The 72,089-nt window shown below is 38.3% G+C and overlaps 3 protein-coding genes across 5 annotated transcripts; 1 reads left to right on the top strand and 2 right to left on the bottom strand.

Annotated features, from left to right (window-relative positions):
• The first annotated feature begins 15,261 nt into the window (after positions 1–15,261).
• On the top strand, positions 15,262–16,521 carry LOC145117212 (chlorophyll a-b binding protein P4, chloroplastic-like). Its single transcript, XM_079053516.1, has 3 exons — positions 15,262–15,749; positions 15,831–16,246; positions 16,309–16,521. The coding sequence occupies exons 1-3, from the start codon at positions 15,271–15,273 to the stop codon at positions 16,443–16,445; spliced, it is 1,032 nt and encodes a 343-aa protein (XP_078909642.1). The 5' UTR covers positions 15,262–15,270; the 3' UTR covers positions 16,446–16,521.
• Positions 16,522–16,573: 52 nt separating this feature from the next.
• Positions 16,574–19,376, bottom strand: AGL65 (AGAMOUS-like 65). Of its 3 annotated transcripts, none has more exons than XM_079053514.1 (12): positions 19,232–19,376; positions 18,955–19,040; positions 18,653–18,855; positions 18,427–18,505; positions 18,278–18,342; positions 18,164–18,179; positions 18,002–18,063; positions 17,804–17,900; positions 17,591–17,638; positions 17,377–17,504; positions 16,944–17,289; positions 16,574–16,844 (listed from the first exon to the last, which is right to left on the bottom strand). In XM_079053514.1, exons 3-12 carry the CDS (start codon positions 18,835–18,837, stop codon positions 16,809–16,811), a joined length of 1,062 nt encoding a protein of 353 aa, XP_078909640.1. In that variant the 5' UTR covers positions 18,838–18,855; positions 18,955–19,040; positions 19,232–19,376; the 3' UTR covers positions 16,574–16,808. The 3 variants fall into 3 exon arrangements, with proteins under 3 accessions (XP_078909640.1, XP_078909639.1, XP_078909641.1); XM_079053513.1 differs by having other exon boundaries at positions 18,653–18,838; XM_079053515.1 differs by having other exon boundaries at positions 18,164–18,176; positions 18,653–18,838.
• Positions 19,377–41,772: 22,396 nt separating this feature from the next.
• On the bottom strand, positions 41,773–43,462 carry LOC145112773 (Biotin/lipoate A/B protein ligase family). The gene is made up of 5 exons (XM_079048902.1): positions 43,097–43,462; positions 42,785–42,988; positions 42,467–42,705; positions 42,219–42,367; positions 41,773–42,132 (listed from the first exon to the last, which is right to left on the bottom strand). The coding sequence occupies exons 2-5, from the start codon at positions 42,961–42,963 to the stop codon at positions 41,935–41,937; spliced, it is 765 nt and encodes a 254-aa protein (XP_078905028.1). The 5' UTR covers positions 42,964–42,988; positions 43,097–43,462; the 3' UTR covers positions 41,773–41,934.
• Between the last annotated feature and the right edge of the window lie 28,627 nt (positions 43,463–72,089).

Below are 72,089 nucleotides of genomic sequence, written 5' to 3'. Positions count from 1 at the left end.
CACCATAGTTGAATGGTGTAGCTGAGAGGCGCAATCGGACCTTGTTGGACATGGTTCGTTCCATGATGAGTCGAGCTTCGCTACCAATCTCATTTTGGGGGTATGCCTTAGAGACTGCCGCCCATATCCTTAATCTAGTCCCTACAAAGAAGGTTGCCAAGACACCTCACGAGGTGTGGACTGGAAAAGTTCCCAATCTAGACCACATCAAGATTTGGGGTTGCGAGGCTTTCGTGAGACGCGAGACTCACGATAAGCTCGAACCCCGAAGCGAAAGGTGTATTTTCATCGGCTACCCACAGAAATCCTTTGGTTACATCTTCTACAGACCCAGTGATAATGTGGTATTTGTAGCAAGAAGAGGATTCTTTCGAGAGAGAGAATTCATGAGCCAAGGAGACAGTGGGAGGCAAATTGACCTTGAGGAAATTCAAGAGTCAAGTGGTGAAGGAACCTCAAACCCTAGCCCTCAACCTGAGGATGAAACTCATGTTGAGCCGACTGAAGAATCTATACCTCTGAGGCGTTCCACCAGAGTTAGGAATACACCTGAGCATTATTATGGTTTTCATATTACTGCAAAAGGTGAGACACTTATCAGTGATAACACACTGATAAATCTGGATGAGCCTAACAGCTACACGGAAGCCATGGCAGGCCCTGAGGCTGCTAAATGGAAAGAGGCTATGGATAGCGAGATGCAGTCCATGTATAACAATCAAGTTTGGAACTTGGTTGACAATGTACCTGATCTTAAGATAGTTAGGTGCAAATGGATCTTCAAGAAGAAGACCGACATGGATGGTAATGTACACACTTATAAGGCACGACTGGTTGCAAAGGGTTATTCTTAAACTCCGGGAGTTGATTATGATGAGACCTTTTCACCAGTGGCCAAGATTAAGTCTATTAGGGTTCTGTTAGCCATTGCTGCATTTCATGATTATGAAATATGGCAAATGGATGTCAAAACCGCTTTCCTTAATGGAAAGTTGGCTGAAGATGTTTACATGGTTCAGCCAGAGGGTTTTGTCAGTACAGAGTACCCCAGTAGAGTGTGTAAGCTCGAGAAATCCATTTATGGATTAAAACAGGCACCTCGCAGATGGAATCTTTGCTTTGATGAGAAAATCAAAGAATTTGGCTTTTCAAGGAGTGAAGATGAATCTTGTGTCTATATCAAGGCTAGTGGGAGTATAGTCAGCTTTTTGGTACTATATGTGGATGACATACTACTCATAGGAAATGACATCCCAACCCTGCAGGAAGTAAAGTCCTGGCTTGGGAAGTGTTTCGCTATGAAGGACCTTGGAGAAGCTGCCTATATCCTAGGGATAAGGATTTGGAGAAGCTGCCTATATCCTGGCAAGGCACACTGGACTGCGGTAAAGAATATCCTCAAGTACCTACGGAGGACTAAGGACTGGGTCCTTACCCTCGGTGGCAGTGAGGACTTGAGAGTTGTAGGGTACAGTGATGCTAGCTTTCAGACTGACAGGGATAATTTCCGCTCTCAGTCGGGCTGGGTCTTTACTCTAAACGGAGGGGCAATTACTTGGAAAAGTTCCAAGCAGGAGACAGTGGCTGATTCCACTTGTGAATCATAGTATATAGCAGCAAGCGAGGCAACAAAGGAGGCTATATGGCTAAAGAACTTCATCGGAGACCTTGGAGTTGTACCAGCTATAAAGGAGCCAATGGAGATTTTCTGTGACAGCAATAGTGCGGTTGCCTTAGCTAAGGAACCAAGAAATCATGGGAGATCCAGACACATTGACAGAAAATATCACTTCATCAGACATCGAATAGAAGAAGGAATCCTCGTGGCAAAGAGAGTATCATTGGATGAGAACCCAGCAGATCCCCTCACGAAGGGACTGACTCGGGCTAAGCATCTCCAGCATGCTCGGAGCATAGGGCTGAAGGATGATATTAGTTTTAGTAGTTAGATAATCTTGAAATTTGTAAAATGTAATTGACATTTGATGATAAATAAAAGCTGTTATTTATGAGTAAAGTGTTGCTATCTCTTGTCAATCGTTTACTGTTATTTCTTTTTGCATGTTTTGACTTCCAGAATAATTATGTTATGGTTTATATCATATTATTCAAACTCTCCACAGTCGGTCATATGTTGGAAGTAGATATGAATCAAGACTGTCATGGGTTGGCTTGTAGAAGTCTAAGATGTTAGACAAAGCGGGGCTACAGCACTCATGAGTGCTCATAAGTTCTGAGTATTGTATTCAACCCACGCTCACTTATATCACTTTATGGAATTTATCTCGAGTGATCGTGAGACGGTAATATCATATAAGTCTTCAAACCTAGAGATATGATTTGCTGCCTATGAGTTGGTTATGCATTGATTGCACGAAATCGCATTGGTAACTCGATGTTATAAACCGTGCCTTTGTGTGTAGTTCAACAAGTAGTAGAGCAAACATATGAGTCGAAGCTTATCTGTTCCTTCTAGGATTAGAAGCGATATATGGGCCCCTAGATGATTTTGTTTTGACCTATGTATCAGGCCCGGTCAGAACTAAATTGATGTGTTCAGTTAAGTTCTATGTCAAACAAATCAGAAATCGAGAAACAAATGCTAGACAATAAGCAAGACCATGTTCCATGTATTTGTCCGGCTGATATCTAGAACAGAGGATTATATGATCACTTATCTAAAATGGCGCTTCATAGTTCAACAGAGTTTTAAGAGTTACGATTGATGATCGGTTCCTGAAGTCATACTTGCAACTATAGTTATTAGACTTATCCAAGTGGGAGACTGTTGGATATAGTGTCTAAGTCCATAACTATATTTGGTATGTACTTGACCCGACCCGGCATGGTCCATTTTGGTTGCACTTCACCCGAACAATTTATGGATAATCGTTTGAGAATAGTATAAGTTATGATTTATTAATATATTATAAGTCCTAATATATTAATATAAAATCATATTATTTAATTAGTATTGATCTTTAATTAATCTAGAATTAACTTAGAGATCAAAAGTATGACTAATTAAATATGGGCTCTTGTATTTATATAGTGTGGGCTAATGCTTATTTGGAATGGGCTAGGCTTGCATGGAAAGTCCATGGATACTCCATGGAGCTTTAACCCATGGATCTCATGGAGACATGGGTATTAGGGTTTACATGGATGTAACTCTAATCCACCACACTATATAAAGGAGTCTTTGGTTCTTGAAAAATGCACTAGTTTTTGTGTGAGAACAAGTGGGCCGATTTCAAGAAGAGTGAAGCTATTCTCTCAAGGTTTCCAAGTTTGTGGTGATTTGTGATTTCCATTTGAGGCATCCACATTATTGGTGCTAGGCTCTCAAACTCCAAGCAATCAATCACTACTAAAAGGTAAGTAATTCTACTAGCTTTATTTGATTCAAGTACCCCATGCCATGCTAGTTAGGATAAGAACCTTGGAAAAATAATTATTTGCATGTATCTTAGTCAAACATAGATCCAAGGTTTCTAGGGTTGCATGTACATCATAGGAGTGTTAGAATGCTCAAAACCCTTCAAGGTAGAGGGAAGAAGAGGAAGAACCCTTCGAAGGGTACCAAGGGTAAGACCCTTGATGGCTCCTCTTCAAGCGGAACCAAGAAAGGTTTCGTCACTCCTTCTGCTAACCCAAAAGAGGCTGAATGCTTCTATTGCCATGAAAAGGCACACTGGAAGCGGAACTGCCCGAAGTACCAGCAAGATTTGAAGGATGGGAAAGTGAAACCCAACCATGCAGGTATTTACACTATATTATCTAATAACTCACCCTATTCTAACTCTTGGGTCCTTGATACCGGTTGTGGTATTCATATTTGTTCTGATTTGCAGGGACTAAGAAGAAGTGAGAATAAAGATAAACTTGATCATGGGGAATAGGAAAGTTTCACCTGTCACCAAGATTGGAGTTTATACTTTGTTGCTAAGTAGTGGGTTTACTTTAGATTTGAATAAATGTTGTTATTTGCCTTAAATGGCAAGAAATGTTATTTCCTTTCATGCTTTGTACAAACAAGGTTTTACCTTTTCTTTTGATAATGAAGTTGGTGGAATAAATGCTTTCTTTAATAATGTGTTTTATTTTAAAGCATTACCTTGTGATGGTGTGTATGAAGCTGTGTTTGTTGTAGATAATTTAGGAAATAATGTGATGTGTATTGATTCTACTAATGATAATAACTTGGATAAAGCATCATTATGGCATTGTCGTCTTGGACATGTAAGCAAGAAACGCATAGGCCAACTCCAAAAGGCTGGAGTCTTGGAGTCATTTGACCTAAGGTCAGATGATAGTTGTGACTCATGCTTACTTGGAAAAATGACAAAGTCACCCTTCACAGGTTCTTGTGCTAGGGGTGAAGGTTTGTTGGATCTAGTGCACACGGATGTGTGTGGACCCTTCAAAACTGCCACAAGGGATGCTAATCGTTATTATGTGACTTTTACAGATGATTATAGTAGATATGGATATGTCTACTTAATCAAGCATAAGTCAGAGACTTTCGATAGGTTTAAAGAGTTTAAACAGGAAGTAGAGAATCAATTGGGCAGGAACATTAAGATGCTTCGATCCGATCGTGGTGGTGAGTATCTTAGTACAGAGTTCCTCGACTATCTTAGGGAATGTGGGGTTGTCTCACAATTGACACCTCCCAGGACACCACAATTGAATGGTGTAGCTGAGAGGCGTAATCGAACCATGTTGGACATGGTTTGTTCCATGATGAGTCGAGCTTCGCTACCAATCTCATTTTGGGGGTATGCCTTAGAGACTACCGCCCATATCCTTAATCTGGTCCCTACAAAGAAGGTTGCAAAAACACCTCACGAGATGTGGACTGGAAAAGTTCCTAGTCTAGCCCACATCAAGATTTGGGGTTGTGAAGCTTTCGTGAGACGCGAGACTCACGACAAGCTCGAACCTCGAAGTGAGAGGTGTATTTTCATCGGCTACCCATAGAAATCCTTTGGTTACCTCTTCTACAGACCCAGTGAGAATATGGTCTTTGTAGCAAGGAGGGGTGTCTTTTGAGAGAGAGAATTCATAAGCCAAGGAAACAATGGGAGGCAAATTGACCTTGAAGAAATTCAAGAGTCAAGTGGTGAAGGAACCTCAAACCCTAGCAGTCAACTTGAGGAGGAAACTCCTGTTGATCCAATTAACAAGTCTGTACCTCTGAGGCGTTCCATAAGGGTTAGGAATGCACCTGAGCACTACTATGGTTTCCATATTACTACGGAAGGTGAGACACTTATCAGTGATAAGACACTGGTAAGTCTAGATGAACCTAACAGCTATGCGGAAGCCATGGCAGGCCCCGAGTTTGCTAAATGGAAAGAGACAATGGACAGCGAGATACAGTCCATGTATGACAATCAAGTTTGGAACTTGGTTGACAATGTACCAGGTCGTAAGACAGTTGGGTGCAAATGGATCTTCAAGAAGAAGACCGACATGGATGGTAATGTACACACTTATAAGGCACGACTGGTGGCAAAGGGCTTTTCTCAAACTCCAGGAGTTGATTATGATGAGACCTTCTCACCAATAGCCAAGATTAAGTCTATTAGGGTATTGTTAGCCATTGCTGCATTTCATGACTATGAAATATGACAAATGGATGTCAAAACTGCTTTCCTTAATGGAAAGTTGGCTGAGGATGTTTACATGTGTCAGCCAGAGGGTTTTGTCAGTACAGAATACCCTAATAGAGTGTGTAAGCTTGAGAAATCATTTTATGGATTAAAGTAAGCACCTCGCAGATGGAATCTTTGCTTTAATGAGAAAGTCAAAGAGTCTGGCTTTTCGAGGAGTGAAGATGAATCTTGTGTATATGTCAAGGCTAGTGGGAGTATAGTTAGCTTTTTGGTATTGTATGTGGATGACATACTACTCATAGGAAATGACATCCCAACCCTGCAGGAAGTGAAGTCCTGGCTTGGGAAGTGTTTCGCTATGAAGGACCTAGGAGAAGCTGCCTATATTCTAGGGATAAGGATTCTGAGAGACCGAAGTAAAAGACTAATTGGACTTAGTCAGAGTGCGTACTTGGATAAAGTGCTGAAGAGGTTCAGCATGCAAGATTCCAAGAAAAGAGAGTTACCCATCCAGAGTAATGCTAGATTGAGTAAGACTCAGAGCCCGAGTACTGAGGTTGAGATAGCATAAATGAGTCGAGTACCTTATGCTTCTGCAGTAGGCTCGATCATGTATGCTATGACCTGCACTCGTCCTGATGTAGCCTTTGCTTTGAGCATGGTTAGCAGGTATCAGGGGAACCCTGGTAAGGCTCACTGGACTGCGGTAAAGAACATTCTCAAGTACCTGCGGAGGACTAAGGACTGGGTCCTTACCCTTGGTGGGAGTGATGACTTGAGAGTTATAGGGTATAGTGATGCTAGCTTCCAGACTGATAGGGATAATTTCCGCTCTCAGTCAGGCTGGGTCTTTACCTTAAACGGAGGGGCAATATCTTGGAAAAGTTCCAAGCAGGAGACAGTGGCTGATTCAACTTGTGAGTCAGAGTATATAGCGGCAAGCGAGGCAGCAAAGGAGGCGATATCGATAAAGAACTTCATTGGAGACCTTGGAGTTGTACCAGCTATAAAGGAGCCCATAGAGATTTTCTGTGATAGTGAAAGTGTTGTTGCCTTAGCAAAGGAACCAATGGATCACGGGAGATCCAGATACATTGACAGAAAATATCATTTCATCAGACATCGAATAGAAGAAGGACTCCTCGTGGCAAAGAGGGTATCATCAGATGAGAACTCGGCAGATCCCTTCACGAAGGGACTGGGTAGGGTTAAGCATCTCCAGCATGCAAGGAGCATAGGGCTGAAGGATGATATTGGTTTTAGTAGTTAGATAATTTTTCGAAATTTGTAAAGTGTAATTGACATTTGATGATGAATGAAATTTGTGTTTATTTATGAGTAAAGTGTTGCTATATTTTGTCAATCGTTTACTATTATTTCTTTTGCATGTTTTGACTTCCAGAATATTTATGTTGTGTTTTACATATTATTCAAATTATCCACAGTCAGTCATATGTTGGAAGTAGATATGAATTAAGACTGTCATGAGTTGGTTGTAGAGGTCTAAGATGTTGGACATGGCCTCAACACTCATGAGTGCTCATAAGTTCTGAGTAATGGATTCAACCCACGCTCGCTGGTATCACTTCATGGAATTTATCTCGAGTGATCGCGAGACGGTAATATCATACAAGTCTTCAAACCTAGAGATATGACTTGTTGACTATGAGTTGGTTATGCATTGATTGTGCGAAAACGCATTGGTAACTCGATGTTATAAAACGTACCATTGTGTGTGATTTAACAAGTAGTAGAACGAGCATATGAGTCGAAGTTTATCTGTTCCTTCTTGGATTAGAAGCGATATCTGGGCCCCTCGATGATTTTGTTTTGACCTATGTATCAGGCCCGGTTAGAACTAAGTTGATGTGTTCAATTAAGTTCTATGTCAAACAAATCGGAAATCAGGAAACAAACTGCTGGACAAAAGTAAGACATTGTTCCATGTTTTTGTCCGGCTGATATCTAGAACAGAGGATTATATGATCACTTATCTTAAATGGCGTATCATCATCTTCTCAGTTCCGAGAAACCTTGAAAAGAGCTACGATTGCTGATCGGTTCCTGAAGTCATACTTGCAGTTATAGTTATTAGACTTATCCAAGTGGGAGACTGTTGGATAAGGTGTCTAAGTCCATAACTATTTCTGGTATGTACTTGACCCGACCCGGCATGGTCCATTTGGGTTGCATGGCATCATGCATTTGGATAGACTTAATGAGAGAAATAACACTTGTGGTTTATTAATATATTATAAGTTCTAATATATATTAATAGTATTATTTAATTAGTGTTGATCAAGAATTAATTTGGAATTAATTAAGTGATCAAAAGATGACTAATTAAATGTATGGGTTGATTATGTAAATCATCCATAACTTGTATAGTGGGCTAAAAGGCTCCATGGATTATCAAGTTGGGTTAAACCCATTGGATGCTCCATGGAGGCTCCATGGGATTTACAAACCCATGGGTCATGGAAATGAAGAGTCATGTCACATTAGGGTTTACATTGTGTAACCCTAGATGTGACACACTATATAAAGACTATGTTACTCACCAAAATCGGCTACACTAAGAACAAGTGAGGGCAAGCCAATTTTACAAGTGTTTTATATTCTCTAAAGTCATTCCAAAGCATTTGGTGTTGTGTGAAGCATTTGAGGCATCACACTTGGGGTGCTAGGCTCTCAAGGTTTTCAAAGAATCATAACAACTACAAGGTATGTAATTCTAGTCATCTTTTATGATTAAAGTTCCCCATGTATGCTAGATAGGTTTATGAACCTTGGAAAAAGTATTTTGCATGTATTTTAGACAAACATAGATCCAAGGTTTTCTAGGGTTGCATGTACACTTAGGAGTGTTAGAATGCTCAAAACCCATCAGTATGTTGTTTATTATGTTTTTGTTTATGATTCTTTCACCCTTTTGCTATAGATCTCGAAATATCACAAGTATTACATATTATCACAACCAAAAACTAAATAAATCACACATAACATGCAAACACACATAGATCATCACATAATACTTGTATTCTCCCCCAAAAACAAGTAAAACCCGAAAACAAGGGGGTATGAACTCACCTTGCTTTGTTGCTCACGGTTTTGAAGAAGAAATGGAAAAGATTGATGAGATTCTCGGCCCTAACAATATTCTTGAAGAGACCTTCGAATTTGAAGAGTTCTAGGGAGTATGATCAAGAATTTAAGGTGGTAAGAAGAGTGATTAAGTTGTAGAAAGAAAGTATGTTGACAAGATCTTACCACAAGTATGTATCTTGGAGTGATTTTTAGATGAAAACCTTCTTGAAATGTCCTAGATCTTGAAAATTTGGAAGGATGAATAAAGGTGTTCTTGAGAGGATTTGGAAGTGATTTAAGTGTGTGTGTGTGTGTGTGTGTTGATGCTCTCGGCCGAGAGTAGAAGAAGGAGAAGAGAGAGAGGGTGAGGTGACCATTATGGATGCATGTTGGTCCATGCATGGATACATGGTGTGCAATAAGGAGGTGGCAACTCCCAAAGTCAACCCTCCCCATTTACATCTTTCTTTCTTTTTTTCTACTTGGCCCGAGAGAGAGAGAGAGAGCGAAGGGAAAGAAATGGCTTGGGCCTTTAGTGCTTGAGTCCCATAATATGAGGCCCAATTTGATGGTTTTCGGCCCATTAGGCCTTTAGAGTAGTTCACGGCCCCATTCTTGCATAAAAGAATGGATTTGAGGTCCATTAAGGCTAATTGGATTTGTTATGGCCCAACAAGGCCCATTAAAGGTTAACTAGGTCATTTTAGACTTATAAGGCCCAAAAAGATTAAGACTCATGAGAGTGGGTCCAATTAGAGCCCATTTAAGAGTTCTAAACCCAAAATAGTCAAATTAGAAGCTTATTGGTCCATTAGGCCCAATAAAGAAATCCTAGTCCATATTGGACTTAAACCGGGATTTTCAGGGTTTCAAATCTTTTGTTGACCATTTGAAGTGTTTTCATAGAGTGATTGATGGAACTTTGGTGTTATTGAATAAACATCATGCATACTTTCAAATTTTAGTCACAAATGTTATCATTGTTAATGTTTACAAAAGCATTAGAATTCCTAGTCGTGACACCATGACCCTTGGAATCCACCATATAAATATGATGCTTCATGACCAAAAACATGTGCTTCTTTTCTTAGAGAAATATGGAGGTGTTTTGGTGCATGGAATTCTCTCCGAAGAGTCACCTTTGTCCTAGGTGAGTTGTTATTCCATTTGAGGTGCAACACTTGGGGCACTAAGTTCTTAAAGGCCAAAGTCTTTCTAGCAACACCAAATACATCAAGACTTCAAGCCACATAAAAGGTATGTTACTCTAACTAGTATCTTGTATTATTTATGTCAAATTTCATGCTAGTTATAGGTTAATGCCTTGGAAACCATTTGCATGTATAATTAGTGAAAACATAGATCCAAGGTATTTAGGGTTGTATGTGCACCATAGGATATTGTAGTATACTAAAACCCTTCAACCACAACTGTCGAAAACCTTACCGCCGATCCATCAGATCGGACACGCCCAAAGTCAAGCACCCACTTACAATGCCACCTGCCGACACGATCAATCCTGCTACACTTGTAGCAACCCATACTCCTGGAGCGATAACTCCATCGTACGGTTTCCCGCACATGTCGTACTGACTCCGATCCTGATGGCCTCTCAAACGTTATTCCGAAGTCTTGGGTCTCTTCCCGAGACCCTCCACTAAATGCACCTGACCTGAACCTCTCTTCCCGAGGTACCCCAAGTCGATCTACCGCCTCGGGTCTAGAAATCATATCATTTAGGGTCTCGCACCCTGACACAATCACCAGCTCAATCGTCCACAGCTGGACTGCAGTAGCTGAAGCAATCTCTACCCTAAACCGGGCTACAAACTACTCCCAAGACATAGTCTCCAATCCTGAAAGCTCAATAGATCACAAAATCAATCTGTGCCGCCCGATACAAGAGATCCAAGGAGAACCGAACCTTAGCTCCCAAGGGGTAGGGAGTAATGTGGAAAACACTTTCCATCTCCTTATTCCAACGTGAATCCAATAAATTATTCCCAAATAATAACCCAAACCCGAAATGGCCCACAAAGCCTAATAAGGCCCAATCCATCATGGACCTAACCCAAGAAGGCCCAATATCAAAAAAGGCCTGAATTACCGAGTGGTCAACCCTAATCAACTCCTGGTCCAAAGTCAAAGTCAAGGTCAAAGTCAACGCTTCGAGTTGACCTAACTCGTCGAGTTATCCCTGTAACCCGTCTAGTCCATCCCAAATCCAGAATCGCGATGTTGCGATCTAACTCGTCGAGTTTTCCTACAACTCGTCGAGTTCCTCTGTTTACAACAGAATCGCGATGTTGCGATCTAACCCGTCTAGTCTGCCAACCCACTTAATGCATTAAGTCCTTTTTCTTAAATTCAATGGTTCCAGACCTCAGATCCGCTTCCTTAGAGATGTCTAGAAGGGTAAAGTTTCCAACTTTAACCCCAAGGATCATCTAACAAGCTCTAAACCCAAACCCTAGTTCCCTTAAGGAAGGTCTTGACCCATTAAGCCCTTAAACTCTCACTCCAACGTCCCAAAACACAGATTTGAGGTCCTAAGGTAGTTTAATCACGTAAAGTTTTTCTCTTCAAAATGGACATATTTCATGAATGGGACATGGAGGTTATTAAAGTTTGTAACTTTAGTCCTCTAGAGGTCATGTAGGGGCCAGATCTACATCCTCAACCCCTGGAAACCTCTCTTCTTTGGATACACAAGACAAAGTCCCAAAACCAAGCCAAAACTACAAGAAATGAGATCTACTAAACTACATGTCAAGGTTGTGACTTTATACCTCAATGATGTAGGCTTTGATGTAGATTTTTTGGATCCAATATCACTCCTCCAAGCTTGATACTTCTCTCTTCAAGACTTCCTTCAAGAATCACTCTAAAGCTCACAAAACTCCATGAACAAAGAGGGAGGCTGTTCTAGGGTTTCTTCTGGGCAAGGGAGATTGGTAAGGAGGCCAACCCTAGAAGTTAAGTTCCTTAAATAGGGTATAATGTCCGAAAATTAGGATTTTCATCCCCAGTGTCAACTCGTCGAGTTAGTCTTCCAGAAACACGCGTGACAAATTTCCAACACATCTAGTTCTTCCCCTTGAACTCGACGAGTTTGATTTATAAATGAAGTTTTACCTTCCTTAATTGTCCTTCTAGATTTCGGGTGTTACATCTAGAGTTTCATGTGGGGGATATGGTTCTCCTGAAGGTGTCACCTTGGAAAGGTGTCATCCGATTAAGGAAGACGGGCAAGATGGGGCCCCAGGTATATCGGTCCTTTCAGGGTTTTGTCCCGGGTGGGTCGGGTTGCATATCGCTTGGATCTTCCAGATGAGCTCAGTCAGATTCATAACACGTTCCATGTCTCTCAGCTGCGGAAGTGCTTAGTGGATGATTCCATGGAGGTACCGTTGGAGGATATTCGGGTGGATGACCGCCTGAATTATAGTGAGAGATTGGTGGCGATTCTTGACCGGAAGACGAAAACCTTAAGGAACAAGGTTGTTGAGTTGGTGAAGGTCCAGTGGTAGCATCACAAGGGTTCGGAGTGGACGTGGGAGCCGGAAGATGAGATGAGGGAGAACTACCCGGAGTTATTTGGAGTAGTGGACTTCGAGGATGAAGTCTGATTCAAGTGGGGGAGAATTGTAACATTCATTTTTGGGTATGTCTCTTCTTAACCCAAAGTGTGAATTCCTTTCTTTTTGGCCTTCAAGCTAGTACGAGGGGCGTACAGGGTGGTACGCTTAGCATACTAGCTCGGAGTGATCGCGCCTTTGGTCCACGTACGTTGGGCGTACATTGTGTACACATGGCGTATGTGTGGTTAATGAAACCCTAATTTTTAGGGTATTACACCCTATTTAAGCCATATGATAGCCTCATTTGGTCATGTTTAGACAGCCTCCATCCCCTCTTGTCCAAAAATCGAAACCCTAGTGAGTTCATGAGAGTTTTAAGCCATAAAGAGTGATTGTTCGTGCTTTCTGAAGGAGAAGAAGAAGCGAACCATTTGAAGTTGTGCTTGGAGCTTGAGGATATGAGATTTGTTCATCATTTGTTATCCTTGTGAGGTAAAACGCTTCCATCTTGCTAATCTATGATGTTAGATCTAGTTTTGGTGCCATTTTGTGATTTTTGAGACCATGGAATGATTGTGGAGCCTCTTGATTCACTCCAGAAGTGATTGATGGTAGATCTAGGGTTCTTTTGGTCCCTTTGTCCATAAAAATGCAAGCTTTGAGGTGTTTATGGACTCATGCATGTGTTAAGACCCTTTATTAAGTTCTTTTGAGCTATAGAACCCCATTAAGCCATGCATGCATGTAAAGTTGCCAACTTTACATGATAAACCACCTTAAGGGAGTCATATCTGAGTGTTGGGTTGAAGTCTTAACCGATTAAGAGCTTAATGATGGAAGTTGGCCAAGATGGGGAGTATGTTGGGTGTACAAGCCCCAAAGCGAGTACGCTAAACGTACGATCTGAGTACGCCCTGCATATTCAGCAGTGGGCTTCAGATTTGTAGGCTTCTCGGTATTAGGTCCATGTTGGACCTTAGTAGTCTCGGGCCTTGTTGGGCCATCATAATCCTGTTTTTGGGCTGATGCTGTCTTATTGGACTCTTTTGGTTGAAGGACCATGTAGGGATTTGGGCCCAATTTGGAAAATTGGGCCATATTTGGGCTTTGGGTGATTATTTTGGAATTTAGGCTTTTTGGACAGTTGGTTTGGGCCTTGGCCTTGGGCCAAGTTAGGGAAAGGGTAAAAAGGTCTTTTACCCTACTTTGGACTCTTAGTGTGAGTCAGGATCCAATTATTAATTCGATGTTATTTTGTGATTATAGTGCGAGGATTTTAGCGGGTCAGCAGTCAGAGATTTATCTGTGAGATTCAACACTCTGAGGTGAGTTTCCTCACTTGGTTTAGCGGGTCGAAGGCACCAATGCTGACCCATGATTTTTATGTTAGGATGCTAGAAGTCTGCGTGACTCTTGTATGTGTTATGTGCTGGTATGTATACTGAGCGGGGCTCGATGTCGGGTGAGGCCCGATGACTGTGTTGTATGCTATTGTTTTTGTGATTATCGCATGTGTTAGCATGATTATACGTTTATATGTTTATTATGTGTATCGGGCAGGGCCTGATGTCGGGAAGGGCCTAATGAATGATAGATCTGTAATCCGAGCAGGGCTCGATGTCGTGCGAGGCCCGAGGCCGAGTGGGATTCGATGCCGGGCGAGGCCCGATGTGGGGTAGGGCCCAGTATGTGTTTATTTATGTATGGTATGGGGTATTTTGAGAAATGTTTATTTACGGTTTTCATTTTATGTTTCAGGTACTTCAGAATCGAAAGGGAAGAGCCCGTGATGATTGCACAACACACACCACCTTTTTCTGCATTTTGATATTTACTCTGATATGATATGATGTAGTGACATACTTTGGTCTATTTGGGTTGTATGACAATGTTTTGAAATAACGTTTTATTTAAATTATAAATGAAATTTTTGGTCTTATGTTTGGGACGTTACATAGCCTATGGTTGTGTGTTCATTACATTTACACATGTTTTGATAGAAATTATTAATTTATAAAAAATCACACTAAAAAGAAAAGAAACAACTAAATAAACTAGGTTTTAACTAGCCGAGATCGATTCTCTAGTTACTTAACCAATCACATTTTCGAATTGTATAAATATTTGAACTTTCTATAATTGAAAGATGAACCCTAGATGTCGACATCTAGTTGAAACTGGACATTTTTAACTTGTTACAGTCTTGACCCAAACCCCAATGAGGCAACTGTGACTCGATGTCCACATCTAGTTGTAACTTCTTGACTATTTACTATATTTTGGTTTCATGTTTAAAATCATTTTAATATTAAAACAAAACAAAAAGGTGTCAACCTTTTAGGTTGTGGTGATTTCGTAAGACATATGGAAGATATGGTGGATAATCTATTGAACCATGTTCAATTCATTGCACTACTATGCCTCTGTGGCCATGGAGGTTCGTCTGCAGTGACTCCAGGGCATGAGACATAACCCTATGTTTGCAGTGAAGATTAGTCAGTACGCAAAAGCTGGAACAAAAACCGTCGTTAGGGGGTTCCCTTCCCAAAAACAAAAAAGGTGTCAGGAAGATACTTTTCATAAGTGACCAAATAGCAATCAAGCCGGCTACAGTTGTCATCACATCTTCCACTCATACAAAGGATAAAAATCAATGACTATGACATAAATAACAACTTGGGTGATTAGTATAAAAAAGTGAAATATTTTCACTTCTATCTTTGATTTATTTTATTAAAATAAAAGTGGTTTGAGTTTTATACCATTATCTCCATTCATTTAAAAAAAATTGTATAAAAATCAAACCACCTATATTTTAAAAAGAAAAGGAAACATCAACTTCATTGTTATAATCCTTAATTGACATTTCATAAAATTATAGTTTTGCTAACAAAGAGGGTTTTTAGACCCTGAAAACACATGTCATCATAAGGGTGGCTAACAAAGATTCCAAATAGCAAGACCAAGAAAAATCTTCCTACATGGCAATCAGAGGGTCCCACAAGACACTTGTGACCAACAACAACAACGTAATAGATTTTGTGGATATGCCACCTCAGATAAGGATAAGCACCCATTGCTTCTCATTGGTCAGTTTCCCAGCATTTCCCTCAAAATCTACTAAATCATCAAACCCCAAACCACAGCCACAAGATCACCACTTCAATCAATATTACAAAAGGATGCACCCACATCACACATTTTCAACTCATACTCACCTCTACAAACTACAAACCACCACTCCAGCGCCGGAAAATATGGCCGCCGTCACACAATCTCCGGTCGCAGTCTTCCGACCATGCGCCTCACGAACCAGGTTCCTAACAGGATCATCAGGGAAGTTAAACAGAGAAGTATCACTCAAACCTGCAAACACTTTCTCATCTGCTTCCTTCAAGATCGAAGCCAAAAAAGGCCAATGGCTACCGGGGTTAGCCTCACCTGGTTACCTCGACGGAAGGTAAACATAACTTCAAAAATCCCCAATTGAAAACCCTAATCGATGAACTAACTGTAAAAGTAAAACCATGTTTAATTTCAGTCTTCCAGGTGACAACGGGTTCGACCCATTGGGTCTAGCGGAGGACCCGGAGAATCTGAAATGGTTCGTCCAAGCTGAGCTTGTGAACGGGAGGTGGGCCATGTTGGGTGTCGCCGGAATGTTACTGCCGGAGGTTTTCACTAGCATCGGCGTACTCAACGTTCCTAAATGGTACGACGCCGGAAAATCAGAATACTTCGCATCATCATCAACCCTGTTGGTGATCGAGTTCATTCTTTTCCACTACGTCGAAATCAGAAGATGGCAAGACATCAAGAACCCAGGAAGTGTAAACCAAGATCCGATCTTCAAAAGCTACAGTTTACCTCCTAATGAAGTCGGGTACCCAGGTGGCATATTCAACCCACTCAACTTTGCACCAACCGCTGAAGCCAAGGAGAAAGAGATTGCCAACGGTAAGTTACAAAATTACCATTTTACCCCTAATACAGATTCTAATATTATTATTTTTTTACAGGGAGGTTGGCGATGTTGGCGTTTCTAGGGTTCATCGTTCAGCATAATGTCACCGGAAAAGGGCCATTTGACAACCTATTGCAGCACCTTTCAGACCCATGGCATAACACTATTGTCCAAACACTTTCAGGAAACTAAAGAGTATCTATCTTCTTTTGCTTTATTTGTAAACCATGGGTTGTGAATATAAAATATGAGATGGTTTTAAGATTTATTTGAACTTGTTGTCATTATCATAATTCACAAAGGTAAGTTTCAGCAAAAGATATATAAGTGGCTGTTTGCTTTTAATTTAATAGGCTTAATGCTTAAAGCACTTAATTTGGATTGTTATTTAGTCGGTGTACAAAAGAAAACAGACCTTACATATACAACATGTCATTACTTATTAATACTTTTTAGTTCATATTATACAACCAAAGTATTACTTTCTAAAAAGAAAAGAAAAAAAGTCTCGGCCTATATCTAAAAAAAAAAAACATGTGACATGAGAATTCTCCTTCAGCTTTCGTTGTTTGACATTAGATGATCCGGTTGCTGAAACAAACATAACTCCATGTTACTAAAAAAGCCATAATAGCAATGTAATTATATTTCTTTATTCATAAATCATAATAGCAATGTATTTTTATTTACCTGAGAGTATGAGTTCCCATAGATCATAGGAAGAGGACATGGAACGGGTTCAGGGTTCCATGGGTTACACAAGTTGTCATTGTAGACATTTCTAGGCATCTCAAAGTTGCAATTTATAGAATAATCTAGAAACCCTTGTAAGCTGGTTGATGTATCTGGCTTCATTTCTTTTGTTTGTGGAAAATTGAGATTTCCAAAGGGGCTAAAAGGGAAATTTGATGTACTACATAGTTCTGCCAAACCACCAACTGCTTGCCTTGACCGGTCAACTTTTTCCATTTCTATCCCTTTGCTGGTAAACAAACCGGAATAGTTTGAAAGAGACACACCAGAACATTCCCCATCTCTGTAAGTGAAAACAAAAAAGAAATATTAATTTCCCAAAATAATCTTAAATGAATCTTTGTGATTTAAGGATTTATGATTTATTGACCTTTGAGGAATGTAATTTTGTTTATCTGCCAAGATCAAATTTTGATTTTCGTTATTCGGAAGCCATTGTAGAGTTTGATCTTCTTGGGTATTGGTCATCATTAGAGGTAAATGCAACCCATTTTGGAACTGAAATGCCAACATTATTGTATGTAAGATCTTGTCAAATGTATAAAGGAAAAGGGCAAAAATGGAATTATGCAAAAAGATAATACCTGGTTTGTGCAATCTAGCGGAATAAGCTTTTGTTGTCCAAAATTTTCCTAGAGATACAATCCGTTGACTCGATTAGTGTTAAATGCAAGAAATAGCAATTAACTTTCATTGATTTTTATTATATGATTATTAATAATATGAAAAAATGAAAGTATAATGCTATAATTAGGTAGATTTTTTAAAAGTACAAAAGCTGTAAGAGAAACAAATACCTTGTGTATCCGAATGCGATCAAGTGATTCCCTTAAGGAGTCTTCCATCTGCTTAAGATGTTCAACGTTCTCAATCTTGTCTGGATTACTCCAATAACTAATCAAAATAAACAAAAAAAAATGTAGAAAGATAAAGAATCATATTAAAAAAAATGTAGGAAATTACACGAAATAGATAGCTAAAGGTTTTAAAGGCACCTTAGTCGCTTATGTAATTCAGAAAGTTGAGATCGCAACATCATTGCATGGTTGCTTAAATCCTGAAAATTATATTTAACTATTAAATAAAATATTATTTATCAACAGAAGTTATTATGCAATTTTCAAGATAAAAAGTTATAGAGATGAGTATCTTGTGACCTCAGCTGATTGACTGCTGCAAAACAGAACAAAACCAAAAGAAAAAAGATAATCAGATGTTGCATCACAAGGGAGAGAAAAGGATTTAGAAAAGTGTCAAGGATTAATGACAACCTTGCCCCTGCAAAATCTTGTATATTTACGTCATGGTCCAGCTTCTTGAACGTCTTCTTCAAAGCCTATTTAGGTAATTTTTATTTAATTACTATTTGAAGATAGTTATAGATGGAAATGAATGATCAAACATATGTAGTCTGACTTACTTCGAGGCTCTCCAATTTCCGTTTAGCTCTTTCTTGTGGTGTTAGTCGAGCAAACTTTGCAATAACCTCATCAATGTTGCTGCAAATAGAAAAGGAATATTAAAAACTTATTATTAATGTCGGAAAGAGCTTTTCTTTCAACAAATGTTGATTCCTGGAGATTTATAACCCAATAAGGGCGTAGTATGAGCAATTGGGATAAGAATTAGTAGGATTAGGAGATGACCTTCGTTGTCCAGTGAATAATGTAGGTTTTCCCGTTGGAGAGAACATAAGAAGGATGATGTCAATATCACATAATACAGATAACTCCTTGGCCTTTTTTAGGATTCCATTCCTTCGTTTAGAAAAAGTCACTTGTCGATTACCAATGTTCTCTAATCTCTTGATTTTCAGCTTCACCCTCCCCATACTGCAATCAACGAAAACCTTCAGATAGAGAGATGAGAAATTAAACATATATTTGGTGTGATATCGTCAGAATTGTTTATATTTATGCAACTGTAATGATTAGATGGCGCAAAATACCTTAAATGTTAGGAAAACCAAGCGATGACAGGTGCCTGCTAAGGTATAACGAAATTCTTTCAAGCAAATATGACCGAATTGATTCCCTAGAAATGAACAGAAACCTTGATTTTAATTATCGGCATACAGGAAGAAACTGAGAGGCATCAAAGTTAACATGACAAATCCGATGCAATCAGAACTCGAGCTATTCAAAGAAATGATGTTAATTCCGTGAATAAATTGAACATGATCACAGAAAGAAGAGAGAGAAAAAGAAAAAAAGGGAAGGTCTTACACTTCTGCTGCGATTGCGGACCTTGCGATCGTCACTACGGACCGATAGAAGCGAACGCTTGTAAGAAAATTTTATATATATATATATATATATATATATATATATATATATATATATATATATATATATATACACACACAGATTGCTGATGCTGGTGACCTGACAACGTTTGGCGGATATATGTATGACGTTCGAACTAAGCGGTGAAACAAAGAGATGATGCTCTACTGCTATGTGATAAATGCGATAAATTATATTAATAGTCCTTTGGATAAGAAAAGTTCTATTTTCAGTCCCTACTAAAAGTGTTGACATATGTGAACCTTAGTAATGTGTCTAATGACAAAGTAAACCATCAAATTCAAGATAACGAGCCATGCTATGTTAACAATCGAATTGGATACTTATGAGGTGTTTGGGTGTTCATTATAAAAAGGATTACGATTATTGAATAAATCAGAACCAAATAATCAACCATAATATAATAAAACACGTTCTAAAAATATACTATTTGTATGTGTTATTGTTATTTGAAGTTGTTATCTTCCTATTCAAATTCTAATAAATGAATAAGTTTATTTACATATTGACAAGTGTCATAATATTAGGAATCATCATTAATATTATAAGCCACCTATGATGTCATATGTCAACCTATTAATTCTCCATTTTAAGTTTTAAAATTTTCACTCTAATTATATAAAACTAGGTGTAAAACCCGTATATTACACGGGTTTATTAAAAAAAGTTTAATGTAAAGTTGTAAACATTAATATTTTTAAAATAATATTTCTATGTAAATATATACATATTTTTTAAAGTCAACTTCCGAAATAAATAAAAAGGAAGTGATAAATAAGTAATTACTTGAATCTATCCTAATATAATAAAGTATGACATATTGTAAATAACTGTTATCAATCGCAAATTTCAAAAAACTTCTTTGAATACAACATTAGATATCGTATTGCTAAGTTTATCATATTTGTCTAAAGTTAATATTTGTTAATCCATACAATTGTCCATGAGTGGACACAAGTTGTCTAAAAAACAACCCCACATTTGATAGCAATTGTCCTTGACTTGACTGTTGTTTATTGTCATCGCAAAACATAGATTAAGTGAAAATTCTTCTTTGAAATGAGAAAACGTTTATTTGAAGGCATCAAATACATTCTTGGAATAAACGTGTGGTTTTGCTATGTTACTTCCGAATATTATCTCTGCTTCGATAACATGTTTACCCAATGTTATTATCGGTAGTCTCATTGCATTACACAAACCATATTTCTGATCAATATTCCTTAGTAACTTATATGGAACATCGACGTTTAATATCAACTTATGAATTGGTAAACTTGATGGTTAAAGACCATGTAGAACATCACATGCGAGTATAAACTTTCATCAAAGTCACCGTGAACAAAATCTAAATGACAACGCTATATGAAGTTATGTATTATTTTTCATCTCCCGAAATTAGTGATAACAAACAATTGTTTATTTATTGAACGACTTCATTTTTTGGTGCAAGGATGGCTCTTTTTGGAAAAAAAAAACATCGAATTCTTGGCATTTTGAAGATTAGAAAGATAAACAAATTTAATTAATTAACTTAGAGGAACAAATAAATCAGTAATGGGAAGATCATCTGGGATATCAATAATTGTCTCACCATCATTTAAACCACTAACTTTTCCTTCTCTTATAGCCAAAAGCCAGATTGCAAATGTTGTTGTTTCTTCAATATCAGATGTTCGAACCTAAACCTCATGTTTTTCGTTAATGTTAAGACTTTGAATTTTAACCAAATGTAGGAGGAACTTAACGAAACATTCACAATCTCTTGTCTATTATAAAAATGACTTATTCAATAGATTTATTGTAAGTGAATATTCATCATTATCAATTTCAATGATAAATTCCTCCGGAGACACTTGCATTGTGAAATTGTTTCGTAAGATTTGAAATAACTCAAAAAATCTAAGATGTTAAATGATTTAAAAGACAATGAAGCTGAAATATGTCATGTATTTGGTTTATAAGATTTTACATGGTACTGAAGTTTTTTCTAAATTAAAAATATTTTTGTTTGCAAAGAATATCAGATCCAAATGTTAATAATTATTTAGGAAATTAGTCATGTAAGAAATCCTTGATTTTAGCTAATCATATCAATATTTATAATCATACAATATTATTTATGTAAATAGAGATCAATTTATGGATATAAAAAAGGAATGACCAAATTTTAAGCTAACATTGTCAATTAGATTATTAATTATTATAATTGTGTATTTTAATTACATTAATGATGTGGGAACAAAAAAATTGAAAATTTTAACTGAAACATCCCAAAAATACAACCCAAAAATTTTTGTTTGAAAACATTACTAAAATCATAATATCAAATATCATATAATAAAACCATGAGTCGTGTATCTCAAATGTCATAATAAATGTATCAAATCAAAACCGATGTCAATATCATGTCAAAAATATCAGAGTCTAACTCCCAGGCTAAAACTGTGGTGTGTGTTATGTCATCATCCCGAGCCCTTCCCCTTGTTAGCTGAAGTACCTGAAACCAAAACTGAAACTATAAGAACGAAGCTTAGTGAGCTCCCCCAACTACCACATACCATACAATAGCATATAAAGCAACTACTGGGCCTTGCCCACTGCATCGGACCGAAGTCCGGAAACTGCATCGGACCGAAGTCCGGAACTAACCAGGGCCTTGCCCTTTCCATCGGACCGAAGTCTGGAAACTGCATCGGACCGAAGTCCGGAACAAACCAGGGCCTTGCCCTCTGCATCGGACCGAAGTCCGGAACTGACTGAACATAGCATAGCATAATCATAACTACTAGCATAAACACATATACTGCATACTGCATCAGACCGAAGTCTGGAACACATAACACAAAGACATGCTTGAATCACAAAGACATCAAGCACACTGAACTACTGCATCGAACCGAAGTCCGAAACTACTGCTAACTAAACGGGCCGACATTGTGGCCGTAGACCCGTTCCTACTGGAAGGAAAACTCACCTCGAAACGCTGGCTGCTGAGATGCTAAATCTGAAACTGTCTGACTGCTGCTCCGGAACTCACCGGCTACAAATCCCATAAACACTAAATCAAATACTGATAACTACTCTCAGGGTAAAATGACCATTTTACCCTTCTGATCAGAGTCAACGCTAAGGTCAAAGTCAACTCTCAGTCAACCCAACTCGTCGAGTTCAAACGGTCATAACATCAGGACATCTCGATTCTACTCGTCGAGTCTCACCTTGGACTCGTCGAGCTCCTTTGTTTCCGAGTCTCACTCCTGTCCAACTCGCTGAGTCATCTCCTTAACTCAGTGGTATCACTCATAATCAAAGAAGGGTTTGGGGACATCGATCCGACTCGTCGAGTCCCAAGTACAACTCGGCGAGTCCATTGCATGTTCAAACTATACAGTTGTTCCTAGGTGATTCAACTGCCTCCAATTCATAGATCTAGACTCCTTAGGCTAGAATAACACGTAAAGTTGCTAACTTTACGTGCATGCATGATGCAATGAAGCTAAATCACCCAAAACAAGCTAGAAATGAGAGTCTAGGGCATAGAATGGGATCTTGGCTGAATAAAGGTGGTAACTTTGAGCTTCTGGAGCTCAAGAGTGCCTAGATCTAAAGTCCTTATATACCCAAAAGCTCTCTACCCGAAATTATCTTGGAAAGGACCCCAAAAGTGGCAACAACAAGCTTTCAAGAAGATCTAAGTGAAAATAAGTCAAGGTACAAACTTTATACCTTCAAGAGCTCTGAAATGCAACTAAAACTCTGGATCTTCTGCCTCTTCTTGAATCACCAATGGATCTCTTCCTTCTCCTAACTTCAAATCACACAAAAATGGCAAGAAAGGCTTTAAGACACTCAATGGTTGCTAGGGTTTCGAGAATGGACTGTGGAGGTGATGGAGGCTGGGGTGAGGACTCATAATGATGCTTAAATAGGGTGCAAACCCTAAGGATTAGGGTTTCCTCTTGATAGACCTACTCGCCGAGTCCATTTCCGACTCGTCGAGTAGTCCACTTAAACCCCGCGGTCTAGCTCGCACCTACTCGACGAGTTAGGGCTACTAACTCGTCGAGTAGCTCTTATAAAATGAACATTTAGAGAATTACTTTCGTACCAGGAATGGGGCGTTACAATTCTCCCCCACTTGTCTTAGACTTCGTCCTCGAAGTCTGCTGAATCTGAAAACAACTCCGGGTAGTGCTCCCTCATCTCCTCCTCGGGTTCCCATGTCCACTCTGAACCTTTCCGGTGCTGCCACTGCACCTTCACTAACTCTACTCTTTTGTTCCTCAACTCCTTCACCTTGCGATCTAAAATCGCTACTGGCCTCTCGATGTAGTTCAGGCTATCGTCAACCTGAATGTCCTCCAGGGGTACTTGTGACAACCCGAAATTTCTATTTTGTACAACCATTCACTTCAATAGGAGTCAAAACTGTTTCTGCTAATTTTCAAGCTTTTTGGGAATAAGTTTGAGTATTTTAAGATTAGTACTTCAGGAGATACCAGGAGAGAGGATGCTTTAGGGTTTATTGTGCAACAATAAAGTCCCAAAGCTCCAAGAGTTTGGAGTTTACGGCCTAAACAAAGGTGTTTACGGCCGTAAACCCTAAATTGGGGGTATATATATGACACTTAGTCATTATTTACCATTTTTCACAAATTCAAGATCCAAACTCAATTCTCTCTCAAGTATCATCCAACAATTCTTCAAGATATTCAACTTGTAAGTGTTTCTAGCCCTAATAAGTTGATATATTACTTAATCTAGTGATTTAACACACTTCCATCCGTGAAATCATTCCAAAAGGTTAGATCTTCAAGTTTCACCAAGAACACCAAGAACACACACTAGTGTTCTTGGACTTTTAGCACATTTTCAAGCCTCTATCTTGTAAGTGCTTCTATCCTAGAGTATAATAAGGCTTGTTACACTTCTATACATCAAGAAAACACCAAGGAAACCAAGGATCAAAGGTGTTTACGGTGCAAGAACACCTTGGACCGTAAACCCTAAAAAGGGTGCCAAAGTGTGCCCTAGTCCCTTCTAAGCCTTGGAAACTTGCATAGACCCCTTCCTTAATGAGTTTAGTACTTGAAAACATCAAAAGACCATAAACCATATGGTTTTACGGCCGTAAACCCAAGGAGAAGTGGTCCAGGGACCGTAAACTCCATTTAGGAGTGAAATGGTGCCCTAATATCTTCCTAAGGCTTATACTTCAAGTAGAAATGCTTCTAAGGACTTGTAAAGCTTCAAAACACAAGATGGTCAAAGAAACATGAGTTTACGGCCGTAAACTCATGGGTTTACGACCGTAAACTCAATGAGTTATGGTCACAAAACCGTAAACTCAAATAAAGGGTTCCCTTAAACCCTAAACTCAATAGCAATGTCCTACAACACTTAGATGCAATCCTTAGGACTTATAGCACTTATATAAGGTGTTTTACATGTCCTATGATGTATTAACTTTGTTAATTAGTTGTTTAAAGACTAATTGGATACATATATGTGATATTATATGTTAACTAGGATCATTGTGTGTGTACAAGTCTTCACTTGACACCTAGCATCCTCTGCATTCCGTTCATCCAAACCACTCACTACAGGTGAGTTCATACCCCTTAATTAACCTTTTAAATGTTTTTAAATGCTTTTATGGGGAGGGGGAATACAAGTTGAACAATTATAGTTATTATATCAATCACATGTGATTAATAACTACCAAACAAGTGGATTTCTTACTTTTCAAACTGTGTTACCAAACTGTTTTACTTCAAACTGTCTTACAAACTCTTTTACATACCAAATGCTTTTATCAAACTCTTTTACATGATAAATACTTTTACTTAAATTCTTTTAACTTATATTCTGTGTATCTATATAGATATAGTTATATAAGTAGGATTGAAAGGACTTAGGACTGATAGCTCACCTTACTTCCTGTTCCTTGTTTGGTTGTGGACTTAGGGCATTCAGGTTATTTGTCCGAAGGTCGTTTGAATCCTAGTTATATATCATGTATATGTGTGTAGATATAAAAGGTTACTTCTTTCATTCAGTTCAATGCCTTTGGGTAGCAAAGGTATACAAACATGTTCATATACACAAACAACATTACTAGTAAACTATAATAGGTATAGTTTAGGAAGGTACTATTACTACAACAATGAAACATACAATGAGTCAGTTCATTCATGAGTAATACATAGTGATGAGAAACAAACATAATACATAGTGATGAGAAACAAACATAATACATAGTGATGAGAAACAAACATAATACACAGTGATGAGAAACAAAACATACAAGCTAGACAGAGAAAGAACACACAATACAGCTAGCACATACATATACATATACATATACATTACATACAGTTATGTGAGCCACTTAACGGGGGCATGGAACTACCTGTCAAGACCCGTTTTGTATCCAGAATCTCCTTAATTGGGGAGCGTATGAGTTTGTGTATAGATCTATACTGGATTGACTATCCTACACCTTGCTGCTCGCTACAGTGGGACTTGCAAGTCTACGGGTGCCAAACTTCATTTCTTACGACGTCTTACATCGTCGTTTTACTATAGAGTCGGTATCAGGATACAGGCCGATCACATGGTACTTTAAATAACAAATAGTTTAAAGTAATTAGTACAGGACTAGTTACTTAATACAACACTACAGTATTATTTCATTTTCCCTTTACATTTACTTTGTGATATTCACACAATAAACAATAATGTAAGAACTATATTTTTGGTTAATAATAGTCAGATTTGGGAAAATACACACTCTTACAAGAGACACACACACAGATACTAGATGCCTTGGTAGAAAGCTACTTTTAGTAGGAAACATAGGGTTTTCTAGGAGAGTTCAAACAATTACAAACTTTTACAAAACTTATACATTACAGACTTACAAAAACTTTCATACAAATACAGACACTAATATACTTATGATCTCACCAGCTTTAAAGCTGATAAACTCTTTCAAAATAACTTGTATTCTCAGGTCACCAGTAGACAGGTACCGGTGCCAGGTTCTGAGAAGATGGAGCTCGTTCAAGACTCATATTTTATTTTTGATGTATATTTTTGGTGTCTATATAACTTGACAGAACACACTTGTATGAAATTATAGTATTAATGCAATGGATGATGTTGTTGCTTGTTTACTACTTTGCATTGTTGTGATACTGAACATGACGTCCTCCACCCCCGAACGTTTCCGCCGTTCCGGTTTTGGGGTGTGACAGTACTACTGTTGAATCATCCACCAAGCACTTCCGTAGCTGAGAAACATGGAACGTGCTGTGGATCTGACTGAGCTCTGCTGGAAGATCTAACCGATAAGCAACCCGAACCACCCGGGCCAAAACCCTAAAGGGACCACTGAACCTGGGGCCCAGTTTGCCCCTCTTCCGGAACCTGTTGACACCCTTCCAAGGTGACACTTTCAGGAGGACCATGTTGCCCACCTGAAACTCCAAGTCCGAACGCCTCCTGTCGGCGTAACTCTTCTGCCGACTCTGCGCAGTCTGCAGTCTGCTACGGACCTGCTGGATCAACTCTGTGGTCTTGAGCACCACCTCAGTGCTCCCGATGACCCTCTGACCGAACTCGACCCAACAAATCGGGGTCCTACACTTCCTCCCGTAAAGCATCTCGAAAGGAGGGCGGTCAATACTGGCGTGGTAACTGTTGTTATACGAAAATTCCGCTAATGGAAGATACGTATCCCAACTGCCCCCAAAATCTAGAACACATGCCCGAGGCATGTCCTCGAGAGTCGGAATCGTTCTCTCGCTCTGCCCGTCCGTCTGAGGGTGGAAAGCGGTGCTGAAGTGAAGACGAGTCCCCATCTCGTCATGAAACCGCTTCCAAAACGTGGAAGTGAACCGGACGTCTCGATCTGATACTACTGATACATGCACTCCATGTCGTGCCACTACCTCGCGCACATAAATATCGGCTAGCTTCTCGGCCGATATGCTTTCCTGAATCGGTATGAAATGCGCGCTCTTGGTCAGCCGATCCACTATGACCCAAATTGAATCAAATCCATGTGCGGTCCTGGGAAGCTTAGTGATGAAATCCATAGTGATATCCTCCCATTTCCACACGGGAATGTCTAATGGCTGCATCTTGTCGTGGGGTCTCTGGTGTTCCGCCTTGACCTTCCTGCAGGTCAGGCATCTCTCCACATACCAAGCTACGTCCCGCTTCATGCAGGGCCACCAATAATCGGGTCGAAGATCTCTGTACATCTTCGTCGCCCCTGGGTGGATGGAGAACCGAGACTTGTGAGCCTTGTTCATCAATACCTGCCGTACTCCACCCCAGTACGGTACCCAAACTCTCCCATGAAGGGTCAACAATCCCCGACTGTCGTAATCAAACGAAGCCACTCGACCCACTATCCTTTCGCACTTCTGGCGCTCCTCCTTCAGGCCCTCAACCTGCACCTCCCTAATCTTCTCCAGCAGTGGAGTAATCACTGTCATCCTCAAGCAGATATCTCGAATCGGAGCCGCTACCGGCTTGCGGGTCAGGGTGTCGGCCACTACGTTGGCCTTGCCCGGGTGGTAGAGGATCTCACAATCGTAATCCTTTACCACGTCTAACCACCGACGCTGCCTCATGTTCAAATTCAGCTGATCCATGAGGTACCTCAAACTCTTGTGGTCCGTGTAAATAGTACACCGGACCCCATAGAGGTAATGCCGCCAAATTTTGAGGGCGAACACTACAGCCCCAACTCCAAATCATGCGTCGGGTAGTTAGCCTCGTGAGGCTTCAACTGTCTCGAGGCATAAGATATCACATGCCCCCGCTGCATCAACACTGCTCCCATACCTGTGATCGAAGCGTCACAGTAGACTACAAAGTCATCTACTCCCTCTGGCAGGGTAAGAATCGGCGCCTCGCACAGTCGCTGCCTGAGCGTCTCAAAGGCTGTCTGCTGCTCAGGACCCCAACGAAACACCACCGACTTCTAGGTCAGTCGGGTCAAGGGTACTGCTATCTTGGAGAAGTCCTGGATGAATCTCCTGTAGTACCCTGCCAATCCCAGGAAGCTCCGAATCTCAGATGGAGACCTCGGGACCTCCCACTGCATCACGACCTCTATCTTGGCCGGATCTACTAGTATACCCTTCTGGTTGACGAGGTGTCCAAGGAACTGCACCTCGCGCAACCAGAACTCACACTTGGAGAACTTTGCAAAAAGTCTCTCCCTCCTCGGTGTCTCTAGCACCTCCCTCAGGTGCTCCTCGTGCTGCTCCTGAGTCTTGGAGTAAACCAAGATGTCGTCAATAAACACTATCACAGACCAATCTAACATCGGTCTGCATACGCGATTCATGAGATCCATGAACGTCGCTGGTGCGTTGGTGAGCCCAAATGGCATCACCACGAACTCATAATGACCATAGCGGGTCCTAAAAGCGGTCTTCTTCACGTCCTCACCTCTGACCCGCATCTGATGATAACCGGAGCGCAAATCAATCTTGGAGAACCAAGATGCTCCCTGGAGCTGTTCAAACAAATCGTCTATCCTCGGGAGTGGGTAACGGTTCTTCACCGTTACCTTGTTCAGCTCCCGGTAATCTATGCACATACGGTGCGACCCATCCTTCTTCCTCACGAACAGGATCGGGGCTCCCCATGGTGAACTACTCGGCCTGATGAAACCCTTTTCTAGCAGCTCCTGTAGCTGTGTAGACAACTCCTGCATCTCTGGAGGAGCCAGCCGATATGGTGCCTTGGCTGTCGGAGCCGCACCCGGAACCAGGTCAATCCGAAACTCGACCTGTCTTTCCGGAGGTATCCCAGGTAAGTCCTCCGGGAATACGTCCGGATACTCTCGCACTACTGGTACATCGTCAACTGTCGCCTTACCCTTCTCCCGGGCATCTATAACATAGGCGACGTACCCTGCGCAACCCTACTGAACGTAGCGTCTCGCTCTCGCTGCTGAACAAAGAACCGGTCCGCGCTGTGGCCTCTCGCCCTGAATCACTAACTCTCCCCCACTGGGAGTGCGAACCCTCACTAACTACAACTCACAATCAATCACTGCTCCATTGGGGCTCAGCCAATCCATACCCACTATAACCTTATTCCCTCTCAGGGGAATAGGAACCAAGTCCACTGAAAACTGCTCATCAAATAACTGCAGCGAACACCCCCTATGCACTCTCGCGACCCTGAAGGTCCTATCATCAGCTATCTCAACCTCTAGTGGACAATCCAGCTCCCCCGGAGCTCTACTAAACCTCTTGCTAAGTGCAAGTGAAACAAATGATCGGGTAGCCCCCGAGTCAAACAATACTGTAGCTGAAATGCCGTTCACTAAGAACGACCCTATACGAAAACATATAACTATGAGAAACAATCAATATCAAATACAGAGATAAGAGGAAAATACATACCCGTCACCACATCAGGAGTCGCCCGCGCCTCCTCTGCTGTCATCTGGAAAGCTCTACTCTTCGCCACTGGTGCCTCAGTCCGACCCTGACTGCCGTCTGTAATCCTCAAAGTAGCAGGGGCAGGTGCTGCCACCTTCCCTGCTGCTGCTAAACTCGGACACTGGGACTTTTTATGTCCCATCTGATTGCAATGGAAGCAAATCAGATCAACTGCTGTGGTGGTGGTGGTGGCTGTACAATCTCTACTCATATGCCCGGTCCGACCGCACTTGTAGCAGCCGGAGATCCCTGCCTTGCACGCCCCATCGTGCAATCTCCCACACTTGCCACACCTATTGTGGCTCTACTGTCCTCTGGATTAGTGATCCGCTACCTTGGGCTTTTTGCCCAAACTCCCTGTGCCAGACGCCGCCTCTGGCTTCCTCTTCTTCTCCATCTCCAAATCTATCTCTCTCTCACGAGCCCCCGCAATCATGTCATCCAGCGTTTTACAGATGGACCGGCTCACAAACTGGTGGATATCACTCCGCAACATCTCATGATAACGGGCCTTCTTCATTTCCTCATCAGCCGCGTACTGAGGAACGAGAAGGGCCCTCTCCCTGAACTTGGCGGTAATCTCCGCCACAGTCTCAGTAGTCTGAGTAAGATCCTGAAACTCCCTCGCTAACTGCTGCACCTCGATAACCGGTGCAAACTCGGCTCTGAACCTGGTAGTGAAATCGGTCCAGGTCATCGCATCGAGAGCTGCGTCATCTCCCATGACATGTCCGATCTCCTCCCACCAATCTCGTGCCCTGTCCTTTAGGAGACAGGATGCTAGTCTGACCTTGTCCCCCTCGGGATATCTGCTGGTGCGGAATTCATTGGCGACATCCGCCAACCACTTGGTACTCGCAATGGGATCCCGCGCCCCATGCTAATCAGGAGCTCCACATGCTCTAAACTCCCTGAAAGTGAGGACGCGCGACTCCATCATGGCCGCCACCTCAGCACGGAATGTGCTCAACTTCTCGTCCATCAGCTCCAAAATACCCTCCTTGATCGAACCGAAGATCACAAGAGTCTGCTCGAGTATGATGCGAGTAACCTCTGAGGAGAGAAACTCCCTAGTCTGCTCATCCAAATGCTCGGCCCCCGAGCCTGATCCTGATCCCTCGCCGGCTCCTGAACTGCCGACTGCTGGCCTAGGGCGTAAAACCACCATTCCGAAATCACATCATGATAAACGTCAGAAACACTGATATATCTCGAGGGATCGCTACTACTTACAAGTTCCCTGGTCTCATCTCAACCTTCCTTGGTTCAAGTTCGGATCCTCTGCTTTCAGTAGTACGGGCCCATACTACCTTCCACATATATCCGTACTTTCCTCAAGGACTACCTTGACTCCACCAAGTCACTTCTACTGCTACTGATCTCTGCTACTCTCATCCTAGGCTTGCCCTAGGGAAATCTATGACTCCACCCCACCCAGTCGTCAGCTGCTGAAGGCCACCTTGTAATGCCACTTAGCCATCACCTGAATACCATCACATGTGACGAGGCTCAGATAATCCTTCGAGTAAAAGACTCGTCCCTACAACGGTTAGACTCAGACAAGAGCTGCGCAATAGGGCCAAATCCAGCACTCTGAGATTATTCAACCCTGATCACATGTGACGTGACGTATTCACCTAATGGCTAACTCTCATCACTTGGAGTTCCACAAAGCACAAAGCAAGCAGCATTCAGACACAGGAATCTGCTCAAGCAATTCTATCCTCATAACAAGAAACTGTACTAGCATACAATGCTAAGCTCATACTATCAGGCATAACCTAAACAGGCTATCCTATTACTGTCTACTCAATACTAGCATGCAATTTTCATAAAGCTGAGACACATATAACAGGCACATAAGGCATCCTCCTAGATCCTTAGTCCTATTCTAGCATGCTGTTCTACTGAAACTGAAACTGATAATCATAAACTTGTATGGGTAATTTGGGAGTACTTACTTGAGCTCGGCTGATTGCATGCACCACACCCTTTTTCTTTTTAAAGTTCTTTTCTTTCTAAAAATTCTTTCCACTCTTTCTAAAACTCCTTTCTTTTCTCAAAACTCCTTTTACAAAAATTGATTTTCCTTTTGAAAATTTCTATACCAATTCCTTAGTTTGAGTTCAGGCACACTCGGGAGTGCGCCCGAATCCCTCAAACCAAGGCTCTGATACCAACTTGAAACATCCCAAAAATACAACCCAAAAATTTTTGTTTGAAAACATTACTAAAATCATAATATCAAATATCATATAATAAAACCATGAGTCGTGTATCTCAAATGTCATAATAAATGTATCAAATCAAAACCGATGTCAATATCATGTCAAAAATATCAGAGTCTAACTCCCAGGCTAAAACTGTGGTGTGTGTCATGTCATCATCCCGAGCCCTTCCCCTTGTTAGCTGAAGTACCTGAAACCAAAACTGAAACTATAAGAACGAAGCTTAGTGAGCTCCCCCAACTACCACATACCATACAATAGCATATAAAGCAACTACTGGGCCTTGCCCACTGCATCGGACCGAAGTCCGGAAACTGCATCGGACCGAAGTCCGGAACTAACCAGGGCCTTGCCCTTTCCATCGGACCGAAGTCCGGAAACTGCATCGTACCGAAGTCCGGAACTAACCAGGGCCTTGCCCTCTGCATCGGACCGAAGTCCGGAACTGACTGAACATAGCATAGCATAACCATAACTACTAGCATAAACACATATACTGCATACTGATCAGAGTCAATGCTAAGGTCAAAGTCAACTCTCAGTCAACCCAACTCGTCGAGTTCAAACGGTCATAACATCAGGACATCTCGATTCTACTCGTCGAGTCTCACCTTGGACTCGTCGAGCTCCTTTGTTTCTGAGTCTCACTCCTGTCCAACTCGTTGAGTCATCTCCTTAACTCAGTGGTATCACTCATAATCAAAGAAGGGTTTGGGGACATCGATCCGACTCGTCGAGTCCCAAGTACAACTCGGCGAGTCCATTGCATGTTCAAACTATACAGTTGTTCCTAGGTGATTCCACTGCCTCCAATTCATAGATCTAGACTCCTTAGGCTAGAATAACACGTAAAGTTGCTAACTTTACGTGCATGCATGATGCAATGAAGCTAAATCACCCAAAACAAGCTAGAAATGAGAGTCTAGGGCATAGAATGGGATCTTGGCTGAATAAAGGTGGTAACTTTGAGCTTCTGGAGCTCAAGAATGCCTAGATCTAAAGTCCTTATAGACCCAAAAGCTCTCTACCCGAAATTATCTTGGAAAGGACCCCAAAAGTGGCAACAACAAGCTTTCAAGAAGATCTAAGTGAAAATAAGTCAAGGTACAAACTTTATACCTTCAAGAGCTCTGAAATGCAACTAAAACTCTGGATCTTCTGCCTCTTATTGAATCACCAATGGATCTCTTCCTTCTCCTAACTTCAAATCACACAAAAATGGCAAGAAAGGCTTTAAGACACTCAATGGTTGCTAGGGTTTCGAGAATGGACTGTGGAGGTGATGGAGGCTGGGGTGAGGACTCATAATGATGCTTAAATAGGGTGCAAACCCTAAGGATTAGGGTTTCCTCTTGATAGACCTACTCGCCGAGTCCATTTCCGACTCGTCGAGTAGTCCACTTAAACCCCGCGGTCTAGCTCGCACCTACTCGACGAGTTAGGGCTACTAACTCGTCGAGTAGCTCTTATAAAATGAACATTTAGAGAATTACTTTCATACCAGGAATGGGGCGTTACAATTCTCCCCCACTTGTCTTAGACTTCGTCCTCGAAGTCTGCTGAATCTGAAAACAACTCCGGGTAGTGCTCCCTCATCTCCTCCTCAGGTTCCCATGTCCACTCTGAACCTTTCCGGTGCTGCCACTGCACCTTCACTAACTCTACTCTTTTGTTCCTCAACTCCTTCACCTTGCGATCTAAAATCGCTACTGGCCTCTCGATGTAGTTCAGGCTATCGTCAACCTGAATGTCCTCCAGGGGTACTTGTGACAACCCGAAATTTCTATTTTGTACAACCATTCACTTCAATAGGATTCAAAACTGTTTCTGCTAATTTTCAAGCTTTTTGGGAATAAGTTTGAGTATTTTAAGATTAGTACTTCAGGAGATACCAGGAGAGAGGATGCTCTAGGGTTTATTGTGCAACAATAAAGTCCCAAAGCTCCAAGAGTTTGGAGTTTACGGCCTAAACAAAGGTATTTACGGCCGTAAACCCTAAATTGGGGGTATATATATGACACTTAGTCATTATTTACCATTTTTCACAAATTCAAGATCCAAACTCAATTCTCTCTCAAGTATCATCCAATAATTCTTCAAGATCTTCAACTTATAAGTGTTTCTAGCCCTAATAAGTTGATATATTACTTAATCTAGTGATTTAACACACTTCCATCCGTGAAATCATTCCAAAAGGTTAGATCTTCAAGTTTCACCAAGAACACCAAGAACACACACTAGTGTTCTTGGACTTTTAGCACCTTTTCAAGCCTCTATCTTGTAAGTGCTTCTATCCTAGAGTATAATAAGGCTTGTTACACTTATATACATCAAGAAAACACCAAGGAAACCAAGGATCAAAGGTGTTTACGGTGCAAGAACACCTTGGACCGTAAATCCTAAAAAGGGTGCCAAAGTGTGCCCTAGTCCCTTCTAAGCCTTGGAAACTTGCATAGACCCCTTCCTTAATGAGTTTAGTACTTGAAAACATCAAAAGACCATAAACCATATGGGTTTACGGCCATAAACCCAAGGAGAAGTGGTCCAGGGACCGTAAACTCCATTTAGGAGTGAAATGGTGCCCTAATCTCTTCCTAAGGCTTATACTTCAAGTAGAAATGCTTCTAAGGACTTGTAAAGCTTCAAAACACAAGATGGTCAAAGAAACATGAGTTTACGGCCGTAAACTCATGGGTTTACAACCGTAAACTCAATGAGTTATGGTCACAAAACCGTAAACTCAAATAAAGGGTTCCCTTGAACCCTAAACTCAATAGCAATGTCCTACAACACTTAGATGCAATCCTTAGGACTTATAGCACTTATATAAGGTGTTTTACATGTCCTATGATGTCTTAACTTTGTTAATTAGTTGTTTAAAGACTAATTGGATACATATATGTGATATTATATGTTAACTAGGATCATTGTGTGTGTACAAGTCTTCACTTGACACCTAGCATCCTCTGCATTCCGTTCATCCAAACCACTCACTACAGGTGAGTTCATACCCCTTAATTAACCTTTTAAATGTTTTTAAATGCTTTTATGGGGAGGGGGGAATACAAGTTGAACAATTATAGTTATTATATCAATCACATGTGATTAATAACTACCAAACAAGTGGATTTCTTACTTTTCAAACTGTGTTACCAAACTGTTTTACTTCAAACTGTCTTACAAACTCTTTTACATACCAAATGCTTTTATCAAACTCTTTTACATGATAAATACTTTTAAATAAATTCTTTTAACTTATATTTTGTGTATCTATATAGATATAGTTATATAAGTAGGATTGAAAGGACTTAGGACTGATAGCTCACCTTACTTCCTGTTCCTTGTTTGGTTGTGGACTTAGGGCATTCAGGTTATTTGTCCGAAGGTCGTTTGAATCCTAGTTATATATCATATATATGTGTGTAGATAAAAAAGGTTACTTCTTTCATTCAGTTCAATGCCTTTGGGTAGCAAAGGTATACAAACATGTTCATATACACAAACAACATTACTAGTAAACTATAATAGGTATAGTTTAGGAAGGTACTATTACTACAACAATGAAACATACAATGAGTCAGTTCATTCATGAGTAATACATAGTGATGAGAAACAAACATAATACATAGTGATGAGAAACAAACATAATACATAGTGATGAGAAACAAACATAATACATAGTGATGAGAAACAAACATAATACACAGTGATGAGAAACAAAACATACAAGCTAGACAGAGAAAGAACACACAATACAGCTAGCACATACATATACATATACATATACATTACATACAGTTATGTGAGCCACTTAACGGGGGCATGGAACTACCTGTCAAGACCCGTTTTGTATCCAGAATCTCCTTAATTGGGGAGCGTATGAGTTTGTGTATAGATCTATACTGGATTGACTATCCTACACCTTGCTGCTCGCTACAGTGGGACTTGCAAGTCTACGGGTGCCAAACGTCATTTCTTACGACGTCTTACATCGTCGTTTTACTTTAGAGTCGGTAGCAGGATACAGGCCGATCACATGGTACTTTAAATAACAAATAGTTTAAAGTAATTAGTACAGCAGTAGTTACTTAATACAACACTACAGTACTATTTCATTTTCCCTTTACATTTACTTTGTGATATTCACACAATAAACAATAATGTAAGAACTATATTTTTGGTTAATAATAGTCAGATTTGGGAAAATACACACTCTTACAAGAGACACACACACAGATACTAGATGCCTTGGTAGAAGGCTACTTTTAGTAGGAAACATAGGGTTTTCTAGGAGAGTTCAAACAATTACAAACTTTTACAAAACTTACACATTACAGACTTACAAAAACTTTCATACAAATACAGACACTAATATACTTATGATCTCACCAGCTTTAAAGCTGATAAACTCTTTCAAAATAACTTGTATTCTCAGGTCACCAGTAGACAGGTACCGGTGCCAGGTTCTGAGAAGATGGAGCTCGTTCAAGACTCATCTTTTATTTTTGATGTATATTTTTGGTGTCTATATAACTTGACAGAACACACTTGTATGAAATTATAGTATTAATGCAATGGATGATGTTGTTGCTTGTTTACTACTTTGCATTGTTGTGATATTAAACATGACGTCCTCCACCCCCGAACGTTTCCGTCGTTCCGGTTTTGGGGTGTGACAGTACTACTGCTGAATCATCCACCAAGCACTTCCGTAGCTGAGAAACATGGAACGTGCTGTGGATCTGGCTGAGCTCTGCTGGAAGATCTAACTGATAAGCAACCCGAACCACCCGGGCCAAAACCCTAAAGGGACCACTGAACCTGGGGCCCAGTTTGCCCCTCTTCCGGAACCTGTTGACACCCTTCCAAGGTGACACTTTCAGGAGGACCATGTTGCCCACCTGAAACTCCAAGTCCGAACGCCTCCTGTCGGCGTAACTCTTCTGCCGGCTCTGCGCAGTCTGCAATCTGCTACGGACCTGCTGGATCAACTCTGTGGTCTTGAGCACCACCTCAGTGCTCCCGATGACCCTCTGACCGACCTCGCCCCAACAAATCGGGGTCCTACACTTCCTCCCGTAAAGCATCTCGAAAGGAGGGCGGTCAATACTGGCGTGGTAACTGTTGTTATACGAAAATTCTGCTAATGGAAGATACGTATCCCAACTGCCCCCAAAATCTAGAACACATGCCCGAGGCATGTCCTCGAGAGTCGGAATCGTTCTCTCGCTCTGCCCGTCCATCTGAGGGTGGAAAGCGGTGCTGAAGTGAAGACGAGTCCCCATCTCGTCATGAAACCGCTTCCAAAACGTGGAAGTGAACCGGACGTCTCAATCTGATACTACTGATACATGCACTCCATGTCGTGCCACTACCTCGCGCACATAAATATCGGCTAGCTTCTCGGCCGATATGCTTTCCTGAATCGGTATGAAATGCGCGCTCTTGGTCAGCCGATCCACTATGACCCAAATTGAATCAAATCCACGTGCGGTCCTGGGAAGCTTAGTGATGAAATCCATAGTGATATCCTCCCATTTCCACACGGGAATGTCTAATGGCTGCATCTTGTCGTGGGGTCTCTGGTGTTCCGCCTTGACCTTCCTGCAGGTCAGGCATCTCTCCACATACCAAGCTACGTCCCGCTTCATGCAGGGCCACCAATAATCGGGTCGAAGATCTCTGTACATCTTCGTCGCCCCTGGGTGGATGGAGAACCGAGACTTGTGAGCCTTGTTCATCAATACCTGCCGTACTCCACCCCAGTACGGTACCCAAACTCTCCCATGAAGGGTCAACAATCCCCGACTGTCGTAATCAAACGAAGCCACTCGACCCACTATCCTTTCGCACTTCTGGCGCTCCTCCTTCAGGCCCTCAACCTGCACCTTCCTAATCTTCTCCAGCAATGGAGTAATCACTGTCATCCTCAAGCAGATATCTCGAATCGGAGCCGCTACCGGCTTGCGGGTCAGGGCGTCGGCCACTACGTTGGCCTTGCCCGGGTGGTAGAGGATCTCACAATCGTAATCCTTTACCACGTCTAACCACCGACGCTGCCTCATGTTCAAATTCAGCTGATCCATGAGGTACCTCAAACTCTTGTGGTCCGTGTAAATAGTACACCGGACCCCATAGAGGTAATACCGCCAAATTTTGAGGGCGAACACTACAGCCCCAACTCCAAATCATGCGTCGGGTAGTTAGCCTCGTGAGGCTTCAACTGTCTCGAGGCATAAGATATCACATGCCCCCGCTGCATCAACACTGCTCCCATACCTGTGATCGAAGCGTCACAGTAGACTACAAAGTCATCTACTCCCTCTGGCAGGGTAAGAATCGGCGCCTCGCACAGTCGCTGCCTGAGCGTCTCAAAGGCTGTCTGCTGCTCAGGACCCCAACGAAACACCACCGACTTCTAGGTCAGTCGGGTCAAGGGTACTGCTATCTTGGAGAAGTCCTGGATGAATCTCCTGTAGTACCCTGCCAATCCCAGGAAGCTCCGAATCTCAGATGGAGACCTCGGGACCTCCCACTGCATCACGACCTCTATCTTGGCCGGATCTACTAGTATACCCTTCTGGTTGACGAGGTGTCCAAGGAACTGCACCTCGCGCAACCAGAACTCACACTTGGAGAACTTTGCAAAAAGTCTCTCCCTCCTCGGTGTCTCTAGCACCTCCCTCAGGTGCTCCTCGTGCTGCTCCTGAGTCTTGGAGTAAACCAAGATGTCGTCAATAAACACTATCACAGACCAATCTAACATCGGTCTGCATACGCGATTCATGAGATCCATGAACGTTCCTGGTGCGTTGGTGAGCCCAAATGGCATCACCACGAACTCATAATGACCATAGCGGGTCCTAAAAGCGGTCTTCTTCACGTCCTCACCTCTGACCCGCATCTGATGATAACCGGAGCGCAAATCAATCTTGGAGAACCAAGATGCTCCCTGGAGCTGTTCAAACAAATCGTCTATCCTCGGGAGTGGGTAACGGTTCTTCACCGTTACCTTGTTCAGCTCCCGGTAATCTATGCACATACGGTGCGACCCATCCTTCTTCCTCACGAACAAGATCGGGGCTCCCCATGGTGAACTACTCGGCCTGATGAAACCCTTTTCTAGCAGCTCCTGCAGCTGTGTAGACAACTCCTGCATCTCTGGAGGAGCCAGCCGATATGGTGCCTTGCGCAACCCTGCTGTCTACTGCCGTACTCCACCCCAGTACGGTACCCAAACTCTCCCATGAAGGGTCAACAATCCCCGACTGTCGTAATTAAACGAAGCCACTCGACCCACTATCCTTTCGCACTTCTGGCGCTCCTCCTTCAAGCCCTCAACCTGCACCTCCCTAATCTTCTCCAACAGTGGAGTAATCACTGTCATCCTCAAGCAGATATCTCGAATCGGAGCCGCTACCGGCTTGCGGGTCAGGGCGTCAGCCACTACGTTGGCCTTGCCCGGGTGGTAGAGGATCTCACAATCGTAATCCTTTACCACGTCTAACCACCGACGCTGCCTCATGTTCAAATTCGGCTGATCCATGAGGTACCTCAAACTCTTGTGGTCCGTGTAAATAGTACACCAGACCCCATAGAGGTAATGCCGCCAAATTTTGAGGGCGAACACTACAGCCCCAACTCCAAATCATGCGTCGGGTAGTTAGCCTCGTGAGGCTTCAACTGTCTCGAGGCATAAGCTATCACATGCCCCCGCTGCATCTAAGAGAGAGTTTCTATGATTTCAACTTGGCATTTTCTTATGATTTCAATTTTCTTAAATTAAAAATCCATATTTTAAGCAAGAGTTTATATATGTTATGTATTCATTGTATTAAAATTGACAATAAATTCTAAGAGACAGTTTCTATCTTTCATTATTTAACAAACTGTAGCTAGCATATAATTGTAAAATATTTATTTGTATTTGTTTCTCTATTTAATATATTTTAAGGTCTAAGAGTTTATGAGTTTATGATGGTTGGTGTATTTTTGTATCCATATGTCATGATGTAAAGAGAGGAAGAATTGAATGGAGAAGAGAAATAAATAATTTTGTTAATGTTTTGATGTGATTATCTATTATTGATCGTCCCTTTTGTGAATTGGTCAAACTTAATATTCTTTGAAATTTAAACAAATTAGGTGCAGAGAATTGGTGTACAAAATTAGGTGTTTGGGTTTTTGTTTTTTTGAGGGAATAAAGTCATAAAGACATCTATTTTCGATGTATTTTAACTCATCATAAAGCCAAACACCTTAACCGATTAAAATGAAATTAATAATGTTTTCATTTGAAAAAAATAATTATTTTATCTAAAACTGTTGGAAAGGGATTTTTTTATTATTTCTCCAAACCAAGTATAGAAAAAAATAAAAGATGAACTAAATGAAATTTTTTCGAAGAAAATCTAAAATGCGTAACAAATACGGTGTATGATTTTGTGAATTGCGGATGAGTTAAAATAATGAAAAAAACTTTTTAACTTTTCATTGCATTAGTTTCTTTTCGATTAGCCTTTTCAATACATTTTGGTTGGAATTTTCTAAAAATCATTATTGGTTAAAATTCATAACTAAATAGTTAATAGTTTTAAAAAACTAATAGAGTATCATATAAATTAGAATTTGTTCGTCTTGAAATGAAAGTTCCATTAAAATGTTCCACTATTCTGGAGGTTTTTGGATTTACGAATTGATGAGATACGTAATAGGGTTTAGATTTAAACCGAAATCGGAACCATTAGAACAGTTTTGGGTTTCGGGTTTAAAGAATGGGCTTATCCGAGTTTCGTGTGGTCTGAGTTTAGGTCCATCAGGTTCGGATAAACCGGGACCGGAACTGGAACCAATTTTAGGGGTGAAACCGGTTTATGTGGAAAGTTTAAAACATACATATCTAATTCGTTTGAAATCGGATTTGCATGCGGCTTTTCGCAGTGTAAGCTTAAAGTTTGTATATGATTTCAGAATATAATTTTGTCAATTTTGTTTTAATATTCAATGACTTAAATTCTCCGAAGTCGAGATATCAAATATAGATTAAAAAAATACTTAATGTTTGCATTTTCATATTTTCAGCTTTATTATTTAGAATATGTCAATAGTTTTTTTAGTATAAGTTGAATTACTTACTTATTTATCACTTTAAAAAAATGTTTAATATTTATATATTGATACTAAACTTTTTATTTTTAATAAACCCGTGTAATACACGGGTCTCACACCTAGTAATAATAATAAAATGACATGTGGAAATAAAATTACTCTAAAATGCTAAGAAAATTACATGTGTCAAAACCAAGGAGAAAATGACATGTGACAAAAGGGTTTTTATTTATTAGGGTAGAATTAATAATTAATTCTTCATTTCAAATTTCAAATTTTAAATTTCACATTCTAATTACATTAAATTAATAACATTAGAATAAAAAATAAAATAAAATTAATATATATTATAAGGTGATATAATTTTAATGTATTTATTTAAATCAACGATTATAATTTTATGTAACAAAAAAAAATATCTCTTAACTAATAAATTATTTAAAATAATTTATTTGAAATAATTGATTAATAATTTTAAGTTTTACTATGAAATTTTGATTAATTTTATAACCGTGGTTCTCACGGGTTATAAACTAGTAATCAAATAAACATTTTTTTAAGTGTCTGAATATTTAATCTCACACCCTAGATCTTTAAATTGACTATCTTTTTGAACAAATACATCCTTTATTAATACAAATCAGTATGATCACAATAAATATCAATTTTGTATTTAATTTCAAATTCAATGTAACAAAACTGGTGATTTGCACAAGTTTTAACCACCATCTTCTTCATCTCTCCAGCTTCTAACTGAACTCCATGTTTGCTGTTTCATCACCAAAATGTCAAAACTACCCCTTTTCTTTTATGAGGATTTGATTGCTGCAGCCTCTAATTCCAGTCTGGTTAGTAATTTTGATGTGGGGTTGAATTCAAAATTTAACGGAGGTTGTGTTGAGGTAAGTGAAAAATGGGTTGCTGCTGCATCAATGGTTTTGCTAATGAAATCTGATCTTGAAAGATAGTCCTTTATGGGACAGATGAAATCAAGATGATCCCTCGCCTACCATGAAAATAAAAATACAAAATAAATGCTTAAAAAAGAATGTTGTAGAATTTTAAATCAAAAATAAGAATTAAGAAGCATACCAGTCGATATTCAGGGGCCTGTTTTGGAAGCTTAAGATATGACATGTTATGTGTCTTGTAATCCCACAAAAAAGACGTATGATGGATCCACCGATTTTTAGTAATTGATTGTGCATTTCCTCCGAATTTTCGGACACCAAATACATAGTCTATAACAAAAAAACACAATTCAAAATATCAAACAGAGAGATAGCAATAGCATTATGGTTTTAAGTAGACTATTTTTATTGGATTCTCATATCATATACCATTCTCACGAAGCTTGAAATCAGCAATTCCATGGAAGACTTTAGAGTATAACAAGCTGCTCCATGACATGATAGGTCTAGGATATGGTTGTACATGAGGAACATCATCTTTGTTGCATATAAATGAAACAAATATTGTTCCATCATCAACTATAACTGTCCCACCACCAGTAAACCTTCGAATTACAGGGATGTTATCTTGTAGCACAGGGGTAATTTCAACAAGTTCACTAGGTTTCCTAATATAACATATACAAGTAGAATGTAAGAGAAAAAGATTAGATGAAATTTGTTGTTGGGAGTTGCAAAGAAAGTTACCCAGAAATCCCCATGACTATATTAGGTTTATCTGTCCCATCATTAATGATGCACCAATTGTCTGATGAGGTCCGAAGAAGACACTCCTCCATCTGTAACTGGTGCAGGATGGGTACTCCCTTCATTTTGATAATATTCATCAATGGAAGTCCAACATTCCCAACTTTTTGTGTACCCATTCAAAGCGCAATCTTTCTTCAATTCCTGACAAAAACAAATTGCAATGTTGATTGTATCAAAGAAACGCAGAAAGCAAATAGGGGTGATAAGTGGTTAATGAACCTAATTAATTGAATGGTAACTAATATGTACCTTCAAATTTCAATAGTTCAATGAAGTAGCCGATTACCGAAGAAGCACCGAAGCCAATTGCGATGAATCGAGATGAAGCAGATAAGAAATTGTCAGATTGCGATAACAGCGAGACTGAGACTGTGATAAAGAGCGATCGTTTCTGGATTGGAGGTCTGAAGAATCGTTTCTCACTCTCAACTTCCCTAATTTTCCTTCTACTCTGTGGCCCTGATTGATGTGTTGCAATCCCTAAATCCTGACCTAATACATGGTGGGTTTCAAATCAAAAATTTTTTACAATGACAACCTGACCAAAGGCTCTCAAATCTCAATAGTTGATTTGATGCAACACAGACAACTCGAAATTAGGCTGCAGGGCAAAGTGTGTTTTCTTGCCACACTGTGGTGCCACATTTGTTTTTTCTTTTTTTAATAAATAAAAACTTTAGTTTTAACTAAAAACATAATATTTTATTAATTAAAAATTAAACTCATTAATTAAAAATAAAACTCGCATTAAAAAATTTTCGTAAAAACTTAAAAAAAAAATCCTACAACCCATTTGTTTCATCACTTGAAAAAATATAAGCCCTAAAAATTTAATACTTGTCCTCTTTTGTTCAATATGCTAGGAATAATACAAATTAAATAAATTAAAACAACAAATAAATATTCCCTTGGTTTGTTTCATTTGTGGGTTTTGTAGCCCAAGAAAATGTTTAAACGAGCCACAGATGAGAAAGAATCCAGCAAGAGAGAGAATATATATAGATTGAATAGTGCGGTAGTAGAGAGCCGTGGAAAGGAGGAGTGCAGTTCAAACCGCACACAAGGGGTGGTGTGCTGCAAGCTGAGGTGGCAAAACCGTGGGTGCTACCCACCCACTCCCTCTAGTCTTAGAAGAAACCTACAAATCAACACAACTCAACTCTTCGAGGATCCTTGTGTGCAGGGCTGACCAAATCGATACTGCCCATACTCCCTCAGCTCTTCAACGTGCGGATGATTTTGTCAGGTCACTTTTACCGTGAGTAAAAACCCCAATTGTTAAATCCATAAAAACCCTCAAGTTAGTAATTTTTTATGGATTTTACAATAAATTGTTTTTTGAATCCATTAATACCTCACATTTATATAAATTTTGTTGTTGTTCTTATAGGGTGCTAAAAAAAGTATATTATTTTATCATTCGTTTAACACAATAATGGAAAAACATTTTTCTTGGGAATGAACCATGAATATCAGTTTGTGCTACTTTTCTGTTGTGTTCTTGATAAGACAATATGGAAGATCTGATCTAACAGAAAATAAATAGGCTTACAATAGTCAAAAACTTAGAATACATAGTACAACTTATCTTGCTAATGTATGGTTTTATCATGCATCTTATTCTTTATAGAGAAATCAACTTGTGACTTACGCTCTACTTGGGTGATATTGAGGCTTTATAGCTAATACTACATTACTACATTTCTTTCAAATCAAGATATGCATATAGAAGTCAAAGTCAAAATGGTGAACTTTTAATCCAAGATTTTATGAAATAAAAATTTGTTTTTGTTCTAGTTCTATTTATCTTGGATTAAAGTTTTTTAATCTTATCATATCATCCTTTATTTCACGTATCTTAGAGCATCCACAATGCATTAAACTTATTAGAGTTTAATGGATTGACACATCATCATACTTACTATTCAACTCTACATCCATTTTCCTACAATGCATTGAACTCAATAGAGTTCAATGTAACATATATTTAATAGTTAAAAGGTTTCATTTTTCCATTGAACTCCATATCCATTGAATGCCAATATGGCATCCCACAATGATAGCGTTTTATCCACTGAATGCCAATTAGGCATGCCACGTCATTCAACTCTCCCATTGAACTATATATTGTGGATGCTCTTAATGGTTCTGATTATGGCAGTCATCATTTTTTACTCTGCTTGATTATTCTTGAAAAGTTCAAGATCCTTCTTTCATGCCTTTGGCATGTTGTATATTATATTATTATCAAAAGAATATTATTAAGGTAATAATTAAACATTTTGCATAAAGTAATTATAAATTTATAAGCATGTAAACACTTTTGATGACATGTTTAAGTCATTTAATACTTGGGTAAGTTTTTAAAGTTTACCAATTGGAAAGAGCAAATTATATTATAATTTGATTTTTAGTATTTCATATCAATTTTTATTGATAATACTTGCTATAATCTGTAACATGCCTTAGTTTGGTGGCTTAAGGAGGAGTTGAAGTCGCAAGCTCCAAAAAAAACAACAAACAAATCGATGAAAATCAAAAGAAGCAATGACATGAAACAAACAGTACAACAAAACCCTAATACTGAAATCAGAAGCCCCAAGAAGAAACATAAGAAATCGATGAAACGTACCTACGTGGGAGCGGTATAATCGACCTCCTTTGAAGGTTAAAACCCTCCTCTGTCTGCGTTGGAAATTCTGGGAAGAAGATGGAAGAAGTCAACACAAGATGAAAAAAGTTAATAAATGTATCGAAGTTACAATGGGATGAAACTTGGATGTGAATTGTACACTGAGTATTAGAACGTGTGACGGAGATATAATCAAAGTAAAGGGGCAATATCAATGTTTTAAAAACCGGTTTTTTAGTTGAACCGGTATGGTGACCGGTTTCCGGTTCAACCGGTTTAACCGGTTCGACCGCTGAGTAAACCGGTTTCTATAATTTTCATATTTTTTCGTATTTTCGCACACATACCTACATACACAAATCAAGAATATGATGTCCATACGTTTAAACATTAAAATACACATGAAAACAAGTTGTAGATCATTCTAAAAACATTAAAATAACTCATAACCATAAGTTTTACATCAATCTACGTGGATTAAAAAGAAAATAAAGTCCTAGATGAATATAAATACATCAAAAAACTTCATAACATTTATCATATGCTTTTATTTAGAAAAATTCTAATAAATGTGAAAAAACTACTAAAGTTTATTATGCAAAAGGTTTCAATTCCATGTGTTTTTATTCAATTAACCGGTTTCAACCGGATTTTTCTAAAAACCGACCGGTTCGATCCGGTTCAGAAATAGACATAAAACCGGTGATAGTTGAACCGCTCCCTTCCCCGATTCCCGGTCCAACCGGTTCGACCGGCCGGTTCAAACTGGTTTTTAAAACATTGGGCAGTATAGAAAAGAATTCACGTAATATACAATAAGAAAAAATAATAATCACAATTTTATTAGACAAAGAGTGTTTTTATTTACTTACTTGTTTTGTTGGTTACTACTTTTGGAAATTAATCTTTGATAATGCATCTATAACTTCAATGTTTTAAAAACCGGTTTGAACCGGCCGGTCGAACCGATTGGACCGGGAATCGGGGAAGGGAGCGGTTCAACTATCACGCGTTTTATGTCTATTTCTGAACCGGATCGAACCGACAGGTTTTTACAGAAATCCGGTTGAACCGGTTCAATTAAACCGGTTGAACCGGTTAATTGAATAAAAACACATGGAGTTGAAACGTTTTGCATAATAAACTTTAGTAGTTTTTTTACATTTATTAGAATTTTTCTAAATAAAAGCATATGATAAATGTTATGAAGTTTTTTGATGCATTTATATTCATCTAGGACTTTATTTTCTTTTTAATCCACGTAGATTGATGTAAAACTTATGGTTATGAGTTATTTTAATGTTTTTAGAATGATCTACAACTTGTTTTCATGTGTATTTTAATGTTTGAACGTATGGACATCATATTCTTGATTTGTGTATGTAGGTATGTGTGCGAAAATACAAAAAAAGATGAAAATTATAGAAACTGGTTTACTCAGCGGTCGAACCGGTTAAACCGGTTGAACCGGAAACCGGTCACCATACCGGTTCAACTAAAAAAACCGGTTTTTAAAACATTGTATAACTTTTGTTTAATCTTGTAGGTGCTCATACTCTACGAGGAAAACATATACTAAATACAACTATTTTGTTAATGATAAATGGTTATGTGTATTATTGGATAAAAATCATATAATAACTTTAAAAATAAGAATAAAATGGTTACGTATCAAGAGTAGCATAATATCCCAAGTTGATTTAAATGTATCATTATTTCTTGAAAAGTTTATAATAAGACTTTAAAATGAAAAAAATTCATCAAATATGTTTTGCGGTTATATTAAATTGAGAAACTGAGTTTGATTTCACAAAAGAAAAGATGAAGAAGTAGAATATGGGCTTGGGCTTTCTATTGGGCTAGAGAGTGTGTTTATGTTTAGCGTCAAAGTGATACGAAATCTAAAATAGGAGGTCAAAGTGTAAATAGTCCAATCTAAACTATTTTCCCAAACGGGGTCGTCCAACTATACCAAGACGGTGCAAAAGCTTGATGAAACGATGCTCATAATAACAATGGCATCTCTCTTTCACCCAACTACCAAGTTGTACTCGTTACCCCTAAAGGATTTCGTCACACACTCGCCTCGCAAACCCTTGCGTTTATAATTCGACAAAGCTATCCTCAAGCAGTTACAACTACCTTATACATCAAAACACATCGTTCTCTCTCATCTACAACAGTCCCCTAATTTTTTCGAAAAAATTAACACTACCGGACAAAAATTAAGGTACATCCGGGGCTACCTAGGCTCCAATGTGAATCCACACCTGACCCATATTCCACCAGCCCCGGCTCCAATGTGAATCCACACCTGACCCATATTCCACCTTTTTCACGCTTGTTTTTATTTTTAATGCAATTTAAAATAGCTAGTAGTATTAGAATAAGATAAACGAGAATTAATATAAATAACTATTCAAAATTTTAAAATCGAAAAAACATCATAAATACTCCTTATGTTTTCCCACATCTGAAGTTAAGTCACTAAATTTAAAAAATTTCACAAATGGTTTTATGTTTTCAAAACTTTTGATATTTGGTCCTTATAAAGTTTTTCTTTTTATATATATATATATACTGGGTGAGGTTCAATAGAGAACCATAATTAACCAAAGAACCAAGGAACCAATTGTGAGCGTCGGAAATCATAACGATCAACGGCCAAGGAAATAGATGTACACTTTGACATTGGACGCACACACACCGGATTATACCAAAAAATCCACCATTTACAAAAAACCCACCATTTTTTTCGTTTAAAATTTTTTTTAGGCTTTGTTTTTTATCAAAAAAAAAAACCGAATATACTGTTGTTCACGATTTTTCGTCCTCTTTCCATAGAGATCCATGATGATATATAAAAAACGAACTTTTTTTTTCGAAAAAAACTCACTTCATTTTCTTTGATTAAAAAAAGTTAAGGCCTATTTTTTATAGAAAAAAATTAATAAATATATCAAAATTCATATTTTTTTTGTACTTTTTAAACATAGATTCATATTCATGTTAAAAAAAAAACGATATTTCAGTTCAGATTCATATTGTGAACCTGTTCAGATTTATATTGTAAACCTGTTTAGATTCACATTGTGAACCTCCTCAAATTCACAGTGTGCATAATAGTAAGTCAGATTCACAGTGTGAATCTGAACTGATCGGAGCTTTTTCACATTGTGAATGTTAAATTTTGAAATATTTACAGTTTAGATTCACAGTGTAAATCTACACTGATCGAGGTTTTTTTTTTTTTTTTTTTGTGAACCTTCTCAGATTCACAGTGTGCATAATAGTAATTCAGATTCACAATGTGAATCTGAACTGTTCGAGATTTTTCATATTGTGAATGTTAAAAATTGAAATATTTACAGTTTAGATTCACAGTATGAATCTACACTGTTCGAGGTTTTTTTTAATCGGTGTTGTTGTTTATTAATAGAGTACAAAAAATTAATATTTTTGGTATAATTAGTTTTTTTTGATAAAAATAAACTTAAATATTGAAAAAACTAAAAAAATTAAGTGGGTTTTTTTCGAAAAAAAAAGTTCATTTTTTATATATCATCATGGATCTCTATGGAAAGAGAACGAAAAATCGTGAACAACGATATATTCGGTTTTTTTTTTTTCGATAAAAAACTTGGCCTAAAAAATTTTTTAAATGAAAAAAAGGAAGTGTGTTTTGTTATAATCTGGTACATGTGCGTACATTACAAAAGTTTACAACCCTTCCTTTTGCCGTTGATCGCTTTAAATTCTGACGTTTTGGATTGGTTCCTTGGTTCCTTTGTTATATATATATATATATATATATATATATATATATATATATATATATATATATATATATATATATATATATAATTATTTAATATAAAAGGGTCATATCCTCTCTCTTTCTCTTTCTCTCTCTCTCTCTCTCTCTCTCTCTCTCTCTCTCCGTAGATAAGAACACACATACACATACTCACACACCTGCAGATCGATGATGAACACATACACACACACACACACACACTCCATAATCGATTTGCAAGTGTATGTGTGTGTATTCTTCTCATCTATCCATGAAGAAGCTCTTTGAATCGACAATTGGCAGCCCTCATAAAAGCCATAACGGTGAACAAGGGTGGCGATGTACGGAGATGGTGTTGAGATGGTATGTAACATCCCGATTCCCAGGTATGATAAATTTTTATTAAGAAGGCAATTTTGCCTTGGAACTCATCGAGTTGATGGCCTCAACTTGACGTGTTGAAATTCTTTGGGTCGCGTATATTTTTGGACCAACTCGACGAATTGGTGGCTGATTAAGAAACCCTAATTTTTAGGGTGTTGCATCCTATTTAAAGGCATTATACCCTTTGGGTGGCCTCCTTACCCGTCTCCCCTGTCCAGAAACCATAGTCCCGTGCTTTCGCTCCCATATTTGAGTGTGTGTGAGCTTGAAGAGTGTTTTCTTGGTGTTCTTTTGAAGAGCTTGAAGTTGGTGGTGCATTGCTTGAAGGGTGGAAGCTTTAGATCCAGAATCTTCTTAAGTTTAGCTATTCTTTTAAGGTAAAAAGTAGAAAACTTGCTCATCAATTGATTAGATCTCTTCCTTGGAAGTTTATTGTCATTTTGGATCATTTTGGAATCATTCTTGGGTTTGGGCATTTCATGAAGTTATTACTACAGATCTGGACGATTTGTGGCCTCTTTGGGCTTGAAGTTTCAAGCTTTATCAAGTTCTAGGTCCCCTTCATGCTTTAGATCCCTTATTAAGCCTTCTTTGAGCTTTAAAGCCTCTTGGTGACATGCATGGACGTAAAGTTAGCAACTTTACGTGGTTTTCCAGCTCTTGGGTATCAGATCTACATTCTTAAGCGTTAAAATGGATGAAAGGACTGAATGAGTTAAGATGGGAAAACTCGACGAGTTGTCCTGACAACTCGGCGAGTTGGCTCGGGTTTTCCCGCTTTTCTGGATACTGTAGGAACTCGACGAGTTGTCCTAACAACTCGACGAGTTGGCTCGGGTTTTCCCCGTTTCTCTGAGTACTGTAGTAACTCGACGAGTTGGTATGTGCACTCGACGAGTTGGGTCAACATGGGCCGTTGACCTTGACTATTGACTTTGACTTTGACCATGGTTGATCAAGTTTGACTTTGAGGGCATTTTGGATATTTCGGGGTTTTGATAGAAATGGTTGTTGGGTTTTGAGCATTCTAACACTCCTATGGTGTACATGCAACCCTAAATACCTTGGATCTATGTTTTCTCTATTATACATGCAAACTTGAACTTTCCAAGGTATTACCCTAACTAGCATACAATCTTTATACTTGGGTAATATAAACAAGTTAGAAGACATACCTTTTTATGTAACTTGATTCCATGGAGCTTAAGAGCCTAGTGCCTCAAGTGTGACACCTCAAATGGTTCACACAACATCACCAACATCTTGGAATAACTTGAGAGAAAAGGTTCCTATGCTCAAATCGGCCAGCCCTCATGTGTACACACACTAGTACCCATTTCTTGAGCCATGGGGTCCTTATATATGGTGGCTATTAGGTTTACACCATGTAACCCATGTCTTTCCATATTCTTCATGCTCCATGGGTTAAAACCTCCATGGAGTATCCATGGGTTACTCCATGGGTTTAGCCCAACATGAAGAACTATGGATCATAAGCCCACATATATAAGAATGAGTGATTTACACAATCAATCCCCATATTTTTAATTAGTCTCCTTTTGACCACAAAATTAATTCCAAATTAATTCTTGATCAATACTAATTAAATAATATGATTTCATATTAATATATTAGAACTTATAATATATTAACAAATCATAAATATCATATTCTCACAAAAGTCTATCCAAATTGTTCTGATGCCATGCAACCCAAATGGACAATGCCAAATCGGGTCAAGTACATACCAATTATAGTTATGGACTTAGACACTAATCCAACAATGGTCACATGGTGGTTGTAGGCTTTTGAGTCAGGAGCTGAGTTTTGGAGTTGGATTTTACTGGTTCGACACTACTTGTGAGGTGAGTTTTCCTCACTGTACTTCTGGGTCGAATGCACCAATGCCGACCCTTTTTGGATGGTTATCCTGGTAGATAGGATGTTGCTATGCTATTATGATCTAGTAGATCTGTATCCTGGTAGATAGGATGATGTTATGCTTATTGATCTGTATGATCTGTACTTGCCTGTTAATTGGCTATGTAGTTATGAGTTATGTATATGTCGACATATGTGTGTGTGGTTGGGGTGAGGTGGTCCTACTTTGTGTTGTAGGGAAATAGACCCAAGGCGGTCCGGATAGACTAAAGGCCTGCGATGTGGTCCAGTCATGCTGAACGCCCGGTGAGTGGTTCGAATAGGCTGAAGGACCTACGAGGCGGTCCAATCAGGCTGAAGGCTCATTTATGCTTGATGTTGTCTGTTATGTTATGTGGTGGTATTTTGGAGAAGACTCACTAAGCTATGGGCTTACAGTTTTTGGTTATGTTTTAGGTACCTCAGATGATCGCGGAAAGGCGAAGGTTTGATCGTGCACCTCCTCGTATTTTGTGTTATGATTTCTGGGAAAAAACTCTGATGTGAAACCTATCTTAAAAACAATATGTAATAAATGATGGTTTTTGGATGTATGTAAAAGTTTTAAAATTTTTAAAATTTTATGGATGTTACATGGTAGCAGTTGTGGTTAATGGGTGTGTAACATCCCCCTCTGGCACGTATCACAATATTGTACGCTTTGGGCTCCCGGCACGAAAACTTCCCAGGGGGTCACCCATCCCTGGATTGCTCTCGCTCGGGCACGCTTAACTGCAGAGTTCTTATGGGATATGTTGCCCTCACGACTTTAAACACATTGTGATAGGGAAGGTATCCACGCCCTTTATAAGGAAATGTTTCATTCTCCTTCCCAACCGATGTGCGATCAGGTGCAACCCACAGTAACGCCTGGTTCCTGGTATGTATTTAAACTTCTAATTATTCGATTTTGTAGAGCAAATCGACGAGTTGGTAGCCCCAACTCTTCGTGTAGTAATGTTATGGAACGCGTGTTTTTAAATGACCAACTCGACGAGTTGGGAGGCCTCAACTCGACGAGTTGTTTGGAAGAAATGAAACCCTAATTTCGGGGTTTTGCACTCCATTTAAACAACTTAAGCTCCATAAGTTGGTCTCATTTCCAGCCTCCACTGTCCTAAACCTTAACCTCGAAACCCTAAGGCATCTTTGAGTGCTTGTGAGCCATTCTTGAGTGTGTTGTGTGTGTTTGAAACCATTAGAAGAAAAGGGAGCTTGGAGATACAAGAAGGAGCTGCTAGATCCAGAATCCTTGCTTCATTTTCGACGTCTTTTTTGGTAAAAAGTCTCTACCTTGCCTTGTGGTTACTTAGATCTTCATCTTAGTGTTCTTTTGCTTGTTTTTGTCCAAAAGAAGTGGTCATTGGGAGTTGGACATCCCATATGGACAAAGCCTTTCAGATCAAGGGTCTTAAGGAACTTTCATGGCATAAAGGTTCCAACTTTTTATGGCCCTAAGAGCTCCATGCACCTTATAAGCCTTTGTTTTGATCTCTTAAGCTTCTTTTGGCCATGCATGTGAGTAAAGTTGAAGACTTTACGTGACCTTTTAGCCTTTAAGGTCCAGATCTATGTTCATAAGCTCTATCTTGAAGATATGGTGGTTTTTGCATTAAGACATAAGCCTTTTAGGATTAGGGTTTGAGCTTATTGCCTTTGGGGTGGTTCTTCATGGGTAAAGTTGGAAACTTTACCCTTCTAGACGCATCATTAGTCTAGATCTGGAAGATAGAGCTTTGGTTTGAAGATTAGTGGCTTAATGCATTAAGTGGGTTGGCAGACTGATGAACTCGGCGAGTTCATAAGGGAACTCGCGTGAGTTGGTTTGGGATTATCCCGATTCAGTTGAAAACAGAGAAACTCGACGAGTTAAAGGTAAACTCGATGAGTTTTCGGAATATCGTGATTTTGTGATTCATGGAAACTCGGCGAGTTAAAGGATGACTCGACGAGTTGAGTCAACTCGGAGCATTGGCTTGAGTTTGACTTTGACTTTGGCCAAGTTTGAACTTTTATGGGTTTTGAAGTATTGATCGGTATCTAAGGGAATGTTTCTATTTAGGAGTTGAGTAGAGCTGTTTCCAGGGCTGGGGATTTATCCAGTTATCTTTCAGCATTCAAGGTGAGCTTCCTTACCAAGTTTGGCAGGTCGAAGGCACTGATGTCGGCCCATGTTATGTTATTTTGATAGAATGCCAATTGTCTTCGTGACTCTTGCATGTACCTATGTCTTTATGCTAGTGGACTAAGGTCCAATGTCGGGCAGAGCCCGATGACTATTTGTATGTTATGTATATTATCTGTGTATGTGTTTATATGCTTTCCGAGCTTAGCCTGATGACAGGGCAGGGCCCGGTTACTGGGCGGGGCCCATTGTATGTTTACTATAAGTTTGGTATGTGGTATTTTGGGGGAACTCACTAAACTTCGTGCTTACAGTTTTTAGTTTATGTTTCAGGTATTTTTGGTTCCATAGGGAAGATCTCGGGATGACTGCATCACACACACCATTGAGATTTTATTATGATGTTATTGTTGGATTAGGTGTCTAAGCCCATAACTATAATTGGTATGTACTTGACCGGAGAGTAGCATGGTCCATTTTGGGTTGCATTCACCAAAGCAATTTGATAGGATTGATATTTGAGAAAGAGGTTATTTGTGATTTATTAATATATTATAAGTATAATATATTAGTTGAAAAATCATATTATTTAATTAGTAATGATCAAGAATTAATTTGGAATTAATTAGTGATCAAAAGAGACTAATTAAATTAACGGGGACTGATTAAGTAAATCAGTGATACTTATAGTTTGGGCCAATGATCCATGTTGATTATGTGGACTAAATCTTTGTGGAGTCCATGAAGATTTAGTCCAAAGGGCTTATCATATTGATTATCGGATTAAAGGCCCAAGGAAGTGGATTAGAGTTTACAAGTTGAAACTCTTGGAATTCTACACTATAAGTGTAACCCCGAAAACCCTAAAATGGGCACTTGTGCATTCCAAGAAGAGGCTAGCCGTTTTTGGTGGTTAATAGCCTCTCTCTCATTTGTCCTCCTTTTGGTCTTGGTGTTTTGTGAACCATTTGAGGCATCACACTTGAGGTGCTAAGCTCTTGAAAGGCCAAATTCTACATGCTACAACTAAGAGGTATTCTTCTAACCAGTTTTTTATGTTTCAAGTATCAAGTTGTATGCTAGTTATAGGTTTCATGCTTTGGATAATTTTTTTTTGTTTCATGTATAACTAGAGAAAACTTAGATCCAAAGCATTAGGGTTGTATGTGCACCATAGGGATGTTAGAGTACATAAAACCCAACAGTGGTATCAGAGCCATGCGTGTTTTCTGTTATATAGATGCATTGGTTGATTGTTCAAAGCAAAAGAAAATCGTTTTTTGGAATCTGACAGATGACCACGATGTGGTCATAGTTACCACGACGTGGTGGACTATCTGTGTGCAGATTTTCAAGTTTTTGGCCAAGTTTTGGATTAGAATCATTACCATAAACTGTTTTGAGTACTAAAAAAAATCGTTGTTTATGATAAGGTAATGATTATCTTCATCCAATTAAAAGATATTTGTCAAATTTTAAGATAATTACTAGTTTATATGATAAATCTAATTATTTGTAATTTTTTATTTAAAATTATCTTGCTACAAGAGTTGCATTAGGTCAAATTGGCAAAAGATAAATATATATGATTATATTATGAGTTTAAATTTGATCTAAATGGTTTTGAGAGGTTACAAAACTTGCCATCAAGTTTTGGAACTCAAAAGTTTTTTTTAAGGAGTTACAAAACTTGTCATCAAGTTTGGAATCCAAAAGTTTGGGTTATCTACAGAAAAGTCCCAAACTTTTTTCGAAAGTTTCAATAAAGTCCTAAAAGTTTTTTTTTGAACAGAAAAGTCCCAATATTTTGATGTTTTGCCTAAATTAACGAAAAAGTCCTTTTTATATTTGAATAGCAAATGATAGATTATATGATTTTTTCAAAATATTGGGACTTTTCCGTTCAAAAAAAAACTTTTAGGACTTTACTGAAACTTTTGAAAAAAGTTTGGGACTTTTCTGTAGATAACCCCAAAAGTTTTCAAGAGTTACAAAACTTGCCTTCAAGTTTTGGAACTTAAAAAGTCTTTTTTAATGAAAAATTAACTCTAGTAATTGAAAGGTTTCAAAAGGTGCAACTCTGGGTTCATAACTTAAAAATTAATTAAATAGTTTTTAATTTTGAATTTTTATATTTAGAACCTTGATGTTTTTGAATAGTTCAATTACACTCTTATGGATTTTATTAAGTTAATTAAATGTTTAATTAAGAGAGTATTATTAAATCCATAATTTCATGGTTTAAGATTAATTAAATTAAGAGTATAATTCATTAATAGATTAAACCACCTAGTTTTTTAAAGGTGTAAAATACACCCTTATACTATATAAAATTTAAAGTTTAATATATTATATATGTATAAGTAAAAAGTCAGTCTTACAGTTAGTAGGCCTCATTCACGAAGTTGGTCTATAAGGGGTGTTTAAGGAAGCGACATGTAAAATGACCGTCATTGGGTATCCATTCTTACCCACCGCACCCTTGACCAGTGGAGGGTCGTTAGCCGAACGGGTTTGATAGGAAATTTAAATCCTCATTAAAAGTATAATGAAATATAAAGTAACTAAACCTTTTGTAAATTGCCAATCTTAGTTACTTTAGGAAAAATGTGAATTTGATGCTAACCCATGAAATTTACACATTGCACCTTATTAGTTGTTAGTGGAGCATGTGTGGTTAACCGGCACACTAATATGGGACTAATGAAGGATGGCAATGTGTTTCTCGTAAATTATCATTGATTAATGGAGCGAGTGTGGTTAACCGACACATTGATTAGGTGATTAATGACATCGAGAGTACCAAGCTAATTTGCATGGTTATTCACACCTTGTTTGTAATCCTCGGTATCCCAGTCACAAACTTGAAGGGCATAATCGAGATTAAACATGCCATTGAAAATTTCAATGAATCTCAAAAGAACTAGGAGTTTCATTTAAAACTTAATTCGTTTAAAATTTCGTTTTCGTGGTGGAATTGGTAAGTCGTCATTTACCTACCAACAAATAGTTTGCAATTGGATTACGACATCCCTCTTCCGAATTGTAAATTATTGTGTTGGGTCCTAGCCTTAATATTTCATTTGGATGTTATATTAAGGACTTAGATAAACTAAACTTGAATTTCTCCCATTGTAGATGTTTAGTTCTGACAACTATGGTCTTCCCGAATCTTTTGGAAAAAGCTTTCCTCATGAAGGTGATGTTCCTAAAAATCATACTTCTCTTCCTCTACCTCCTCCAATAGTTCTCCCTAACCCGCATGTTCGTCGACTTGAAAAGTTCAAGGTCAGTCAAACCCTATTGGCAATCAAACACCAAGATGGAAGGTCTGTGTGTGCACATATCTTAGAGATGAAGTCACACATTGACAGGTTGGGAATGTTGGGAGTCGATGTCTCGAGGAAGTTGGATGTTGAATTGGTTCTTCAATCACTTTATAAGTCATATAGTGAGTTCACTAGAGATTACTATATGACAGACCACGACGTGACCCTCATCGATCTTACATATTTGCTAATTGCTGCTGAATCATTAATGATTTGGCGCACTGGTAATGCAAATTTGATTGGAAGATCTACTTCCCAAAATTCCATGGACATTGACAATGGAAACATTGGAAGTCCATAAAAGTCTTCTCTTCCCAATGGAAAGGGATTGGCCAAGGTCAAACTGTTTGACCAAATGGTAAAGAGAAAGGTTAAGTATGTGATTGTCCCGTATACCATTCCAAGAGTGTCAGTTTGTTTCTATTGCCAAGAGAGGGGGCATTGGTTGCGAAGCTGCCCTGACTACCTAAGAGATCTAAGAGATGGTAAAATCAAATTGTATGGTTCTACTTCAGGTAAGTCCATTATCTAACTCTATTAAGTTCCTATTTGAAGATTCTAAATACATGATGTGATGAGATCACATTTTGATGTTTTGTAGGATCGAAGAAGAGAAAGGAAGCTTAAAGGAAGAGTAAGCTGAGTCTGAACGTGAAGAAATCGCATGGTTCGATGATCGGATTTTTGAGCTGCTACTTAAGAGGTATGATAGATTGCTTAGAAATATGTAGTAACATAGTTTTTATTGCATTGTAAGGACAAGTTTTTCCGCAATTTTATAAATAAAGAAAAATTTGATTTTATCTTATTTTATATTTCCTTACAATGGCAATTGTGAAAATTGATGTTTGTATGTATCTATTTTTAGCAATATGGATTTGATTCTTTCGTTTGTGGTAGTGTCTGAATTTACCAAATAAGGAAAGATTCTCATCACCAAGTTTCAATTGGACAGAAACTTGGAATCATGCAACTTGTATTGTATGATGAATGAGAACCTTCGTCTTTGGGAAATTACGACTAATTCCTTGTTCACATGTATATGTGAGTCAAGTGAAGGACTAGGGGATCAGGGACACTTGGTTGTGCACTTGTCAGGTCCACCACAAAGAACGATAAGACTATTCGTCATGATTTACTAAAAGTTTAGTAAATATGGTTATGCTTACAAGATTAAGTGTAATTCTGAATCGTTGAAAAAGTTTCAATGTATGGCGGAATGAATAAGAAGAATCAAATTAGGCAGAAAGATAAAAGTTTCTCCAATCTGAAAGGAAAGGAGAGTACTTGAGTATCGTGTTTTATGATCATCTTAGTGATTATGAAACCATATCACAATTGATCCTCTAAGGACATCTTAGTGCATTTGTATGGCTAAGAAGAGGAATCGTGAATTGTTAAAATGGTTAAACCAAGAAGATGAGTCATACTTCGTTCCAAAATCAAGTCTTAGAGTCATACTCCAAGATTGTGACTTGAGTGACATAATCTTAAGAAGGTTTATAACACATTTAGAATTGGTAGTTGTGATGTCTTTAAGACAAAGAACAACTAAGACCAATTGTATGAAGTGTTTTTCCTTGATAAGAATCCGCACTAACTCTTGAATATTTGTTTGTCAAGGAGTGTTTCTTGACAAGAGAATCTTATATATCAAGAAGTTAGTAGGAGTCTTAAACATCTTGAAAAGTTTCAGGAATTAATTAAGAATAAACCATTGTTTATCACTAGCACACGACTTGAGGTTTGTAACCTATCGTATTGACATATTCTTGTTTCTGTGCCCATTACAGTTGAAGTTGACTATGCATGTGAGTTCTATGAGTTCTCAGTTGTTTGCATAAAGCAATGCACCTTGATCAGTGAAAGTTCATTGATTAGTAAGGGTGAGGTGCTAAGAAACTTGGAAAACATGGTAGGCCCTTATGCTGCCAAGTGGCAAGAAATTAAGAGTGAACAGGTTCAATCCATATGAGTTTGATTTTGTCTAGACCTTGTCTTATGATAATGGTTGTTAATGAAAAATTCGCATGGATAGGAACACATACACCATAAAATCTAAGTGTCATAAGGTTTCTCTCCAATTCATGAAAATGATTGTGAGGAAACGCTTTCACTAAGTAGATTTTAAGGAGACAGCGGTTGTGTTAATTGCGTTCTCAAATTCGATTATGATTACGACATCCCTCTTCATAGTTCGAATTGTTATAAATGGAAAATAGTGTGAACATTCGGGACTTATTGTTGTAAGTTCTGGATAGTTTAGACACACATATGAGTGATATGTGCATATTAAGTCATATATTTTGTGTTAAATCTTTAATACTTTTTGGCTATTTTATTGCAAATTATGAACAAAAGATACTTAATTATGTTTAAAATGTATTTTCAGCCTAAAATATGAGCTCGGAAGCAAAAGGAAGCGGAATTGGCGATTGGAAGCTTGGATCTTGGATTTTGAAGAAAGAAGGATGTTGTTGGACAGCTTGACCCCTCGTCAGTGTTTTGACCATATCTCATGAACCGTAACTCCGATTGATGAGATTCAAAACGTTCTGAAAACTAGACACAATTTCGGACGACTTTTATGTTTTGAGAAAATGCTGATTCCAAACGGACTCGACGAGTTGGCCATAAACTCGACGAGTTGGTCAGAAGTTTCGCGATTCTAGACTTTGACTTGCCATACACGGGATTTTAAGTGATGGACTCGCCGAGTCGGCACTGGACTCGCCGAGTAGCCCCTGTTTTCAGAATATATATATAGAAACGCTTCTCATTCGAACCCTAACGAATGGGGGAAGCTATGGACGATTTTTAGAGGCCAGAAGGGTTCTTAGAAGCTGTGGTTTTTGAGATTTCAACTTAGATTCCAATTTTGAGAAGATCAAAGGAAATTTAGGTTTACTCTTTATTTAATCTTTTGTTTAAACTATGTTTGCATCAATTGATTTTGTTTTTGAGTTACTTTCTGCTGTAATCATGGGTTAAAACTCATATCTTCTGTTTAGGGTAGATGAATTTATGACTATGTGTTGATTTTTGTGGCATGGATGATTTGATTTGGTGATTTTGTTTTGTTAAGCTTGTTAAAGATCCTTACGTGTTAACAATAACTATAATCTGTTAATTAACCAGCAAATTAAGTTGCATGAACATCTCTTAATTGCTAATCTCATATGATTTATGTGAAAACATTGTTATATGCCTAGGAATAGCGAACGTGAAACTAGGGTTAACTAGGAAATAGGTAAGTTAATGTGTGAGCTTGTGTGACGAACCATCAACAAGGAGTTAATTGAATTAGCATATTTGATTAGCTTACTACAAGTGTTACTTAACCCGAATCAATAAACTAGGAAATTTATTAGTTTAACCAATTGGCCACTGTTTGAATTAATTAGTTTTCTAAGGATTAGTAATAGCGAACGTGAACCTAATCACACTTATCGGTAGCCAATACCAATTAATCCATTGCATTTGTCATAAAATCAACCATAGGAATAAATGATTCAAAACCTAAACAAAAGTCTTCTCTATTATTGAATTTAGTTGATCTTTATTTGCTTAGCTGTTAGTTGCTTAGTTTGCGTGTATTTAAGTTTCTAGTCTTACAAAACTAGAGAAAACCCATTTTTATTACTTGCTTTATTTAGATAATATTAGTAGTAATTTTAATTGTTTACTGTTCCCTGTGTTCGATACCTAACTTACCTAAACTATACCACCAATTGACAGGTTCACTGCCTTTTGTGTGTCTAATTTATATTTAAAAAAGTAGGATTAAAACTAGTTGGTTTTACACACATCAAGTTTTTGGCGCCGTTGCCGGGGAACGGTTCAAATAGTTAATTTTATTTGCTAATTGTAATCGTTTTTAATTTATTGATTTTTTTATATATTTAGTTTAATTTTAATTTTAATTTTAATTTATTTATTATGTATTTTCCAAATGTCGATGCTTTTGATGCTTTTCTTGAGGAAGTAGTACAGGAAATTGAGCAAGAAGATGAGGAATATGACTTAGATGATGATTTGAAGGAATTTGGAAGATGGTTAGATAACATCTTGCCTAATAAACAAGAGCAATTTGAGTCACAAGAGCTAGAGTTAAAAGATGAAGAATTTAATCCAGAAAGAGACTTGGAAGAGCTGGAAAGATTGATAGCAGAGAGGTCAGACGAAGAACAAGAACAAGCTGAATTGCAGGAACCAAGTCTTGGTTTGACCATTACCACGACATTCCCCCCTGTAGTTCCGGTTTGTGTTTCGAAGCATGGGGTGACGATTCCAACTTTGGAGAAAGTTCTGAAGCGCGATCCATTTTTTATTAGTATCCGACCGGTTCCAACCCTTGTCAAGATTCTTGGGTTTTATATATTCAAGCTCGTTTGGCCAATTTTCGAAGCAAAAAGCCAAATTTTACAATTGGTCCACCAAAGAAAATATTCAATGCAACGGATGGATTGGCATTGAGTTTATTGGAAGTTTATTAAGTTGGGAGTCCAGCTAAAGACTCGCACAAAAAGAAGCGCTTGCGGGAGGCAACCCATCAATAGAGTTTACTTTTCTTTTTCTTTCTAAACTTCTAGTATTTAGGGATAATTTAGGATTTTTATTTTGATTTTTTTTATTAATTGGTATTTGTTTTTGATCTTTTCAGAATATAGGGTGAGGGATAGAATGAACGAATAAAGCGTGACGAATAAAACGTGAGATCGAGTCTAAAACGAGAAGAATGGGAGAATTGAGTCTAGTTACGAGTCCGATAATTAAACAGCTGAAATGATGTGCTTTTACTGAAGAAAAATGAGGGGGGATATTGCTATAATAATCTCCTCAAAACCCAGAAATGAACCTGAAGCAGGAGCTAATCTTATTTTCTCAGTGAAGAAAACTCGTCGAGTTCCATTCAGATACTCGACAAGTCCATTTGGAAAAACCCGACTGTTATCGACTTAACTCGGCGAGTTCACTATGGACTCGACGAGTTACTCTTTCTCTTACCTTCAAGTTGGTGATTGAATTACATTTGACAAGGGCAATTGGCTATAATATTAAAGATCAATTTCCGAGAATTTCCAAGACCGTTTTCCTCGATATTTTGGAGCTATACCACACGAGATTTGACGTCCAAGACATGGATGAGCTGTTCCCATGTCTAAAGTCAATTGAAGATGGAGCTTTCAATGAAGAACATCAACCTCGCTACTACTATCCCAGGGGAGTTTGTTCCAATTTCCTCTTTACTTTGCTCTTTTCTTTTTCATGCATAACATGCAATGGGGACATTGCATGAATTAAGTGTGGGGTAGGGGGTTGGTTACATTAGTGAACTTAGAATCTTAATTTTAGTGAACTTAAATTTTTTTTGCATAAAATTACTAGGATTAATTTAGAAAATTTTGGAAAAAACAATTAGGATTCCATGCTAGTGTTATGTTTGATGATTGCATGAAGACCCAAATGTTTAGTTGAGCCTATATACGTTCTAGTGCATTTGTGGCCTCCTTTATTCTAGTGAAATCATGGAACAAAAACACAACCTCACTTAGTTTGAGGGATGCAATATGTTTAGCATCGTGTACCAGAAATGTATCCAAGAAAATGTTTATCTTTAATCAATAAAGGTTGAAGTTGAGCGCCCCTGCTTAAGCATGTAGGTATTGAGTGAAAAAAAAAGAGTGAGTTACATGTTAAAAAAAAGAGAGAGAATTACAAGAAAAGTTGTAAGAATTTTGGAGCAATCAAAGTATGAATATCAAAAGATCAAAATTCCGAAAGTTCAAAAGTTGAAGATACCAAAAATCAAATCAAAGAAGATGGTGAATTCAAGAAATCAAGACAAATTATCAAAGAAGTAAAGAATTCCAAAGGAGCTCCATAATGGTATAAAAAAATTGTAATTTTCTAGATTATGTATGCTTGGGTTGCTTGACCAAAAATACTTTGAGGTTAAGAAGTTTTCTGCGGATGGATTCGGAGGGATGCATAAACTGAGCGTTGTTCAAAAGAAGTGGGCAAGTGTTTATGAGGATTGTGAGTATTTAGAATTAGGGGGGTCCTTAGAAAACATTTTAGACACAAATGCATGCGTTGCGGTCTTGGAATAATGGCTGGGTTTGATTGGAATTATTTTATGTGATGCTAGTATGCTAAAATCCAATTTTGCTTGGGGGCAAACAAAAGTCAAGTGTGGGGTATTTTGATATGTGCATATTAAGTCATATATTTTGTGTTAAATCTTTAATACTTTTTGGCTATTTTATTGCAAATTATGAACAAAAGATACTTAATTATGTTTAAAATGTATTTTCAGCCTAAAATATGAGCTCGGAAGCAAAAGGAAGCGGAATTGGCGATTGGAAGCTTGGATCTTGGATTTTGAAGAAAGAAGGATGTTGTTGGACAGCTTGACCCCTCGTCAGTGTTTTGACCATATCTCATGAACCGTAACTCCGATTGATGAGATTCAAAACGTTCTGAAAACTAGACACAATTTCGGACGACTTTTATGTTTTGAGAAAATGCTGATTCCAAACGGACTCGACGAGTTGGCCATAAACTCGACGAGTTGGTCAGAAGTTTCGCGATTCTAGACTTTGACTTGCCATACACGGGGTTTTAAGTGATGGACTCGCCGAGTCGGCACTGGACTCGCCGAATAGCCCCTGTTTTCAGAATATATATAGAAACGCTTCTCATTCGAACCCTAACGAATGGGGGAAGCTATGGACGATTTTTAGAGGCCAGAAGGGTTCTTAGAAGCTGTGGTTTTTGAGATTTCAACTTAGATTCCAATTTTGAGAAGATCAAAGGCAATTTAGGTTTACTCTTTATTTAATCTTTTGTTTAAACTATGTTTGCATCAATTGATTTCGTTTTTGAGTTACTTTCTGCTGTAATCATGGGTTAAAACTCATATCTTCTGTTTAGGGTAGATGAATTTATGACTATGTGTTGATTTTTGTGGCATGGAGGATTTGATTTGGTGATTTTGTTTTGTTAAGCTTGTTAAAGATCCTTACGTGTTAACAATAACTATAATCTGTTAATTAACCAGCAAATTAAGTTGCATGAACATCTCTTAATTGCTAATCTCATATGATTTATGTGAAAACATTGTTATATGCCTAGGAATAGCGAACGTGAAACTAGAGTTAACTAGAAAATAGGTAAGTTAATGTGTGAGCTTGTGTGACGAACCATCAACAAGGAGTTAATTGAATTAGCATATTTGATTAGCTTACTACAAGTCTTACTTAACCCGAATCAATAAACTAGGAAATTTATTAGTTTAACCAATTGGCCACTGTTTGAATTAATTAGTTTTCTAAGGATTAGTAATAGCGAACGTGAACCTAATCACACTTATCGGTAGCCAATACCAATTAATCCATTGCATTTGTCATAAAATCAACCATAGGAATAAATGATTCAAAACCTAAACAAAAGTCTTCTCTATTATTGGATTTAGTTGATCTTTATTTGATTAGCTGTTAGTTGCTTAGTTTACGTGTATTTAAGTTTCTAGTCTTACAAAACTAGAGAAAACCCATTTTTATTACTTGCTTTATTTAGATAATATTAGTAGTAATTTTAATTGTTTACCGTTCCCTGTGTTCGATACCCTACTTACCTGAACTATACCACCAATTGACAGGTTCACTGCCTTTTGTGTGTCTAATTTATATTTAAAAAAGTAGGATTAAAGCTAGTTGGTTTTACACACATCAATGAGCTTTCTAATAAAAGGTGTATGAGCTTAGATAAAGTCTTATCGAAGCATATCGTATAAGAAATCTGAACTTTGGTAAGAAAGTCAATAAGTATTGATTTGTAGAAGTCCAGCTGATTTCTGGGTACATGTCAAAGCTAGTGGGAGCATAAATGTTATGCTAGTAACAAAATAATTGTTATGCTAGTGGGAGCATAATTATTATGGTAAGTGTTGCAAGTTAGCAATACTATTTTTAGGAAACAAAGTTCTAATTTGCAAAGTTGCAAATGTTGAAAAGTTGTTTCGCTATAGTAAGGGAGAGGATACTTATACTTTATTTCGAATCTAAAAGTTTAGATTGAAATATTCATCAAACTTAGTCATGGATATATATGAATACCATGTTGAAATTTTTCAATATTGGAAATTCTATATATGGAAATATTATAGCAAAAGACTAGTCAAGTATCATGTCTTTATGTGACACCAGTCAAATTTTGGTCAAAAATAAATTGATCAATAATCGTAACTGGGATGAACAAAGTGGTAGAGATTGTAACAAGGTTTCCAAAAATATATAGAACACTGAAATCCGAGTTATAACGAAGAAGTTATGACCAATCGAAAATCCGCGACAAAACCGGTAAAACACTGTTCAGTGTAAAAAGTGAATTTTCGATAAAAGGCTTTTTAGCCTTAACAATCTAAATGAAAGTTGTAGAATATGTTAAACCGAGAACGTTCATAAAAAGAACGTCAAAATCTGACTTCGTATGAGGAAGTTATGATTTTTCTAAGTTTCAGTTTAGCAGTAGACAGCTAAAAATTCAAAATATAAATCGATCGATATTTAGCCGATGCAACTTATACGAGAATCGAAGATCTCGTCAAAAATAGCACAACTGTAAAAAGACAGACGAAAACGGACGTCGGATGAAGAAGTTATGAATTTTTAACGGATTTCCTGTCCCGGTCTGTTAAAAATAATAATATTAAAAATAAAGTCAAAATCAGCCGACGAAGTCTAAACAAAAGTCGTAGAGTATAATTTTACCTACGCGTTCATATAAAGAACGCCGAAAACGGAGCTCGTATGCGAAAGTTATGATTTTCGCAAGTTTTTGGCACAAAAATCAAGAAAATCTTGAAAACCGGACAATTTCGCATATGTGGCTTCGGACACGTCATCCCTCGCATGCAGCCTCCACGTGGCGTCTTCTGATTGGACCGCAGCCTCGCGTGTCGCCTTCTGATTCGACCAAGTCCGCGGTCCACTAAGCTTCGGACACCATCGCAAGAGACACCCCGCAGATGCTCCTCGGACGTCCCTCAGACCCTCGTGCACTCCTCCCATTGGACCGAAGTCCAGACCAGTCCGAAGCCTCCATCTGTCCGAGCCTCACACGTGGCCCTCGCTGCTGACCGACGCGTGGCTGCTGACTCCTTCTTCGCTTCGCCAGCTGTCCTGCTGAGTCATCCTTCGGACCGCACCGTCGCACCCCTATATAAAGGGTGCGAGACTTCTCGGATTTGAGAGGTTTTTCACCCCAAATTTCACCATCTTTCACCTTTTCACCCCCTAGACTTTCTCACGACCCCCAAGGCCCCAGTATCGTGTCTAAAGCCCGAAGCAAGCCCCAGAGCCCCAGAATTCTCGAGAAGTTAACCTCTCTCCAGTCGAAACTCTGCCCGATTTGAGCCGGTTTCTCGTCAAACAAACTCCTTTCCGGGAAACGAAACACTGCCCGAATCACCGCTTATCAAAGTAAGTTCATACCCCTATAATTTACCTTTTTAATGGTTTTTAAATGCTTTTTAGGGGGGGGGGGAATACAAGTTTAACACAATAATAAATTGTGTTAATAACTGTATGTGATAATAATCACACAAAGGGTTTCCGTATGCTTTTAAGAATTACCAAATACTTTCAAAATAACTTAAAGCCATGTTAAATCTTTAAAGTCATGTAAACTCCGTTAAATTCTTTTAAAAATGTTTTATAAACTATTTCAAATTATAAATGCCAAAATCATGTTTATATATGTATAAATATATAAATAAGATTTGAAGGGCTTAGGACTAATGAATTATCTTATTTCCTTTTCCTTGTTTGGATGTGGAATTAAGGTTGTATTATTTGTCCGAAGGTCGTTTCCTTCTTAATTATATATATTATACATATATGAGTATAAAAGGTTACTCCTTTTGGTATCAATACCTTTGTATCAGGCCGAGCAAAGGTGTTCATCCATGAGAAATCATGCTAATCAGATAGAACATATAAATTATAATAGGTATAATTTATGATTCAAAACTAAATATAAAAGTATGATTCACGACTGTATACTTTCCAAGGAAATTACCAAAATTCATTCAACTATACCAAGATACGTATAACACCTTTAATATATGAACAAACATATTAAAGAAGTAAAGATACATCATACCGGGTTTGCATTAACAAAGGTACTATATAGAGTACCAGTTTTAGCAAACACGGGGTAATAATACATCATACCAGGTTTGCATTAACAAAGGTACGATACAGAGTACCAGAGTTAGCAATCACGGGGTAATAATACATCATACCGGGTTTGCATTAACAAAGGTACGATACAGAGTACCAGAGTTAGCAATCACAGGGTAATAATACATCATACCGGGTTTGCATTAACAAAGGTACGATACAGAGTACCAGGGTTAGCAATCACGGGGTAATAATACATCGTAAATCTCGTTGAAACAATAAATTTGTGAGACCCTTCACGGTGTACTTATCTAAGTACGACTTTTAAGTCCTGACCTATTAATCAGAATCTCTTGTAGGGAGAGCGTGAATTTGTGTATAGATCTATATGGGACTGACAATCCCGCACCTCTACTGTTCGCTACAGTTTGGCCGGCAGGCCTAGGGTGTCAAATATCATACCATTCCGACGCCTGAAGAACGTCGCCGCAGGCATATCAGTCATATTAGTATGGTTCATAGAACTCACATGGATAAAACAACGAGTGAATTACTAAGTAATATACTTCTCTTAAAACAGTAAGAAAAGATAATTACATCCCGACCAAATATACCTTCTGTAGTTTTTACTTACAGTAAAAACTATGTATCATGAAATCAAGTATGGTAAATATACTTGTACTTCTGGTTTTGAACATTTAAAACCACAAGGCAGTATTATGGATAATATAATATTTTCCAGGATTAATACTAAGGTTTTTACTGTAGAACAGATATAACTAAGAATACTTTTACAAATGAAACGGTTTATGGGATTAAACCACTTTTACAAAGGAAACGGTTTATGGGATTAAACCACTTTTACAAATGAAACGGTTTATGAGATTAAACCACTTTTACAAATGAGAACTTAGTCATTCACTTTCTGTAAACTAGTATAACATAAAGGACCTTTAGTGGTTAATTCTATAATTCCTTAGTTTTTACATCATAGTTATACATAAGTAATGTCCGATTGACAGTGAAATGTGTGACTTCCGCCTTACTTCCTGTTCCTTGTTTGGTTGTGGGCTTAGGGCAGATACACCCATTTAACTGTCCATTCGATATTGTGTTATATATAATCAGTATAAACTAAGTAATTACAGAGGGAAACCATTGAGGTTATCAATCTATCATCTCAGGAAATATAGGATTTTCTGGAGGAACTAGTGAACTTATCCAAAGAACCTAGGGTATACTTAACAGAACTAAAATACTTATGAACTCACCAGCTTAAATGCTGATCTACTCTTTCCAAATAACTTGTATTCTCAGGAATCTAGTAGACAGGTACACTCCCGAAGCTCTTGAGAAGACTACCTAGTACCGTACCGCGACTCTTGTCTTTTACTGTACCTACTTTGGTGTTTGAATATGTAATGTTTAAACACTTATGTAAAACTTATACTTATTAATGCAATGGTTGTTTGTACTTGGATTACTATATTGCATGTGTTGTGATACTTACATGTTGTCCTCCGCCCCCGAACGTTTCCGCCGTTCTGGTTTGGGGGTGTGACACTTTATGTAAGACATTATGAATCGTGTCCCATATGATTCGGATATAGGATCGATTGCATATGTTATAATATTCACGTGCTCTAATTTTTCAAATGCCTAGGGCATTAAGAGGGAAAAAGGACTAGAACCGGATATGACTAAAATGGTTAAACAACTGTCAAGGATGATCTAAGGGTCGCTAAGGATTGGTTACTTAAGGACAGTTGGAAGTATAGTAATGGATGGACCATATTGACATTATTATGAATAGACATAATTCTATTATTAATGCATTGTCATATGGCAAATATGGAAATGTTTTCATAATGGGAGTTGGATATTTAGAATCTATGTGTAGGTTAGAAACTTTTATGCGATAAGGATGTTTAAAGGAATGTACTTTGAATTTGAGACTTCGCTTCCTTGGCATGGTTTTGTTATCAATATCTAGTGGAAAGTTTTGTAATATCGTTGGCAAAGTCTCTGTGACTTTGGTACCTCGACATTACAAAAGGATCATTGCATGATAGCTTAGAATCTAATACACTCTTATAGTGGCAAGAATTAGGTATTCTTACACTAAGGATTTGGAATTGTGAAATGAGCATCATTGAAATGTTTTCGATTGATCTATTTCACAAAGAAAGGACCATAGGAAAACATAGTATGGATTCTTGGAGCATGGGATGACTATTGTTTTAATTCAAGTATTAAGTTGATTAATCGAAACATTATACAATGAATAATGTGTAATCAATATGGTGATTAAATAAAAGGTGTTTTATTTATATTCAAAAGTTTTGAGACCATATTCGATTAGATTATTCTTGTGTTTCACTTCGCATGTTATGACTTCCCGAATAATAAGATTATTCAAACTATCCATAGTTGATCATACTTTGGAAGTAGGTATTGAGGTAAGAATGTCATGAATCCATCTGTAGATTGTCTAGAGTGTTTAGACATAGCACAAGTTTGCTACAGTATTCATGAGTACTCCTATAATAAGATTTGAGTATTGGATTAAACCCACGCTCATCTGAATCACTTCATGGATTTCATCACGAGTGATTGTGAGACGATAATATCTTATATTCTTGAAACGGAGACATATAGTTGCAGTTTACAAGTCGGTTGCACATTAATGATATGTAAACGCACCAGTAACTTGGTGTTATAAAACATATTGTTGTGTGTGATTTGATGAGTAAATAGAGCAAGGATATGAGTCGAAGTTTATCAGTTCCTTTTACCCTAAGAGGGATAAACGCGATATATGTGGGCCCCTCGATGATTTAGTGATGACACCCTAAGCGCTTGGCCAAGCGTGGACTGGTTTGATTTGTTCAATTAGTCGGTCGTCATAAATCGGAAATCGGGAAACAACACATGAACAGAGAGAATGATTCTAATCCATGTCTCAGTTCATACAATATCTAGAATGGAGGAATATATGATCCCTTATCTAATGGACATGTCAGAGTTCGACAACGACTTTTAAGAGCTACGATTGCTAGTCGGGTTTTGGATTCGTACTTGCAGTTATAGTTATTATACTTATCCAAGTGGGAGACTGTTGGATTAGGTGTCTAAGCCCATAACTATAATTGGTATGTACTTGACCCGAGAATAGCATGGTCCATTTTGGGTTGCATTCACCAAAGCAATTTGATAGGATGGATATTTGAGAAAGAGGTTATTTTTAATTATTAATATATTATAAGTATAATATATTAGTTGAGAAATCATATTATTTAATTAGTATTGATCAAGAATTAATTTGGAATTAATTTAGTGATCAAAAGAGACTAATTAAATTAACTAAGACTGATTAAGTAAGTCAGTGATACTTATATTTTGGGCTAATGATCCATGTTGATTATGTGGAATGAATCTTTGTGGAGTCCATGAAGATTTAGTCCAAAGGGATTATCATATGGATTATTGGATTAAAGGCCCAAGGAAGTAGATTAGGGTTTAAAAGTTGAAACTCTAGGAATTCTACACTATAAGTGTAACCCCGAAAACCCTAAAATGGGCACCTGTACATTCCAAGAAGAGGCTAGCCGTTTTTGGTGGTTAATAGTCTCTCTCTCATTTGTCCTCCTTTTGCTCTTGGTGTTTTGTGAACCATTTGAGGCATCACACTTGAGGTGCTAAGCTCTTGAAAGGCCAAATTCTACATGCTATAACTAATAGGTATTCTTCTAACCAGTTTTTTTATGTTTCAAGTATCAAGTTGTATACTAGTTATAAGTTTCATGCTTTGGATAATTTTTTTGTTGCATGTATAACTAGAGAAAACTTAGATCCAAAGCATTAGAGTTGTATGTGCACCATAGGGATGTTAGAGTACATAAAACCCAACAGTTATGCCATTGGATGATATGGAAAATTACTCTTTTATCTAATAATAAATCGAAATTTTTTGGGACCATATTTTTGGATGTTTCAAGTTGGTATCAGAGCCTTGGTTTGAGGGATTCGGGCACATCCTCGGGTGTGTCTGAACTCAAAATAAGGATTTGGTGGAAATTTCCAAAAGGAAATAATTTTTTTATAAAAGGATTTCTAAAGAGAAAAGGGTGTGGTGCATGCAATCAGCTGAGCTCAAGTAAGTTATCCCAAAATACCCATGCATGTTTATATATGATATGAATTGTGAATTGTGAATCACATGCTAGAGTAGGGCTAAGGATCTAGGAGAGATGCCTTTGTATGCCTGTTATCTGAGCTTATAGATTTGCATGCTAGTACTGATCAGTCAGTGATAGGATGACCTGAGTAGGTTATGCTCAGTTTTGTTTACTTGATGCTCAAATCCTGCTTTATTTGTGTTTTTAGGAGTTCTTGTTAATCTCAACTAGTTAGTAAGCGAATATGATAAATTACATATTATGGAAATTAAATAATTTCAGAAGGTTAGGTTTAGCTCTATTGTGCAACTCTTGTTTGAGTCCAACTGTTGTAGGGAGAGACCTCTCATTCGAACAATTATCCAGTCTTTGTAATATGTAATGGTATTCGTGAGCTAGTTAGGGAAGGTTAGCATGAGTTCTTTCTGCAGCTGATACCGGATAGTGGTGTGGAGTTTGCCCTAGGAAAACCTAGGATGAGATTTAGTGCTGAGAGCCCTAGCTGCGAGGGATCTGTTAGTTTTAGAGTTACTTGGCGGAGTGAAGGCACTTCTTGAGGAAAGTACAGATAGACGTGGAAGGTAGTATGGGCCCGTACTACTGGAAGCAGAGGATCCATACTTGATTCAAGGAGGGCTGTAATGAGGCCAGGGAGCTTGTATAGTTATGATTTCCCCGATATGCATTGATG

This window comes from Lactuca virosa, chromosome 5, assembly GCF_052849685.1.
Source record: "Lactuca virosa cultivar CGN04683 chromosome 5, Lactuca_virosa_CGN04683_v6, whole genome shotgun sequence".
Lineage (NCBI taxonomy): Eukaryota > Viridiplantae > Streptophyta > Magnoliopsida > Asterales > Asteraceae > Lactuca > Lactuca virosa.
This window is presented reverse-complemented; position numbering and strand designations above follow the sequence as displayed.

Coding starts and splice junctions, on each gene's coding strand:
- LOC145112773 (XM_079048902.1), bottom strand. CDS start 42,963: ATGGGTACACAAAAAGTTGGGAATGTTGGACTTCCATTGATGAATATT. Junction 42,368..42,466: donor TTTCAAGCTTCGTGAGAATG/GTATATGATATG, acceptor TTTTTGTTATAG/ACTATGTATTTGGTGTCCGA. Junction 42,133..42,218: donor AGGCCCCTGAATATCGACTG/GTATGCTTCTTA, acceptor TTTTCATGGTAG/GCGAGGGATCATCTTGATTT.
- LOC145117212 (XM_079053516.1), top strand. CDS start 15,271: ATGGCAATCAGAGGGTCCCACAAGACACTTGTGACCAACAACAACAAC. Junction 15,750..15,830: donor CCTGGTTACCTCGACGGAAG/GTAAACATAACT, acceptor GTTTAATTTCAG/TCTTCCAGGTGACAACGGGT. Junction 16,247..16,308: donor GGAGAAAGAGATTGCCAACG/GTAAGTTACAAA, acceptor ATTTTTTTACAG/GGAGGTTGGCGATGTTGGCG.
- AGL65 (XM_079053514.1), bottom strand. CDS start 18,837: ATGGGGAGGGTGAAGCTGAAAATCAAGAGATTAGAGAACATTGGTAAT. Junction 17,639..17,803: donor ATCGCATTCGGATACACAAG/GTATTTGTTTCT, acceptor TTGTATCTCTAG/GAAAATTTTGGACAACAAAA. Junction 16,845..16,943: donor ATGGGAACTCATACTCTCAG/GTAAATAAAAAT, acceptor TGTTTGTTTCAG/CAACCGGATCATCTAATGTC.